The sequence below is a fragment of the Hemitrygon akajei genome, chromosome 10, assembly GCF_048418815.1.
Source record: "Hemitrygon akajei chromosome 10, sHemAka1.3, whole genome shotgun sequence".
Taxonomy (NCBI): domain Eukaryota; kingdom Metazoa; phylum Chordata; class Chondrichthyes; order Myliobatiformes; family Dasyatidae; genus Hemitrygon; species Hemitrygon akajei.
The window spans coordinates 171341144-171413232 of NC_133133.1; the positions used below are offsets into that span (position 1 = coordinate 171341144).

The window sequence follows — 72089 nt, forward strand, 5'->3', positions numbered from 1 at the left end:
CTTTAACCTCTCACTTTGGCAGTACGGGATACCCAACTGCTTCAAGCAGGCTTCAATTAAACCAATGCCAATGTTGACCTGCTTCAGTGACTATCGACCAGTAGCACTTACATTCATTGATGAAGCACTTTGAAAGGTTGCTAAGAAACATCAGCTCCTGCCCGAGAAGCGACTTGATCTACTCCAATTTGACTATTGGCGTTAACAGTTCCATACAGATGCCATTTCATTGGCTCTTCACTCAAGCCTGGAGCATCTAGAAAGCAAAGATGCATTCACCAGGACACCCTTTATTGACAACTCAGCATTCAATACCACCATGCCCTCAAAACTAATCAATAAGCTTCAAGACATTAGGCTCAATACCTCCTCGTGGAATTGGATCTTCAATCTCATGAACAGACTCCCATCAGTTTGGATTTGCAACATTTCCTCCACATTCTCCATCAGCACAGGTCCATCACAACACTGTGTGCTTAGGTCCTTGCTCTAACTTACTTTATAATTATGATTTAAGGCCAAGAAGAGTTTCTATGCCTTTATTTAAGTTTGCTGACAGCACTACTGTTGCTGCGTCGAATCAAGGGTGGTGATAAGTTAGCATGTTGGAAGGAGAGTGAATAAGAGGCTGTTGTGGCAGGTTTTCAATGTTAGCAAGACTAAGGAACTGATTTTTCACTTCAGGAGGAGAAAACTGGAGGTCCATGAGCCAGTCTTCATCAGGGGATCATAGGTGGCGAGGGCCAGCAACTTTAAATTCTTCAGGTGTTATCATTTCAGACCTGTCCCAAGTGTAATTACAGCATCACCTTTACTTAGGAGTTTGCAAATCTAAAGCTGACGAACACTATAGGTGTGTGGTGGAGATTATATTGTCAGGTTGCACCATGGCCTGGTATGTTAACACTAATGCACCTGAACAGAAAATCCTACATAGTGGATACAGCCTAATCTATCATGGGTAAAACCCTCCCCATTACTGAGCACATCTACAGTGTTTTTGCAAGAAACCAGTATGCATCATAAAGTAACCCCACCAACGAGGCCTCAAGAAGATGGTTAAGGAGCTTCAGAACCCACACCACCAGGAACTGTTACTGCCCCTCAACCATGAGGCTCTTGAACCAGTGAAATAACTTCATTCAGTCATAGAAAAGCATCATACAGAAACAGGCCATCTGGCCCATCTAGGCCATGCTGAACCATTTAAACTGCCTACTCCCATTGACCTGAACCAAGACCATAGCCCTCTAGAACCCTACCATCCATGTACCTATCCAAACTTCTCTTAAAATTGAAATTGAGCTTGCAAACACCACTTCCACAGGCAGCTCATTCCACACTCTCAGCACTGAGTGGTTTCCCCTCATGTTCTCCTTAAACTTTTCACCTATCACCTTTAATTGTAAATCCACCCAACCTTGGTGAAAAAAGCCTGCTTGCATTTACTCTATCTACACCTCATGAATTTGTATATCTCTATCAAATCTCCCCCCAATCTTCTGTTCCAAGAAATAAAGTCCTAACCTATTCAATTCTTCCTTCTAACTCAGGCCCTGCAAGTTATTGATCCTCTCCACCTCATATCGTCCAATGAGTATAGGCTCATGGACCCAGATCTCCCTCCGCACAAGTCTACAATTAAATCCTTGGTCTTAAGCACATTGAGAGGTTGTTGTTGTAATGCAGCCAAATTTTTGATCTTCCTTCTCAATGCTGACTCATCACCCCCTTTGATATGGCCCACAACAGCGGTGTCATGAGGAAACGTACATGCAATCAGAGCTGTACTTAGCCATAGTTGGAGATGTAAAGTGATTACAGTAGGGGGCTAAGTATCATTCCCGTGTTGATTGAATTTATTACCTACATACTTCACATACGAGTAAAAATCTTTACGTCTCCATCTAAATGTGCAATTTAATTTGTAGTAACTAGCATGAATTAATCAGTCTGATTGGAAGAAGCTGTCCCAGAGCCTGCTGGTCCTGGCTTTTATACTGTGATACCATTTCCCAGATGGTAGATTGATATATTTTTTCCAATCCAAACTGACTGGGGTCTGCAATTTAGGAAATCTAGGATCCAATTGCATAAAGGCTTATTGAGGCCCAGGTCTTGCAGCCTACTGCTTGAGAGGATGATGGTATTAAATGCTGAGTGTAATCACTAAAGAGCATGCTGATGTATGTATCTTATTATTTAATTAGTATTATTACTTTTATATTTGCATATTTGGTGTTTGTCCGTCCTGCTGGGTGCAGTTTTTCATTGATTCTATTATTGAGTATACCCAAAAGAAAATGAATCCGTGTTGTATATGGTGATATACTTTCAAGCTTATGTATAAATTTAATTTGAGCCTTATGTAAATATCCATAATTAAGTCTCTACATTCCCCATTTAAGGTCTTCTCATTTAACAAGACTTGCATTTCATTGCTAGCACCAAGCTGGCCAAAATTTCTGTTTGAAAGTCTTAAGATCACACAATTTTGGATCTATGAAATATCACATCTACCTAGTCCAAGTGGTGAATAAAATTTAGTACAACTTCTTTGTTTGAGCCTTTCAGGGCAATATTCCAAACATTTTCTAAATATCCAGAGCTTTAAAAAAAAATGCCAGGGGCACATAGCCATAAGTTACTGTAAAATAAGGACAAACCTGATTAAACATGAGGAAATCTGCAGATGCTGGAAATTCAAACAACACACAAAATGCTGGTGGAACACAGCAGGCCAGACAGCATCTATAAGAAGCACTGTTGACGTCTCGGCCTGAAACATCGACAGTGCTTCTCCTTATACAAACCTGATTAACTTGTTTTGGTTGCGGTGGTGTGCCTTTTGTGTTTTTTTTAATATATGCCTTTAGAGAGCTATTTAATTTTGTCTTCCATGTGTACCCATGTAAAACACCTCCATGATTCAACATTATTCCACTCAAGATGAAAATAATAAAGTGCATGTTTGGATAGAAATCAGACCACAGATAATTAACAAATCCTGCAGACACAGAAACAAGCCTGTTCTTAGTGGAATGGGAAGGTAAAGTGGAGAGAAATAAGGCTAGGCTACAATGTTTAACTCAGGTAAATACTAAAAAAAAATCACTACAGTTCCAGTTTTTTTCATTACAATCATGTTAAATGGAAAGAGAAGGCCCTTCCGTTTTTAATTTCAGAAAATATATATAATCTTTAGCTCCACTTACAACTGCATTGTTAATGTACGTGAGTGAAGGTGCACAAAATGGCCTGTTGTACATTGAATATTTAAATCCAAGAGATTTCATATAGAAAATGTATTTTTAAAAAAACTGAACAACAAGGAAGAGTTTATTTTGTTTAATTATATATATGTATAGATATATATTTTTTTAAAAGCTACACTCCTGTAAATGCACCTGAAAAAGAAAATGCAGACAGAATATACAGACTGAAAGTTCACAAAATCTCACCTAGCAATAATTCTTGATTTTTAATAATTCTGTTAAGCACTGGGGAGCAAAATTATCATCAGATAGGTGAAGTTTAAATGAGTTTCGGTCCAATAGGCTGACTACTCTTGATAATTACGCTGACAGTTGCTGCATTTAGGAGTCCATGCTGCTGCTCGAGAATGCTGAACTTTTAAAAATGCGGAATGTTTTAAAGTTCAAAACTCCAAATAGTAAACATCTGTAGTACAGTGTCTTCACAAAAGTTCAGTGCATCTTTCACAGAACATATTCAATCTAGTAACTACAGTATACAAAACTGATTAAATCAGCAACATATTCATAAATAGTCCCCCAAAGCAAGTTTTATCCCCCTATGGATAAGAACTGAAAGCAGTTGTTTGTACTTTTCTTACATCCAAACTTCAAAGTGAGGATCACCTGGGTTGAGAAGTGGCACTGATTTGAGAAACAACTTAATATTTTACTTCAGACTTTCAGCAATAGCTTTTTTTCCTTTTGGATACAGAGAAACTTCATTAAAAAAACTAGTGTACATTGTTGCAAAGCATCTCTAAGGATTAATTTGAAAGCACATATTGAAGAATGAACTAGCCCAGTTCTTACCAAAAACATACAGTAAATGATTACAAAAATATCTGCAACAGGTTCAATAGCAGATAAAAAATGACAAAGTTCATTGCAGACTAAGAATTACCAGCCACAGGGACAAAGGACAAGGGCATACCAAGTGATTTGATGTTTAAATAGTTTGGTGCCTTAAACTTTGTTGACATAACTCAGTGAATGGGTGACCTGAAGTTTTGATTTTCATGCTTCTAAGGCATTTTTATCATCTTCTATACTCACTGGAATGACCAACTCCATGCGCATTCTTCAGTGCATATAGAGAATTGTGCCAATTTAAACATACAAAAAACCTTCGACATTGCATGAAAGCTTTATTTTAATTGAGTTGACACAAAAATTATATTCAGGGTATCACTTCAACTTAAATAAATGTAAACTAATTTTTCCACATTCTGCTTTTTAATAATGCAGCTTATATTAAAACCACTGAATCTTCAATACTTACAGCAGCAGCAGCAACTCTTGAAGATTGTGTGTAACTCTCCATAAACAGCTGCATGGTACCAGTTGCCTGCAACTGCACAAAAGTTAGTGTAAAAACTGACTTTCTTCAGTGTTTAAAGTGAACCCATAGTTGATTTCTATAAATTGAGTTACAAAACAAGATTGAAATAATTGAAACCCCACAAACCATTAGTACAAATTAATTTTACTATAATCACTATTCTTGCAAGTTAGTAAAAAAAAATTTCAATAGATCTGAAACAGTTGCCAAAATTACTTGAGTATTAATGTAATAACATCAACGATTTAGATGAAGGCATTGAGAATAACATTAGCAAGTTTGCTGATGATACTAAGCTGGGTGGCAGTGTGACATGTGATGAGGATGTTAGGAGAATTCAGGGTGACTTGGATAGGCTGGATGAGTGGGCAGATGACGTTTAATGTGAATAAGTGTGAGGTTATCCACTTTGGGAGTAAGAACAGGAAGGCAGATTATTATCTGAACGGTGTAGTTAGGTAAGGGAGAAATACAAAGAGATCTAGGAGTCCTTGTTCATCAGTCACTGAAGGTGAATGAGCAAGTGCAGCAGGCAGTGAAGAAGGCTAATGGAATGTTGGCCTTTATTACAAAGGGAATTGAGTACAAGAGCAAGGAAATCCTTTTGCATTTGTACAGGGCCCTGGTGAGACCACACCTGGAGTATTGTGTACAGTTTTGGTCTCCAGGGTTAAGGAAGGACATCCTGGTTGTAGAGGAAGTGCAGCATAGATTCACAAGGTTAATTCCTGGGATGTCCAGACTGTCTTACGCAGAGAGGTTAGAGAGACTGGGCTTGTACACGCTGGAATTAAGGAGATTGAGAGGGGATCTGATTGCAACATATAAGATTATTAAGGGATTGGACAAGATAGAGGCAGGAAATATGTTCCAGATGCTGGGAGAGTCCAGTACCAGAGGACATGGTTTGAGAATGAGGGGTAGGTCATTTAGGACAGAGTTAAGGAAAAACTTCTCCCAGAGAGTTGTGGGGGTGTGGAATGCACTGCCTCAGAAGGCAGTGGAGGCCAATTCTCTGGATGCTTTCAAGAAGGAGCTAGATAGGTATCTTATGGATAGGGGAATCAAGGGATATGGGGACAAGGCAGGAACCGGGTATTGATAGTAGATGATCAGCCATGATATCAGAATGGCGGTGCAGGCTCGAAGGGCCGAATGGTCTACTTCTGCACCTATTGTCTCCAATTTAAATTTGGCATAATTATAATGTAGAGAGCACTTTCACCAAGTATGGATAAAATCAGAATTGTATGCAACTTTATGATAGTGATGCACCCAATGTTATTGGTTCAGAATGGTTTCTTAAGACACACTTTCCGTAATATATTCTTCACGATTCATGCTGGTACGTGCATTGACAAACATCCATTGGGCCATGAATTCTAAAGGTTTTACGCAAGGTGGTACACTTTCAACCAATTGAAATAAACACTTATCAAATGCATCGAAAGATCCTGGGGAGGTTATTCAAGGCAGAGGCAAATACACAATCTTAATTCTGACAGGTGTCTCATAGAACATAGAAGTCTACAGCACAATGTTATGCTGACCACGTAACCTGTTCTGGAAACTGCCTAGAATTTCCCTACAGCATAGCCCTCTATTTTTCTAAGCTCCATGTACCTATCCAAGAGGTTCTTAAAAGACCCTACTGTATCTACCTCCACCACTGTCGCCGGCAGCCCATTCCACTCACTCACCACTGTGTAAAAAGAACACTTACCCCTGACATCTCTGTACCTACTTCCAAGCATCTTAGAACTATGCCCCCTTGTGTTATAGCCATTTCAACCCTGGGAAAAAGCCTCTGGCTATCCACACGATCAATGCTCCTCTATCATGTCACCCTCATCCTCCGTTGCTCCAAGGAGAAAGGGCTGAGTTCACTCAACCTATTCTCATAAGGCATGCTCCCCAATCCAGATAACATCCTTGTAAATTTCTTCAGCACTCTCTCTATAGTATCCACACCCTTCTTGTAGTGGGGTGACCAGAACTGAACACAGTACTCCAAGTGGGCTCTGACCAAGGTCTTATATAGCTGTAACATTACCTCGCAGCTCTTGAACTCAATCCCATGGTTGATGAATGCCAACTCACCATATGCCTTCTTAATAACATGGTCAACCTGCAGTGTCCCATGGACACAGACCCCAAGATTCCTCAAATCCTCCACACTGCCAAGAGTCCTACCATCAATCTTATATTGTCTTCAAATTTGACCTACCAACATGAACACCACTTCACATTTATCTGGGTTGAAGTCCATCTGCCACTTCTCAGTCCAGTTCTGCATCCTATCAATGTCTTGCTATAACCTCTAACAACCCTCCAGACAATCCACAACACCCCAACCTTTGTCATCAGCAAACTTACTAACCCAAGAGGCTCAGCAATCTCCTCTCTTGCTTTCCACAATAGCCCAGGGTTTCGTTCCTGGAGAATTATCTAACTTAATGCTTTTCAAAAGCTCCAGCATATCCTCTTTCTTAATGTCTTTATACCCAAGCGTTTCAGTCCACTGTAGGTCATCCCCACAATTGCCAAGGTCTTTTCCCCTGGTGAATACTTAAGCAAAGTATTCATTAAGTACCTCCACCACTTCCAACTCCATGCACACGTTTCCACTATCACACCTGATTGGTCCTATTCTCACACAGTTCATCCTCTTGCTCTTCACATACTTGTAGGGTGCCTTGGGGGTTTTCCTTAATCCTGCTCATCAAGGCCTTCTCATGGCACCCCGTCTCTCCTATTTCCATTCTTAAGCTCCTTCCTAGCCATCTTGTAATCTTCTAGAGATCTAACAGTAACTAGTTAAGTAAATTTGTGGCCATTCATATACTAATTAATAATTAGCCATAATGGCTAATCATGACACCACTATTTTGGAAAAATTACGTCATGCCTCACTTCAACAAATATCCTGACAAGTTTGCATTTACCAAATAAATGTTACATACTCCACATCATTTTCTGAATTTGGGCATGAATTAATATTGGTTGAATTACCTTTAGATTTGTTGCTGTACTTGTGATGTATTACAATTATAAACACATTTTAAAGTGTTCATAATTAGTTCAGATGTATCTGGAATTTGGAAGATGTATCTGAGTAGCAATTTTTACTCCAAAAGCAAATGACTGCCAAACCTGATGAAGGGTTGACTGTTTATTCATTTCAATAGATGCTGCCTGACCCAAGTTTCTCCAGCATTTTGTGTTGTCACTGCAGGCATTTCTATTGAAATGAATAAACAGTTAAAAAAAAAACGCCCTTGCAGAACTTCAAAGCTGATCTATTAAAATAATGGTCAAGGCTAAACTCTGTTAAACACATACAAAATGCTTTGTATGACAACTGCATAATATTGGGTTGCAACATTTAATGATGTATGAAATTGAAACTGCCTATATTCAAGGAATTTTAAATAGGGTTACTCTCCCACCCAAAAAAAAGGGCATTAAAACTGAAGCAGAAAATGCCAGATTCTAAAACTTGTTAAAATGACAAATTATAGTGGATTCCTCTTCTCTGGAATGAGAATGGGCAGAATTCTTCAATGTATCACCAAAAATCTATACCCAAAACAGGAGGTTCATTCAGCTATTTTTCTCATTGACACTGATTATATTTAACCTAACAATTCATTATGATTAAAAGGTATAGTTTGACTGAAACAACAAAGTACTACTTGGTAGTTTTTCTTTATTGTATTTTTCTCCTGGTAAAACTTGAGTTATCCATTAATTTGCCAAAAGTAGCAGCCACCAACACATCCAACTCAAAAAAAAGCCCCCAGGACAAGCTGAAGTCTGCAGAACCTTTGTTCTTCAAGGTCAGGTAATCAACAAACTCAAAGTTCACAAGTTCATAATAGAAGGATATCTGAGGAATTAATGATATCTACATTAGCCATAGTGCTTCCTATTCAGAATTGTACTATTGTAGTCCCATCATTAAAAGAACAGCTCTAGAAAATTTCACTGCTAAACTACTTAGGTTTTGCCTATATTCAGGAAAGGTGAACTATTAATGCACTCAGTTCATCGAGTTCAAATGCATGTAGTTTACTCTGATATGACACTGAGAAAACCAAACTCCCAGTGAGTATTATCTTGGTGAAAGCCCAATTATGTAAGAGAAATATTTCAGATTTAGATTAGACACTAGAAATATACTTCGGATAACTCTAAATAAAAACTATTGCGTTTGTATGGTGTAAAACATTGCAAAGAAATATTCATTTAAAATTAGATGTCAACATTTGAACATATTTGGAAATTATTCAAACACCATTTAAATAAAAACACAATTTTATATAAAAAGCCCTTTATTATAAAACTGCATTAAAAATTTAACAGAAGTGCTTTGTCAATGATTAGAAGCAGATAAGTAAAATATCCATATTTAATTTTTTAAGAAAATTATTTTACTTACCTGAGCCTTACTTTTTGACACGTGCTTTAAGGATAATTTTTGGTAAATCACAAATATTAATTGTAAATTTCATACCTGTAGAGTTGAAAATCTTATTTTTGCAGCCTGGTTTCCTGGTAACAGCTTGTTGTGTTAGAAAGGTTAACATTCATATAGCTACCTTACTTCTTCCTCTCAAAAAAACTTTTTACAACATCCCACCAAAACAAACATATCACGCTTCTTAATAAAGCTATTTCATGATGCACATGATCTACTTTTGCAACTATTAACATACTTTTGTTGAATTCTAGTTCAGATCAAATGCATCACAATTAAACAAAAGTTACCATCTTTCTTTGAATACAAAATATGGTAGACACTGACTTCTATATTAAAAATTTGCACAGTGTAATTATACAAGACAATGAACACTTGTTAAATAATGAATGTCAACTCCTACTTCCATTTCATCACACCTCTTGCAGCACCGCCATTAAATACCATGCTTTACCACCCATCCTACCCAAAATAAAGTCACCTTAACCAGAAAAGGAACACACCTAGGGCATTGCATTGGGAAAGGAAACCTTATTTGTGGAACTGTACTTAACTTACAAAACTATTTACTACAGGGAAGAATTTTAAAAGATTGAATGCTGAAAAGTTAGGGTTAAAGTGAGAATAAATCTTCAGCTACATATCTTCCAAACACTGCCAGACAGTGAAGAAACAAATTTAAAGGTCCTACTTCTGTCTTGTAAATTTATCTGTTGGAGCTGAGCACGGAGAACAAACTCTTCTACAGAAGTTATCAATACTGTCTATTATTGGCCCAAGGAAGGCACAAGGAAGGCAGAGAATACATCCAAGTTCATATTTCATTTTGAGCTGAAATCTAAGAACATATATTATTCCCTAGGGGAAATGAAGACATTCTCAAAAAATTGAGCCGTCCCAAATTTCATTGAATACCATAACTTAAAAGGGGCCTCAAGTGGAAAGTCAAATACCATTAACTGTTGGAACTAGTTGTCACCCATTAAATTGTGTTTTTATTGCATCACTTTAGAAACTCTTGACGTACCATCTTTCAACTGACAAGTACTTTGACTGATCATACCTCAGCCCCAAATCTTTCTTCAAAACAGCTCAAACATTTTTGTATTTGGCCAAATAGTTGCCTTTCACACATTTGACATTTATGAATTTTCAGTGCAAAAATAGTGCTAATATACAGACAAAGCTGTTATCCTCACTTTGTTCTGAATATGTACAGGAACATTAAAACCATCAAAAGTTAATCTACACATACTGCCCTTAAACCAAGTAAATGCATTTGGATACCTTTTCAGCTAATTTTCAGAAAACTAGGTCTACAGAAAAATACCAAACATTTACTGCATCTTCTACTGAAAGTGAGAAACCCATTCACAGAAAAATGTAAAATGCAGTGTGTAGAAATTTTGGTGGTTTTTAAATTCAAACTTAAGACAAAATGAAAACAAGTACAGCGATTTCAATTTCAATTACAAGAAAAAATGAATCTGGTCTATATACTAACTGTATTCAGATTGTCTACTACTGTGTTCAATTAGGTAAAAATCTTAGTATTTGGTAGTCCCAAATAAATAGTCTGCATTAAAATACAACCATTCCTCTCCTCAAACGAGGTAACAGAGGCATATAAAAACATAATACAGGACAAGTCCTTTCACTAAAATTAAAATTTCAAGTCCAAAATACTAAGTTTTGGTATACAAAACAAAAAAAATTCTTCTTCAAAAAGTAGTGTTTGTCACATATTTATATTGCTGAGAATTTTATGTCCAACATGAAGTGAACACCTGTTAAAAAATCCCAAATTAACCACATCTGGATTTTATGAACATTAAGATGTTTCTATATTAAAACTATAATGGGAGATTAATTAAAGGTCCAGATGTATGGGAAAATTATACATGTTGGAATTTATCAAGTCAATATATCACAACATACAGCCAAAATGATTCAACATCAAGAAACAATGAGAACTTGCATAATTTACACAACCATAGGCTCCATTTAACAGTTTATTACAACACTAATAGTACATCTACTTTGATGAACTGAAACTGAGCTGCTTACAGTCATTATTTGAACACTTAACATTTTTGTAACAATTTTGGAAACAAGATGAAAGAACTATAAAAACAGTAAAGCTAACGACTTTTAATTGTTTACACGTCATGTACGTCTAACGCTTAGAATACGAAGAATTGCCAAAGCTTTTAGTAACTTTTAAGTCACACAGGTTGTGTCCAAATAAAATGGTTAATCAAGCAACATAAAAGAAAATATCGAGCAATCAGTTACCATTACAGTGGATTTGCTTTATTCGTTACTGTTGCTCCATTTAACCACGTAGCCTGAGAATTCCTGTTCAACCATGAAATTCCAACAGATGGATAAAGGGCAGTCTTTTCTGTGAAGAGCTTTGTTGTTTCTTTAATCTGGAGACGTTTCTCTTCAGACAGCTGTAATGTGTCAAAATTCATGATGTAGATTTTGTTCTTCCCTGACAACGACTGTGCATATTTTACATCATACAAAATATACCTCAGTAAATCATACATGTGCATTAATATTGGTAACTCGAACAGCTCATTTCATTAGAATTTGAATGCAGCAGACTAAAGAAATTCTTTCAGCATCCTTAGAAACTTCTTCAGATTCTGCCCACACGTTCCCAAAAAGATGACAATATGCATTTTCAAGACCAATATTATATTACACATTAGAAAATTTAACAGAGGTAGTTTTCAATCACAATTAGAAATGACATGAGAAAGTTTTATAGACTCAAAAACATTTTAAACATGAAAACAGAGCCCAAGTGTGACTTTTCACCCATTAACTGTAAAATAAGTATCTGCTTGTCAACCAAGACCAAATGCATCTACCCAAATTTTAAGTGCATTATTTCAAGATTGTTAGTGAGGCAACAGCCACATTTTCCTGTTGCAAAAGATAGATTTGATTAAAATAATGCATTAAGATATTCTGCTGGTTACATAACCCTCTCTCTTAAAGGTATGCACCCAATGTTTGTTTTCAAGAATAAGAGACACTTAGTGGATAAGGAAATCAGAAGATATCCAACTGCAGCCACAAGGAGAAAACACCATAGGATAATTCTGCCTCAGGTCAAAGGTCACAAGTGGGCTCGTTTACTTCAAAAAAAAAGTACCTTCCTAACAGAAAAATTTTAGGACAAACTGATAAATGTCTGTGGCAAAGTCAATGTACTTAAATTTATAAAGGATCAAATTTGCATATAATAGCCAGACATTGATTACTCCAAGCTAAAACTTAACATTATTTTAATTAAGTTTCATTTAAATGATTTATCTTAAAAGTTATAAAATAATTTGTTTGACAACCATTTTTCACCATGGACTATAATTCACTGTCTTCCCAAAAACTACTTACAACCACTGTCAGCATCCTTAGCCAAAATAAGCAATTGTTCCACTATGAATTTCATTCAATAGGATATACACAGTGGAACTAAACTTGAAAAATAACTGCTAAAAGCACCCATTATGCAAAAATAGCTCATCATGCACCATGTTTTGACTCAAATTGCCCAGAAACTTTACATCAAATATGTCAGAGCACTTCTTTTTATTTTTAAAGCTTGTCCAGCCTTAAGCAGCATTTTTAAATGATATATATCAAGCTGTCTTAGTTTAAATAAGCATTAAAACATTAAACTGATACAGGATATTAAACATTCAAGGCCATACAAAGATTACTTTAAAAAAATACCAACAGATTTGCAAGAATCAAGAAACGCTGCAATGCCATATCCACCAACAGTAGGTTTTCAGTCTTCACTTGAGGCACACTATAAAAATTTAACACTTAGGTAATCTCCATGAGACACTATTTCCCTTAGGCTGCTTTATAATCCTTCATCTCACACATTGCATTCAACCTCAATTACTGTCCCACCATCCCTCAATGTTTGTTTAAATTGCACCAGCATGGATTAATTTTGAAAGACATTGTTATACTGCAGAATTTTAACATAATGGTAAATTTAAATCAAAGCACTGCTTAAGAGACACCAAGTAAAGCCATTCTTTGAATTTGACATTATTTTGCATTGATGAAATCGCAATTACTTCAAAATATTAATGAGTATAAACTTGGTATTGCGGCATGAATGAAGTGTAAATATTAATTAACTGCATAGATATCTCATCCAAGATAAACATAAATGGCTAATCCTAAACTAAAACATGAAGTTGTCAGTACTCTTGTGGATTGAAAGGGCTTTTAAAGTGTCCCCTCAATGCATTGAATTGAGGGTGCATTGAAGCAGGCCTGCCCAAAACAGAATATTGTCAGTTCATTTGCTTGATTTTGTACCGAATATATTAAATAACACAAAACAAGTTCATTTTTTGTTAAGCACCTGAAAAAGACTCCTGTATGCTTTACTCTAACCATAAAGATGCTGGAAATCCAGAGCAACACACAAAATGCTGCAGAAATTCAGCAGGTCAGTCAGCATCAATGGAGGGAAATAAACAGTCATCATTTCCGGCTGAGATAGTTCATCAGGACTTTCTAATCATCCTGGTTTCTATTTTTTTTTTGTTTCAAATCTCATCAACCATGTGAAAAATAAACCTGCTCTCAATGACTTTCTTAACCCCAGTGACAAAAAAAAGCAAGTAACTTGACCTATAACTGATTCCATATAGGGTAAAGCTTCCTATATTTATTACAAAAATAACTTTCAATGGGAAACTGAGGTCTTTCCGGGGGTGGGGGGAGTGTCCGTCCTTCACTCCTGGTGGAGTCATCGGGGCACCATCATGACAAGCCTTTTACACTGATCTTTTTGGTGATTGCTCATCGTACAGTGTGTGTCTTGGGCATCTGAAACCTTGTGGAGCACAGGTATCAAGTCGGGTGGATTCAAACTTGGGACCTCTTGACCTGAATTCCAGCGCTAATGCCACTACGCCACCAGCCAGCTTACAGTGCAGTCAGAAAAAACTGGTATAAAATACAAATCTCGAAGACAATTATAATCCTGTAATATTAAGCCAAAACATTAAATAGAGGGATTTTCCTGTTGTGGGAAAGAACACCTGATGAAAGGGTGAACATCTTGGTTCTGTAAGCCTTGGAGCTTATAAAAGGTGATTTTCTTAATTTTATTCAGTAAACAGGAGTAAATACCTCCCTCAATAGTCTTAGACCAGAAGACAGTTTCAGAATGCACTGCCAATCTAAACAGAGATTATAAGTAATTTTTTTCTCAAAGGTTTCTTGCCCCAGGAATATTCCTCAATTATATTTAAAGGTAGGTAGGGGTGTGTGTGTGTGTGCCTGTGCGTGTGTATATATATATATGAAATATTTTTAAAAATCAGCAGGGGAAACAAGGGACAGGGAAAAAGAGGATAAAGTAGATTAGGAAATCTGACTGACAGCAGGTTTTAGGAGGTTTGAATGCCTGCTCATCCATAGTATTTTCAGTATGTTCATATATCAACAAACATTTCACAAATATACATTATAGGCAATAAATTAAGTTTAAAAAGAATGTAAATGACAACTTTAAGTGTATGATCTGATGGAAGTAAGCCAGGGAAACCAGCATCATTTTTATTTATGTTATTTAGGTTTGTGGAAGTTACTTTGATATGATTGGCTTCCCAACTTAGATGAACTACAAGAATGCTTTACATGGAAAATGTATTCATAATAAAAATGCAACCACGTGTAACTTGTAAATTAACTCTACCAAAACAATAGGACAGAATCTTCAGTTATTGAAAAAAAAGAGAACAACATCTGCAGAGAGAAAAGGTACAAGTCACTGTTTCAGGTAAAGAACCTGCCCCATGGCAGTCCTAATGCACAGATACCATTCAAAACAGCTTTTAACTTTTGTCTCCACAGATGCTGCTCAACCTCGAGTTATTCCAGCATTGTTTTTGTTCCAGGTTCCAGTATCTACATCTAGTCTCGTAAGTGGTTCAATAGGGAACTATAGTCTCATTACAGTACAGAAGTTAGCTTGCATCCGACTTCTGTGCTCATGCATTACAAAACTGTAGCGAGCAACTCAGATGCTAGTGCATCTGGCTAGTCGATTCATTGATTTTACATCAATTTAGATCAGCATTAACTAGTTTATGGGTTTGGGTTATAATCTTTTGAATTAGTGCTTTTTTATTTACTCTGCCCCACCATTTTTTAGTATGAATTTTCAGTACTTGATCTTTTTTCTATTAAAAAAACATTCAAATCCATGACTTTTAAAATTTCTCTGATCACACATCTAAAAGCAACTCATAAGCCTTTGACAACAATGAGATATTTTAAAGAGAAAAAGATAGCCTGGAGGCAATGATTGAAGATTTGATGCCCAAGGTCAAAACTATGTTTTTAAGCAATGTAGATTCAGGAAAGTATTGGCAGTGAGCAAGTTTATAAATCCATTAGATTAGACCATTATGAAATGCTGTTTTAAAATGGAGCTATCAATTCTGCAGCCATGAAATAATATCCTCAGCTTGCTTAATTAAGTGAAACATTTTCTATAAGTAACTCATCCAATGTGTACAATTACAATAACAGTGGGCAAAATATAATTTACACAGATTGCAAATGCTTAATGTTTCAAATCACATTTAATAAACTGCCCACACCTCTTATTTTTGAGGGGAGAAGCTGAAGATTATGAAACACAGATTTTATACTGTACTTTCAACTAAAGACAAGAGTCCATAGAAAGTGTTTGATAACATTTATACAATTAGCTTGAAACTGACTTTCTGCAAATTTTATTTTTGGTAAAGATGTGCCAGAACTACTGGTCTGCCTTTGTAAGGCTGCATTTGATGAGAGCAGAAATGGAACAATTTTGCTATAGACGTTTATGAAATTACCTCGACTACCAATTAGTAAAACAAAAAGGTTTGAAAATCAACTTCTTGGAGATAATGTTATACAGAATACCAGTGGCATGATAAAAAGATTTTTCTCTAAAGCTATAAAATCTTAGTATGCAGCACCCAACTAAATCTCCAAGTTTTAACTCTTGCTGTTTCAATTGGCATTTTCAGTCGTTAACTGCTTTAAAAACATCAACGACATCAAGTACTGTAAAGTGGGATTTAAGACTGATGTTTGAGATGGTGCACAAGGCTTAGATTTTCAAAACTATCTTTGTAATATTCAAGTTTCTTCTTGCTATCTAATAATCTCATTCCTTTGTTTCAGGCATACATAAAATCCAGCTGGCAACTGTATAACCCATCTCTAGTGACTAACCTACAGCAGCCAATCAAATGAGTAGGCATACACTGTAACACTGAAAACTTATGGGTAAAGACAAATGAATCAATCCACTGATAATGTGTACAATACTTAAAAGCATCTTATCTCTTTTAGGTTTACTTTTGTCTATTTATGCTAACTTTGAATGAAATCAACAGCTAATTCACAAATGGCTTGAGAAATAGCTAATGATAGCCAACAGATCTGAAGGAATTCCATGCAATGGTAGAAGGGCTTTAGTGTGTGCTAAGGCAAGCGTTAAATGTCATAAATTCTCAGTTGTTTTCACCACATTTTTTAATCCATGCTGGAACAATCAACCGGTGGGAGATGGCTGTGGTGCAATGTGTTGAAAGTAAACTTCCATTAAATGAATAAGCTAACATATCAAACTACTTCCAACAATTTTTATTATATTCAAAACCTGGAAATATGGCAAATCCACAACCTGGGATCTTAAAATTGGAAATAAGGACTCATGATGATTGCATAAGTGCTAATCAAAATTTTTAAAACCCTCAAAAATAAACTCTTGATATCAACAATGGAAATAATCAGCTGTCCAGCTTTTACAATGCAATCTCTTTGCCATGTCACACCTTTGAAGACACACCAGAATTATAAAAATCTTCAAATACGTACATTAATTCAATCATTGTCAGCAACTAAGACTGTGTGTTCTAGGCTATTAGTATCTTTGAAGCTTTTGCAAAACATTTGAAGCTTTTCTTTAAAGAAACAAGTATATATTTGTTGGTTGAAGATAATACAACCAATAGGCAAACAACTGTCTTCTTTCTAGGCCATTTTCTAGTGAAACAAGATTGGGGACAAGTACAGAACTCGACTGATTAAGTCATTAAAATAAAAGCTTGAAGCAAAAATCCAACTATGATCACAAAACAATGCAATTAATTTCTATTCCACCAGAAATGGTAACCAATTCAACCATTAACTAAACTCCAAGGATTATCAAAACATTCATAATTCACAGATATAATTAGGAACCAACTGAAAGCCAAGAACATAAGGATTTGAATTTTAAGACTTTAAAATTACAAGAGGGATAATTAATGAATTTAACTTGTAGTGACCACATTCAAAATATTACAAAGCAATTTTTCCCCCCACACCCATTTGACAGATAGTTTTAAATGATACTATACAGGTAACAGTAAAGCAGCATCTTACAATGTTTACAGAATGCACATCTTTTTTAAACAATAGGAATATTTTGCACAAATCTCCGGTTTTCAAATCAGTGTGGATAGTTTCTGATGCACAGTGCTTGGCTTGATTTTTTGCATTCAAAACCACCATTAATAATCTAATCACATTTTTTAAAGCATGAGATCCCTAAATAGTTACTAAAGATGAAATAGAAATTTTCTGCAACTTTGTGAGAATGGCATACTACAAAACTGATAACCCCTCCTCCCAGCAAACTAGACAAATTTCCCTCAATAAAAATGGAATTTGATACAAGCACATCATGAATAGTGTAAGGTGCAAAAAAAGTAGTAAATTAAATAAGGATGTCTCCTTAAAACAGCTTTAAACATTTAAATCCCTAGATAGCTGAAAAGAATGTAAGCACCAGATTGTCTAAAGCAAAGGAACCAGATTTTATTTGAAAATTAGATCACTGAAGATGAAATTAATTCTTGCAAGCTACACGGGTAAGCAATTATAGGACAACAGTAACTGAGTGAAAGGCCAAAAAGGGAAACAAAGGAAGGATAGGCAATGTAAGACAGAGAAAATGGTAACTTTGCAAGATTCAACTTAGAAGCAAGTAACAGTTAAAAATTAGGGTGGAACCATATTTCTAAATTTTACATTAAAGTTATGAAGACTGTGGGGAAAATGCACAGAGGAACAGATTCAACCATTATAAACCTATAAATTGCTTTAGTGAATATTAAAAGACATTGCAAAGTAGTGAATAATTTCATTCATTCTGAATTAGATTTTCAAAGCATTTGTATTTCTAAATAACATGACAGACTCTCTAACTTCAACACCTATCCTGTCCTCCAGAATTCTGGCAAGGTGCAATTTTTTTGTCAAACTGAAACAGGATTTAACACCAGTATTGTATGTACTAATATTAAATTTCATACAATAACCTATGTATTCATGTAACCACTTTTGCAAATACAGCTTTTCATTCTTACTGATTTTATTTTATACTTCACGCTGCTTTCATTATTCATCATCTCCAAAAAGCAATACAGCAACTTTTTGATCCCATTCTTAAACACGTCCTACAATCCAGTTACAACTTGCGCTGCAGTTAATTTACAGGATAAATGCCACAATGAAAAGTATGCAAATGATCAGCTAAAATGACAACATGGATTTCAATAATTAAAAAAAAAACAAAACCTGAAATGATAGCTTGCTTATGTAAAAAGCTTGTTTTCTGGAATTCTAACTTTAAAGCAGCAAAACATCTTTGGTGCATAATTCATGTTCAGTATCATTTTCTTAAGAGTGGCAACCTTGAAGGAGTAGCAGGTTCACGCATGAAAATAGTTCCCTAACAAGCAGTCAACCAGGCTTCAAGTGTGCACAATTTGACTGAAACAATTGTAAGCATATTACAGAAAATCTGAAAATTATCTATAAACTGATATGTCTACTGTCAGGGAGATATGTCTTGAGGGGTTAGGACTGAAAAGGGTGAATACAGAATCGAGAGATAATGGGCATCAAGTTTACAGCCAAATTTGGCAATATGAAAAAAATACAGATTTCATTGTTCTCATTTCCCTTTGATTCAATAATCTATACTTAACCTTCACTGTGGGCGTAAAATGAACCTTTAAATATCGTGCAACCAAGCCAAGTAAGGTGAAGCGATCAAATCCAGAACCGAGCTCCCAAAAAAGCCTGCAACAAAACCCTTAAACAAAACTGTTTTAAATGACACCTTACATCAAAATTAAATGGTACCACTGAGTGTGGCTAATATTCCACGCAGTATTTACGTGAATAACCAGAAGCTACAAATTTTGTAAACTGAAATACCTAAATCAATTTATTACCTGCGTTATTTATTGCAACTACCAAATTATTTTTTTGTTTCACAGTATTAATTGCACTCTACAGAGTACAAGAGAAAAAGGTTTACAAATTTTTAAATATACTATAAAGAAACTTCAGAACTGTGAACACGAGTCACCTACAAAATATGGACGGGGGTAAACAATAATTCACATATGAACAATGCATACAAGGAATATCTGTCACCAGTAAGTGCCATGCCACCTTAAAGATTATGCCAGGTACGTTATCACAGCAGAATATAAAATGGTTATGGTTTGATTAATACTACCTCACTCAGCATTTGAAACCGGGGGGGGGGACGGGGGGGGGACAGGGACTGATCAACTCTACCCCACTAACTTGTAGACCATTCATAAAGTTACACCACCTTTATCTGTAGTGCTGACTGTTAAAAAGTGCAAGACAAATTCTTCTTTAGTGAATTCTCCATATCAAGAATATTTTATTGCAGAATCTCTTTATCAGTTCCAACAAGGTTTAAAAACTAATTAAGAAACACGTCTGGCTGGATTTGCAAAACATCTTTAAAAGATACTATATGCAACATTTTCTACTGATGGGATTAGGAAACAGTTTTAAGTGGTGCAAAATTAAGCTTTAAATTTTAAATAATTAAGCTAAATTCCCAATACAGTTCTATGCCCCAAAAACATATTTCCCAAATGCAATTTATTTTCTGTAGAATAAAACTCTATCCCATTCTACAACCTCCTTCCATTCGTGATACTTGAGAATAAGATTGAATTGGAATGCTACTGACTAAACAGTAAACAGTGAATCAGAAAGATCACAAAACACTTTAAAGCTATGTGTATCAGCCAGCCAATACTCTTAGCACAAGACAATTTAGTTCAAAAAATCCAAAATCGATCAGAAATTTTCTCCTTTCTTATGCATGACCTTGTGCCACATGGAATTTGCTAGAATGCTCTTAGATATAACTATTAACAGGTTGATGGGACAAAGGCATCATTTAAAGATCAAATACCCACCCCTCCAGAAAGTTAATGGATTTGTTCTGCAGTGTCTTCGGAATGGAAGGTGGGCAGTGGCCAACAAGGATATTAGAGATCTTTCTGCAACTGATATGAACGCCAGACTCCTCAGAACAGGAGTGCATCATATGATCTGTCTAACAGCAGAAGAGGCCTGATATTGCTGTATCAGCTATATCACAATTAAGGTAGGACCACAACAATTGGTTAATTCCCCAGTTATGAAGTTGGTGGAGAAGCAATCTAGCACAGCTTTTTACATAGAAATCCTAGGAGATACTATTTTCTGATTGCAATTGCTGCTCACGAGGACTGGGGCCAGTGAAAGTAAGCTGTGCTGCATTGATGTTGGTAGTATTAGCCCTATCTGTAGCAGTTTATGCAGAAAACACCTTTTTACATTTGTTGGAAATGGCACTGGGGCCAAAATAGATAAGCAGAAAATATGCAAAAATACAAAACATTACTTGAATCAATGCATTATGCCATCATTACAATCAGCCATGTAATTTTCTGTATATTCTGAAAAAACTGGTTACAATATACAACAAACCAGACTAAATTGAGTAACAGCAGGAATTGAAAGTATGAATCAGTGCATAAAAGACTTATCTTTGAAGAATTAACGTGCTGACCTGTGAAGGTGTAATTTCATTATCAGAAATTAAGACTTCAGAAATACTTACCAGAATTCATAGTGCTAAACCACTTTTGCATGACATTACACAGCATTCTATTTGAACACCACAGTATAAAAGTGAATTCACAAATCTGTTATCAGAACGGTAGAAAAGTAGAAATTACTTTGCATAATTGTATTATGAACAAACCAACCCACCTTTTTAACGATGACGATACTCCCGATCTCTGTCCCGCTCTCTGTCTCTATCCCGTTCACGGTCACGATGCCTTTCTCGTTCCCTACTTCGTTCACGATAATAGTCATCATGCCGATCACGACTCCGTGAGCGTTCTTTGTGGCGTCGGCTTTTCTCTCTTGATCTGCTGTGGTCCCTCTCTCGAGAACGTTTTCTAAAAGACAATTACCTTTTTGCTAGAAACTAATTTTTCAATCAAACTTTCAACTAGTTTTTAAAATCAAACTCTGAAAACAGCATTCAATTGAATTCCAGCATCTATACTCATCCCTGGTACTTTGTTCACAATTGTATTTGTACTTTAAGGCCCGAAAGGCTTTGCTGCTGTAGCTATCCTAGCAAGGCTCCAGAAAGTTAAAGTAATAATATCAAAGTGCATATATGTTACCACATATTACCTTGAATTAATTTTCTTGCAGTCATTTATAGGAAAATAAACAAATGAACTTTATGATAAACTATACATAAACAAAGACTTGACAAACATTAATGTGCAAAACAAAAATAACATTGACAACATGATTTGTGAAGTCCCTGAAAGTGAGTCTGTAAGGTCAGAATCAGTTCAGAACATTGGTGAATAAAGCAATCTACACCGGTTCAGGAGACTGATAGTTGTAGGGTAATAAATGATCCTGAACTGATAGAGTGGGACCCAAGGCTCCTGTACCACCTGCTTGATGGTAGTAGCAAGAAGAGAGCATGGCAAGGACGGTGGGATCTTTGATGATGAATGCTGCTTAAATATGGCAGTGCTTCATGCTGGGGAGGGCTTTGCCTGTATCCACTACTTTCTCTGTAGCTTTTTCTAGTTCTTGACATTGGTGTTTCCATTACAGGCCATGATGCAACCAGTTAAATACATGCACCACTGTGTATAGAACACAGCACATTACAGGCCCTTCAGCCCACAATGTTGTGCCAACCATGTAAACTACTCTAGAAACTGCCTAGGATTTCCCTACTGTATAGCCCTCTATTTTTCTAAGCTCCAGGTACCCATCTAAGAGGATCTTAAAAGACCCTATTGTATCCGCTTCCACCACCACCGCTGGTAGTGCATTCCACACACCCACCACACTCTGTGAAAAACTTACCCGACATCCCCCGGTACCTATTTCAAAGCATCTTAAAACTATGCCCCCTCACGTTAGCCATTTCAACCTTGGGAAAAAGCCTCTGGCTATCCACACAACCAGTGCCCCTCATCATCTTATACACCTCTATCAGGTCACCTCTCATCTTCCATTGCTCCAATGGGAAAAGGCCAAGTTCACTCAAACTATTCTCATAAGGTATGCCCCCCAATCCAGGAAACTTCCTTGTAAAGCTCCTCTGTATTCTCTCTATAGTATCCACATCCTTCCTGTAGTGAGGTGACCTCTAGAAGTTTGTCAGTTTATGGTGACATTCTAAATCTGCACAAACTTCTAAGAAAGCAGAGGTGCTGTTGTTCCTTCTTTGCAATGACATTCATGTGCTGGTTCCGTGACAGATTCTCTGATATGTTGACACCAATGAATTTAAAGCAACTGATCATGATCCTCTCCACCTCCATTCCCCTAATTAGAACTGGGGCATGGAACTCTGGCTTCTTCCATCTGGTTTTGCTAACATTTGAGGGAGAGACTGTTAGAGTGGTCCCACTCAAATTTTTACTCTCCCCCCTGATTCAGCCAACAATGTTGTCAGCACACAATCTTGACACTGGTGCTGTACTTAGCCACCACACAATCACAAGTGAGTAGAACAAGGGTTCAGCACACAGCCCTTTGGTGCACTTGTGCTGATAATGAGTGTAGAGATGTTGCCAATTCATACTAACTGGAGTCTGCCAGTGTGGAAATAGAGGATCCAGTTGCACAGGGAGGTACCGAGGCCCAGGTCTTGGGAGTTTAGGGATGAAGTGAGGGGATGATTACATTGAATGTTTAGATGTAGTTAATGAAGAGCATCCTGACGTATCCATCTTCACTGTCCAAGCATTCCAGAGCTGGGTGAAGAGCCAATGAAATGGCATCTGCTATTGACCTGGTACGACGGTAGGGTAAATTGGAACGGATGCAGGTCACTCCTCAGGAGTTGATATACTTCATTACCAACCTCTCAAAGCATTTTATCATGGTGGATGATAGTCACTGAGGCGAGTTACCACTGGTATGATCTAAGTACCTCAGACCGCTAAAGCAAGAGATTGAAGATATCCGTTGATTAACCAGGTTTTCAGTACTTGGCCAGGTGCACCACCTGGGCCAGATGCCTTCTGTGGATTCACTCTCCTGAAAGATGCTCTCATGTTAGGCCCAGAGATTGGGATCACAGGGTCAGGGACTGTGGGGGTTTGTGACGGTGCCTCCAAGCTCTGTCAGTCAAAGTAAGCATAAAAGGCCCATCTCAGACAGCTTTTGACAAAATACTGCTGTGTCAAAGCCCTTCAAGCTGCATTAAAATATTAGATAATTAAAGACATTTTTGAGCAGTTCTTTAATTTTTTTAATTCCTTAAGTCACCATGATTTTAAAAAAGCGGACGATTTTAATAAGAAACAATTGCATTTTTCTATCAGTTATGTTACCAAATATGTTAACCATTGCTGGAGTGAAGCTGAGGTGGTGAACCTGTTAAGACTGGGGGGATTGATGCACTGGCATCCAGCCTTCAACTAAACTCCGATTTCCGTATTTCAATTTGCAAGGGTGGAAGCTAATCCAGGGAACAAAGATGACAATGGCTCTTTATGAAACCTTTGACAAAATATACATTTATGCCCATTTATTTCTTTGTCTTATATGATCAGATGGTTTTGTCATCAGCAATGAACTTATTAAAAAGTTTGAGACAAGTAAAGGTTTCTGGACTCTGCAGAAAACCTTATCTTGTAAGTATCTTCCTATATCTTGGAAATAGCCAGTGTTCAAAACATGGCTTCTAACCAACAATTTTATTCCATGAAAGTTCTCAGCTCTTTAGCTTCAGTTTTTTTTCCTTCAGCCTTTGCAACAACTTCCTTATCCTCAATCTTTACCTTCATATACATTTCACATTCATTGTGCCTCAGTCAGAGTAACCTCACTCCAAATTGTTCCCTTGTTCTAGTCACACTTCCATTCCTAAACTTTCAAATTTTTGCTCCTGGCAGAATCCCTTATAAATTCACCTGCCCCCACCTTTGATTTCCTCACTCCCAATGATACCACTTATCTCTCACTGCATGCTGGCCAGTTATCCTTCACAGAATATAATAAATGCACACTTGAATGGATCTGACAATAGACACTGCTGTCTCCAGATAAACCACAAAGCTCCACCGCGCCCTGCTTATCTGACTAAACAGATTATCCCATAATACAATGTAACAGATAACCTGTTTCTTCTGCAACATTTTCACTCCTGCACCCATCACTAGCATTTGTATCACTAGGCTGCTCTATTACAAATTAAAACTAGCTATTTCTGCTTCCTTTCCTTCTTTTAGCCACAAGACCAGTTTTTTTAAAAAGATTTGCCCAAGTAAATTAGCACCTTTACCTTATTTCTTTCCTATCACCTGTTTTCTCAATTCATCTTAATCCAAAGACCAACTCCATTCATTCTACTCCCATGAAACAAATTCCCCTGTTGTCTCCTAGATCAAATTGATAATATTTCAGTCCCCTCAAGCCTTTACCTTGCCAAATTCCATTTGCTTGGTCAAATTTACAGTACAAATGTCAAAAATTATTGATGCTGAATGTCAGATTCTCCAGATCTTTAAGAATGTCAGATAGCCACTGCAATTTTTAAGTAGTGATGATAAATTGTTATTGCTAAATGAAAATAACCAATCTGCTCCGCCAAAAACATAACCATTGAACGTCTGCTTTCACTAGACCTCCTAATGTCCAGATTCCAAAAAAAACTATAACTGCCTTGCATACAAGGAACATCCATCCATATCCTCCTAAAGAATTCTGCCCAACATTCTGAAATTTGTACTTGCTTTGTACTCAAGCCTTCCTTTTATCCTGTGACCAAGCTCTCAGTTCCACATGCCCCCTGCTGTAGAAAACAGCCTGTTCCAAAGTAGGTTCAATTTCAGATTGGTATTTTAATTGTATAGATGTATACGGCCAAACGAAACAACATTCCTCCAGACTAAGGTACACAATGTAGTAATATAACTTTCACACAACACAAATAAATTAACAATAAGGCATATTTATACTGCAAGTTAAGTAGTAAACAGCATAACACTACTTGTGCTTCATGCAGTGAGACCTGGGTGGTGGCAGGGAGTTCAGTAGTCTCACGGTCTGGGGGAAAGAAGCTAACAGTCCTTGTCCTAAAACTACAGCATCTCCTGCCTGATGGCTTTGAGGGTGGGGAAGGTGAGGGATCACTGAAATGCTAAGGGCCCTGTATACACAGTACTCCCAGTAACTACCCCATTGTATAAATTATCTTGACACCAATTTCAAATTAAATTTTATTTCTGCCACAATTTCAAACAGAAGTCCAGAAGGGAAATTTAATGCCCTTTTGACACTTCTGTTCAGATTACCCTCAGTGGACAAAGTCGATTTACATAAGAGCTTTCAATCAGATTCTCAAAAGCAGATAAGTACATGGTATCAGTATTACTAGAATGACAAGGATAAGTTTACAAATCAGAATAGTGCAGGAGAAACAATTTTCACTCCTATTTCTGAATGTCCTGATTGTTTTATGTGATATATGCACAATCACATAAATCACAACAAAAGCAATCTGAAATTGACCCATAATAACCTTGATTTATACAATATTGAGAATATGTTACATTAAATTTCCAAAGGAAACTTCAGATGAATTCCTCACATAAACCAAAACTATTCTTGACTGGAACTGCTGTATTACTGGAAATTATTTACTGAACCTCATTGGATACAGATAATTTACTCTTGAAAACAAAATGGCAAACCATTCCATCCAGTATTAGGCAAGCTTTAGTCAAAACAGTAATGACTTTGACAAATAATATCACCTTTCACTTATGTGACAAAATGTTTACACTTATTAACTAATGTCAAGATAAGCATGCATTTTCTATACTGTTGGGTCAGTTGAACTTACTCTGAACTTAGATGAAAATGGAAATTACAACCTACCTAGACCCAGAGCCATAGGATTTTGACTCTATTCCATGAAGACAATCTTGTAGTGAACTTATGAGAACTTTGCATCTGTCATCAGCAGATACTTTAGACTGCTTTATCAAAGAGATAGCAGTAACCAGAGTTTCAATAGCACTTCCATAGTCACCTATAATTGAAACAAAAAAATTAATCCATTGGAATTGTTTAGATTTCTGTATTAAAAGATCCAGAATTAATTAACAGTAACTGATGAGACTCAGCATTGTTAAAATTAAAAACAGGCAGCAAAATACAATCTTTTGAAAAACAAATAAGAGTTAAAGACAATGGCTCAGAAAATAATGTAAAAAGTAAATGTGAAATACAACATTTTACTGGATTATTTTGATAAAAGTATGAAAAAGCAATTAACTTAAAAAAATTATACCAACACTAGTGCTAGCTTATCCAACCCCTAAAAGATTAATTCTGTGTGGTGTCCAGTATGTGATATGCAAGCATTACCTGTACTGTAATCTGTCATTGCATTAAAAACTAGTTTGCCTTTCTTAATTATAATCAGAAATATTCAATCTTGATTGGTTGCTCTATGCAACATTACCACTGCTAGATGCAACAGACATATGCAAGATGCACAACAGTAAATGAAGTCATGGATCGTAAAACCATTTCAAAAATTCAGCAAAGCTTTGTGGCCTCATTTCTACAAAATGAATGACAATTGCCATCCCTTCACCTCTTAATGGAAAACCTGATCAATGAATGTAGTCAGCTTAATAATCCTCACATAGCTGAAATTACTTACTATCTCAGCCCATTCTTTACCCATACCTTCTCCCCCCACCCCAACCCAGTAATTTCTGGTTTGTCATTAGCCCAATTAATGGAAGTGAACCCAGATGTACAAAGTCATTAATTAGAAGGATATCAATTTCATTATCAAGCTTCTTGAACTGTTCTCACTAACTACAAAGCTGATATGCAACAATCTCCAATCTAAAGATATGTTTCAGTTGGAGATTTAATTTCTATTGTCACATGCCATCTAGAAGCTTCAATAGATCCCTAATGAATGTTCACCAAAATCAGTACATTGAATACTAACTTATATAATCGATACTGTTTTTCCTGAGGGTGATGGGGTGAGGGAGAGAAGTATCATGCTATTTGTTTACCAGCACTAGCATCTGAGACGGCCCTTGATATTGCACTGCTGGAAATTGCTCTGTTTCGGTTCATGATTTCCTCAAATTCTGCATCACTGAGTGGAGCCCTAGAAGAATCCATGTCTCTGTTTTGAGAAAATTAATGTAAACTTGTTAAAGATTCATCTCTTTAAGTCAGACACAGTATTTCTATTTATGCCATTCATTTATCCAGTTACTGAAAATCAACTCCTTTTGTGAAACACCACCACTTTCTGCGTAAGTTATCCTTGCTGCTGTACCATGGTTATACCAAGTCTGAATCTAGTGCAAAACCACCTCTAGGAGTCATTTCCTTGAAGAGGACTCAGGGAGAGAAGGGTTAACTCCAAAGGGAAATGTATGAAGTATGAAGCTTCTTTTGACTTCCAGCAACAGAATGCAGATTATAAATTCAATACACTACCAAAACAGTGTGTATTGGTTTCACCAGCTGGTCATTTACTCTCAAGACAAGTAACTTTAACTTCAGTTATGTAAGAGAACTGTACTTCTTCTGTTTCTATTTAAAATATTTTAATTTCTAAATGTTGCAAGATTGGCGTAGGTGAGAGCCAAAAATTACAACGGGTCATGCTGGGCCAAAACCCAAACTACATTTGCTAAAATGCAACTGATGATGACTTCCAAAATAGTCACAAATTAATAAGGATCTTAATAATTTACCTAAAAATGGAACCAAAACTATGAATTCATTTCAACATTGACCCAAAATACCTGATTTGAACTAATAGGCTTAACAAGCAAAACTCAATACTTAAATTCTAATATCCTTTCCCCTTGCTAATCTCAGTTAAACTTTGTTACATTTAACATACAGTTTTTCCAACTCTTACAGTATCAAAATGGAAGGATACACAAAATTTACCTGCCAGCGGGTCCATAGTCTCCTCGGTCATATGGTGGCGGACGTCCATATGGATCTGATGGAGGAGGTCCACGACTGTCAGATGAAGGAATTACATTATTTGCTGGTGGTGGAAAGAAAGCAGGATTTACATGAGGGGCTGGAGGTGGTGCACCTGGAGGGGGCCCAGGAAGGTGTGGGGGTGGACCAATATTAATAGGAGGGCCAAGTGGACCTGGTGGACGTGGGGGAAAAGGGCCAGGTGGTGGTGGTGGTCCTTGCTGAGGAGGAGGGGGACCAGGAGGAGGACCATAGCCTGGAACAGGTGGGGGAGGACCAGGTGGGAGCGGTCCCATTGGTGGTTGCCCAAATGGTTGTCCTGGAAACAGAACTGGCGGTGGAGGACGATCACCACGATTTGGTGGACCACCCATTGGAGGAGGAAGACCTTGCCCAGGTGGAGGCGGACCTGGGGGGCCTGGTGGACCAGGAGGACCTGGAGGTGGCCGTGGTGGACCTTGTCCTGAAAAAGAAATGACGGCGTTACATTCAAAAAAAGACAGCACACCAATATTATAATGACAGTTTAAACTGAGAAAATAAATTCAACATTTAACACTGAAATTATTAGAAATATGAACATCTTCACTTCTCCAAAAGAAAAAAAATCTTCATGGCATGTAATCTCAGAATGAAAGAGCATCAATTTCATCATTATTTGTTAACTCCCTGGAAAATAACATCTCTCTCAGAAATATTTTATATATTTTTTAAATTGCCATCCACACTGAAACCAACTTTCTATCTCCACGTATTCATTCAATAATTTGCTTCCAGTAATTTAATCTCTAATCATTAGATTATCAACACCCTTGTGCAAAACACAAAATGCTAGAAAAACTCAGGTCAGGTGTCAATGAATAGACATGAACAGTCAACATCTTGGGCTGGAAAGGAAGAGGGTGGAAGCCAGAATAGAAAGTAGGGGTAAGGGGAGAAGCACAGCTAGCAGGTGATAGGCTAGAGGGACATGAAAGGTAGGTGGTCCTACTGCAGTCCCCTCTACATCAGTAAACCCAACAAATTGGAGGACTGCTTCTTCAGGTACCTTAGCTCTGCCTGTCACAATAGCCAGGATTTCCCCGTGGCCACATATTTTGAACCACCTCCCATTTCTCCACCAGCATATCTGTGCAGTCCTCTCCACTGCCACAATGAGGCCAGACACAGGTTAGGAGTAATACCTCATGTTCCATTGATAGGCTTCAATATAGATGACATCAATATCAATTTCTGTAACTTCTGGTAACCAGGCATTTTCCTTCTCCACTCCTTTAATTTCCCTCATTCCTGTAGCCCCCCCCCTCACCCTTTCTATCCCTCCCGCCTCACTCAGATTTTCCACCTCTTTCCCTTTATTCCATGGGTTACTGTCCTCTCCTAGCAGATGCCTCCTCCTTCAGCCCTTTGCCTCTTCCACATACCACCTAGTTTTCTCACATTATACCTTTCCATAACTTCCTTCCCTACCCCATCACCCACCTGGATTTAGCTATCACCTGCCAGCTTGTGCTCCTTCCCCTTCCTTTTTATTCTGGCTTCTCCCCTCTTCCTTTCCAATCTTGATGAATGATTCTGACCCAAAATATCAACTGTTCATTTCTCTGCACTGATGATGCCTGGTCTGCTGAGTTGGTCCAGCATTTTGTGTTGCACAATATTTATATTCTATTTTGTATATGAAATGCAGATGACGTGGCTATCTAAACAACATGAACAATACTGAAATCAAACACAAAACACTAGGAACATTCATCAGATGAAATGTTCCAGATCTGAAATGTTATAACAGTTTTCCTTTCAACAGATGTCTGACCCACTGAGCAGTTTCTGATTTTGATTTTTAAATATATTTATCAGTTAAAAAAAATATTTCCCTCCCCACCCCAAAGCCAAAAAAAAATTGATAATTACTTTGATATTCACCGGGAAAAGGAGGTGGCCCTCCTGGTCCAGAAGGTCCTGGGAATCTGTCCCCACCGGGGCCAGATGGTGGGAAGCGACCCCGTCCCCTTCCACCTTGGGAAAATGCTAATCGACTGTTGGCTCCTGGAGGCCCAGCCTTACCTTCACCAGACATCTGACCAGACTGAGTGGCTGCAAGAACAAACACCAATGACTTACATTTAAACATAAATTTTCAAAACAAGTACCAGTAGTTATTTTTCCCCAATATACAACAATATAGCTCAAATAACCTTGTACCAGCTGCCAACCCTACGAGGAACCTTCTGTAAAGTTAGGAATCTGAGAGCATCTTGTAGGCAGATGGTGGCAAAACATAAAACTGCATATTTAATATAAATGATATAACTAATTTTCTAGAAGCTTAAAGTAATTTAAGTCTGAAGATAAACTGTTCATGAGATAGCAATTCTTCTGTTGGACATTATTGTTACCTTATAAACCCACTTAGATAACATCAGAATCAAAGACCTATGGTATAACTGGTTGAAATAAAAATTATTGCCATACATCAGGTAAAATCCATGCTTTTGAACACTGCATAGGAAAATCTCAATTCATGCTGGTGGTGTTGCGGCTAGTAGAATGCTTTACAGTACCAGAGATTGGGGTTCAGTTCCTGCAGCTGTCTGTAAGGAGTTTACACGTTCTCCCCGTGACCATATGGCTTTCCTCTGGGTGTTCAGTTTTCCTTAGGTGGTACGAATTAATAAAGGCAAGTCGTGGACTTGCTCCATTTGCATTAGAAGCACGCCAGCATTTGTGGTGTGACCCCAGCAAATATTCGGACTGTGTTGGTCATTAACAAAAACAACATTTCACTATCTTTTGATATACATGCGAAAAATAAAGCTAATTTTTAATCTTTAAAACATTAAGTCCACCTATAAGAGATTCCCGAGTAATTCCACAAAAGTACCTAAATCCTGAATTCAAAATCAAACAACTTGACATGTTATTAAACAATCAAAACAGAAAATGTTATATTTAAAACATGTATAAAACATAATAACCAAAATACAAAGCGAATATCCCAATGCAACAAGATAATCATTGCATTTCTTTGTACATATTTATATATTCTTACATTTCCGAGACTGCATTTCAAATTGACTCAGGGACTGCTTATTACAGGGTGTGACAATAGGATTCTGTCCGTGCATATCTCGTTTAGGAAGCATATCCATCAGTTTTTTGGATGAACTTTCAGATCCCACACAAATAAGTGCAAACCTGGTTAAACACAAAAAAATGCATGAAAACATGTTAACCAAAGTTCAAAGTCAATTTTATTATCAAAGTACATATATGTCACCACATACAACCCTGTGATTCATTTTTTTGTGGGCATAATAACTATAAAAGGATCAATGAAGATCAGAGAGAAGACAATTGTGCAAATACAAATATAAATAGATAGCAATAAATAATGAGATCATGACATAATGAGATAAAGAGTCCTTAAAGTGAGATCATTGGTTGCAGGAACATTTCAATGCTGGGGCAAGTGAGTGTAGTTATCCACTTTTGTTCAAGAGTCTGATGGTTGAGGGGTACTAAACCGGTAGTGCAAGTTCTGAGGCTCTTGCTGGTATAATCAATTTATTAGTGTTTTACAAACATTTGGTAATAATCTTGACACAGAATATTTGACAAATCTATGGAGATAACCAATGTTAGATGTTATAAATTAAAATTTCCTGTTTATTAACGCAAGATATTCCATTCGCCACAGCACAGATTTCTGATGAACATTTACTGTATAAACTCCAAGTTACTTGCATCTTAAATACCTACTGCCAATTTTTTTGGACTGAAATATACTACCATTATAAAACTCAGAAATTTCACAGTAAGTACCTAATCAGTGTAAATTCATTATATGTTCTTACCCTTTAGACTGTCCATTAGCTCGATTTTCAAAAAATTTTATCTCTAAAATATCAGTAATGCCCATTGAATGCAGAGCTTCAGTCAAATCCTCATCTGTGGTCCACTGTATGACAATGTAGAGGGGAAAAAACCTTGAGACACTTTCAAATAGGTCACATGCCTCAAAACACACACATTCTAACTGTGCTCAGTAACCTTTAAAAAAAAAACGAAGTTATTTCTGAAGATGATACTTGGCAGCTAAACATGGAGGAATGAAAACAATAACATTTTCAGTTGTGAAGATGGAATGAAGATTTTCAATATATACCCAAAACATGACTAATCTGCAATTTTACAAGTTCATTATATTGTTTTTGAATGACCTTTTAAATAAATCTTCATACATTTCTAATCTATAGGAATTCAACATCAGACCAAAAATCACTAAAATCGTCAGTTTTCAGCTTAGTAGCTAAAATTGCTGTCAACTCATAAATCAGCATAAAAAATGTTCCCTATCCTTCAGCTCTGCCTCTTGCCCTGACAAATGCACAAAACTATGGCCTTTGCAATCTTAATTTTTGACAAGAATTTGGTAGTCATATTCATGCAAATAATAAACACGCCTTCTTGAAAATCAAGTTAATTTTCCTTTTTTTCAAGCAAATGAATTACTGCTGTGTCAATTGTAAACCTGACTATTCCATTGCTCTCCTAGCTGATCTCTTACTAGATACATCAATTTGAAGCCACACAGAACTGCACAAAATGTCTCCAACATTCCCACCCTGTTTACAACTTCCCTGCCCCATCTCATCCTCTCCTACCTTGTTGCCTTCAGAGATATCTGCCCTCTTCCTCATTTTCCCCCACAGCATCCTCATTAGAACCAACTGATTTACCAAGTATTTGTTCAGCTGCCTATCTCTCTGGATGGAAAATGTTTTCATTATTATTGGTTCGAAACCAAATCCTACGAAGTCTTGCAAGGTTTCAGTTGTGTTAAAGGTATTATATGCTTAGAAACTGCTGCTGGAGCCAGACAACATACTTGTAATATTAATATATTAATCTTCTGAATGTCCTATCTTGATCTTAACTATCTAATTGGAGGATAGGGCTGAAATACATTTATAATAGAGTTATTATTGGTTAAAAAAAATCCTAAGGCATCTGCATCACAGAAAAACAGTGGAAATGCTAAAAGATAGAATTAACTTCTTTGACTAGTCTGGATAAAAAAAAAACTTACTTCAAATGCAACTGGAATTATTTGCATTAGAAGCAACATGTTTTTTAAAATCCAGATTAATTTACCCATCTGATACTGTACTGAAACACAAACTTGTCCATTTAAAATAATTGAAAATGCAAACTTCCCAAAGAAAGGATGTTGACAAACTCAGGTCCCATTGCACAAATAAAAATAGCAGTAAAAATATAAACAAGTCTCAATGCTTACCCAAGTCAGATTTCCAATGTACAAAGCTATTCTCTTGCCTGTGTAAGTATAAACAATATTTGGACCCAATGAGTTAGGAGTTTTGCCACCATCCTCTGAAACAGACTGTGGTATGCTATCCATGTAATCACGATCCTCTGGTGCATCTCCATTATTGGCAGATGGTGAAATGACATCATCATATAAATCTATCTGATCATGTCCAGGGTATTCCGTTTCCTAAGAACACAATTAAAATTTTCAAATATTCAAATATCTTTGACATCAAGTCCTGATTAAAAGTTCTGCATACATATAACTTGTTCTTCTTGAAAAACATTTCACCTATTATATTTTTGAAAATACCACACCAAGAAAAAAAGTCATCCTCATTGATAAATAATTGTGAAAAGCAAGGTATCAAAACAATAGACTGGACTGTACAAGCTACAGTTGGAAGTTTGTAAACCCTTTGTAATTACCTAGTTTTCTGCATTAATTACTCATAAAATGCAGTCTGATCTTCATCCAAGTCACAATCATAGACGGACACAATTTGTCCAAACTAACAGCACAATTAATACTTCTTGTTAGTAATGAGTACACCATTTAAACAATCGTAGACTAGTTTCAAAAAAATTACATGAACCTCTAGGATGTCTTCCACAAAAGCTATTTAGAATCAGGTGTTCCAATCAATGAATGCTGAAGGAGGTGAAAAAGAACTCAGGGCAACAGCAAAAGACCTGCAGAAATCTCTCGAACTTGTTAAAAGTCTCTGTTTATAGATCCACTATAAGAAAAACAGTGAACAAGAATGGTGCTCATTTGGAAGGATACCATGGAGGAAACCACCGCACTCCAAAAACAAAAAAAATACTGCTGCATGTTTCAAGTTTGCAAAAGACCACCTGGACTTTCCAGAATGTTTCTGGGACAATGTTCTGTGGACAGATGAAACAAAAGTTGAACTTTTCGGCAGATACGCAGACAGTCACCCGAAGCTTAATAGAAGTAGGATCATGCAACAAGACAATAATCCAAAACACAAGAGTTAAATGAATAACAGAACGACCTGAAGATGGCTGTTCATGCAAAGTATGCCAGAAATACTGAGGAACTGAAAAAGTTTTGTATGGAGGTATGGCATTAAATCCCTACTCGCAGTAGGAAATATTTGGTGGAGGCTATTGCTGCTAAAGAGGTTTATACCAGATATCAAATACAAGGGTTCACATAATTTTTTCCAGCCTGGACTGTGAATGATTGAGCAATGTGTTCGATAAAACAGACATGAAAAGTACAATTATTTGTGTGTTATCAGTACAGGCAGATCGTGTCTGTCTATTATTGTGACTTGGAATGAGATCAGACCACATTTTATGAGCAGAAAACCAGGTAATTGCAAAGGGATCACAAACTTTTTCTTGTTACTGTAAACACTTTTTAAATTTTAGTATAAAGGCATGAGATAGGACAAAATTTACTGCCCAATCCAACTTTGCATATTGTACAAGGAAATCTTTAAATTTGTGAACAATAGAATGCAAAATTAACATTCTGTGGCGACCCACTTTCTGCGCAGGCGAACCGGCTCACAAATAGCCAGCGCGCGGGGAGAGACTTTGGTAATGCACCTCTGAATTCATTTCCGCTGAGAGGGTGGGCGCTAGGGATTAAATGCCAGCGCCGCGAAGTTTGAATAAACTAGTCTCGAAATGACTTGCCGACTGCGTGTCATTATTTCTAGCTCTGTATGTAGTACATCGCTACATTGGTGACCCCGACGGTCCAAACGGGATTTGGACCAAAGATGACCGACTCTTCATCTGTTCACGCAGTTTCACTAAAACTGCTGACTTTCTGGACGCTGCGACCACGCGTGTGGTTTAGTCAAGCAGAAGTCCAGTTCCAGATTCGGCACATATCCTCTGATTCCACACGTTACTACCACGTGGTGAGCGCCCTTGACCAGGAAATGGCTGCCCAGGTTGCGGACTTCATACAGTTGCCCCCGGAAGAATGCAAATATGAAGCATTCAAAGCGCTGCTCATTGGGACCTTTGGCCTCTCACGGCGTGAGCGGGGTGCCCGCCTGCTTCACCTGGATGGTTTGGGAGACAGGCTGCCGTCAGCATTGATGAAGGAGATGCTGGCCCTGGCTGACGGACACAAGCTCTGTCTCATGTTCGAGCAAGCATTCCTAGAGCAACTGCCCAAGGACATACATCAGCTGCTGGCCGACACAGATTTCAGCGACCCCCGGAAGGTGGCGGCCCCGGCAGACGTGCTGTGGAAAGCCAAGAGGGAGAGCATGGCATCCGTCGGTCAGATTACCAGGCCACGCGCCCAACAGCAGACCAGACCCGGCAGGGGGGCGCACACAACACAGAAGCAGGAGTGAGGAGGACAGTGAACAGTGGTGTTTCTACCACCAGTGGTGGGGCACAGAAGCCCACCGTTGTGGCCTGTCCTGCAAGGGCCAGGGCCAGCTGCCGCTAATGGCTATGGCGGCTGGCCACCAGGACAGTATCTCGTAGGTCTGGGACAAACAGTCGGGACGCCGCTTCTTGGTCGACACTGGAGCGGAAATCAGCTTCTTGCCCCCAACGGGGTACGACACCCACAACAGGAAGCCAGGACCCACCCTGAGGGCCGCAAACGGCAGCACGATACGGACCTACGGCACCCGCACAGTGCAGCTGCAGTTCGGCGCCAGCCGGTTCACACTGGCCGCCTTGGCCCAACCACTCCTGGGGGCAGACTCCTTGCGAGCTCACAGCCTGGCCCCACACCTGGACTCCCATCACGCTGTCGGACAACAAATTCACCAGAATCCTGGCCGACTTTCCATCGATTCTGGCACTGCAGTTCACGGCAGCCATGCCCAGACATGGGGTATAGCACCACATCCCAACCCAGGGACCACTCCTCCAAGCCCGCGCACGAAGGCCCCCCCCCCACCCCCCCCGGAAAAGCTCCACCTGGCGAAGAAGGAGTTCAAGAGGATGGAGGAATTGGGGATCATACGAAGGTCCAACAGCCCTTGGGCCTCCCCCCTGCACATGGTGCCCAAAGCAGCCGGGGGTTGGAGACCATGCAGCTACTACCGCAGACTGAACGAGGCTACAACTTCAGACCACTACCCCGTGCCGCACATACAGGACTTTGCAGCAAACCTGCACGGGGCAAGAATCTTTTCCAAAGTAGACTTGGTCTGGGGATACCATCAAATCCCAGTGCACCCTGAAGACATCCCCAAAACAGCACTCATCACCCTGTTCGGCCTGGATAATGCTGCACAGACGTTCTAGCGGCTAATGGATGCGGTGGGACACGACCTGGACTTTGCATTCAACTATTTGGAGAACATCCTTATAGCCAGCAGTAGTTGTAAGGAGCATCTGTCCCACCTCCGCCAGCTCTACTCACGCTTGAGTGATTTCGGCCTCACGATCAAACCGGCCAAATGCCAGTTCGGCCTCGATACCATCGACTTCCTGGGCCACAGAATTACCAAAGACAGGGCAACACCTCTGCCCGCCAAGGTAGATGTGATCCGCCACTTTGCCCAGCCCAACACAGTCAAAGGCCTGCAGGAGTTCGTTGGTATGGTGAACTTCTACCACCGTATCCTCCCCTCAGCAGCCCGTATCATGCGCCCTTTGTACACCCTGATGTCGAGCAAAGGCAAGGACATTTCTTGGGACGAGGAGGCCGCGGCCACTTTCGTTAAAGCCAAGGAAGCCTTGGCAGATGCCGCGTTGCTGGTGCAACCCAGAACGGACATTCCGACCGCCCTCACAGTGGACGCATCCAACACAGCAGTCGGTGGGGTGCTGGAGCAACTCATCGAGGGGCGCTGACAACCACTGGCGTTCTTCAGCAAGCACCTATGACCACCCAAACTCAAGTACAGTGCCTTCGACTGGGAGCTGTTGACACTGTATCTGGCAATCCGGCATTTCAGGTACTTCTCAGAAGGCAGGCCGTTCACCGCGTTCACGGACCACAAACCGTTGACCTTCGTGTTCACGAAGGTGTCCGATCCCTGGTTGGCTCGCCAGCAGCCACATCTGTCCTACATCTCCGAGTACACAATGGACATCCAGCATATCTCGGGAAAAGACTACGTCGTGGCGGATGCACTCTCCAGGCCCTGTCCCTGGGAGTGGACTATGCAGCACTGGCAGAGGTGCAGCAGGCAGACGACGAGATGCCCAGCTACAGGACCACAGTCTCGGGTTTGTAGCCGCAAGACTTTCTCGTAGGCCCAGGTGAGAAGACCCTCCTGTGCAACATGGCTACTGGCCAACCTCGCCCCATCGTCCCGGCAGCCTGGAGGCGGCGAGTTTTCGACTCCATACACAGTGTGGCGCACCCATCTATCAGGACAACCGTCCGGCTGGTCTCCAGCAAGTTTGCGTGGCACGGGCTTCACAAGCAGGTCAGTGAATGGGACAGAATGTGTGCGCAGTGCCAAACAGCCAAGGTGCAGCGGCACACTAAAGCCCCGCCGCAGCAATTCGAACCCACCCACCGGAAGTTCGACCACATTCATGTGGATATCGTGGGCCCCCCTACTAGTGTCCCGAGGAACGCGGTACCTCCGAACTATGGTAGACCAGTTCACGAGGTGGCCAGAGGTGGTCCCACTCACCGACACATCTGCTGATTCCTGCGCCCGAGCACTGATTGCAACCTGGGTAGCACGCTTCGGGGTACCGGCCCACATTATCTCCGACAGAGGTGCCCAGTTCACCTCCAGCCTGTGGTCGGCTGTGGCCAGCCTGTTGGGTACGCAGCTACACCACACAACTGCCTACCACCCACAGTCCAACGGACTAGTGGAACGCTTCCACAGTCACTTGAAGTCGGCTCTCATGGCCCGCCTGAGAGGACCTAACTGGGTGGATGAGCTTCCCTGGGTCCTGCTTGGAATTCGCACAGCGCCCAAAGAGAATCTGCACGCCTTGTCGGCCGAGCTGGTGTACGGCGCACCCCTGGCCGTCCCAGGAGAGTTCATACCAGCCCCAAGGGGGCAAGGGGAAGAACCCACACCAGTCCTGGACAGACTACGCGAAAGGCTCGGCAACCTGGCCCCCATACCGACTTCACAGCACGGACGGACCCTGACCCATGTACCCAAAGACCTGCAGAACTGTAAGTTTGTGTTTGTACGAAGGGGCAGACACCGGGCACCGCTTCAGCTGCCATACAAGGGGCCGTTCAAGGTGATCAACAACAACGGTTCCACGTACGTTCTGGACATTGGGGGGAAAGAGGAGGTTTTTAAGGTGGACCGACTCAAACCAGCCCATGTGGACAGCGCAGCTGGTCGAGGTTCAGGCACTGCGGCACAGAGGCAGACCTCCCAAACAGAGGCTGATCCAGACTGTGGACATTGGGGAGTGTATCGCCGGTTCGGGGGGGGGTTATGTGGCGACCCACTTTCTGCGCAGGCGAACTGGCTCACAAATAGTCAGCCCGCGGGGAGAGACTTTGGTAATGCACCTCTGATGTCATTTCTGCCCGGAGAGGGCGGCGCTAGGGATTAAATGCCAGCGCCGCAAAGTTTGAATAAACTAGTCTCGAAATGACTTACCGACTGCGTGTCGTTATTTCTAGCTCTGTATGTAGTACATCGCTACAATTCAAATAATTTTCTGTATAACTAATACAATACCCTGTCAACTTGTGCCAGTGACTTCACTTCATTCTGCAAACCTTGACTCTACTAATGACAATGGTACTCAATTTACACGGCATCATTTTCTTTCTCTAATTCTCCCCAAGATTTTGTCAATAATTATCAATTTGTCCCCATTTAGTTATCCTCCCCTCCACTGGACAAAGTTTACAGTATCTGACAGCTACAAATTTCAACAAATCCCTTCCTATTGTTAATCCTAAAGGTCCTCAATTTATCTAGTCTTTTTATAACAATGCATTTTTTTCCCTTAAACCATTGTCTCCTTATCTCATTTCCAATGCAATACTTGAACTGGAATCAAATCTTTACTTTCATAACTTTGCTTTTGCATGTCATGGTTCATGTAATACTAGTCTTACTGCTTTACTATCTACTTGCTACCTCCACTGGCACTTCAATTTGTACACAAAGCATCCCAGGTCTTTCAGTTATACATCCAATAATTTCTAAAGTAGCAAGGTACTAGTAATTAATAGAATTTATACCTTATACAAGAGCCAAGAAATTTGAAGGAATCGTACTGTCACATTAACAGCACAGTGCATATCTTACAGAGCCTGTGAACAGGATTCAATCCTGCTGTGTGGCATTTGCACATCCTCCATGGTGACATGGGTTCCTCCAATATCCCATTGATATGTAGGCTGATAGGTTAATTAGCTACTTTACATTGCCCCATGTATAGCTGGGTGGTAGAACCTCAAAGAGTTGATGTGGGGAGATTCAAATAGATATGTAGAATCACAGTAGACTGAAGGAACTGATTCTATGTGATCTCTACAACTTAACACCACTTAAATTTACCTTCAAAATGACAATCCACTTGGAACACCAGAACCAACATTAAATCAAATATAATTTACAAGACAGAAGGACACAAAGTTAGTTCACTGTGTCCATACCAGTGGAAGGTCCCGATGGAGTACCTGGTAAGGCTCTGAAAACTTGTGGCAACCAACTGCCAGAAGTATTCAAGGACATTTTCAACCTCTCACTGTTATGGGCGGAAGTTCCCACTTGCTTCAAAAAGACAACTATACCAGTGCCTAAAAAGAGCATTATGAGCTGCCTTAATGACTATCGCCCAATAGCACTCACATCTACAGTGACAAAATGCTTTGAGAGGTTGATCATGTCTAGACTAAACTCTTCCCTCAGCAAGGACCTGGACCCACTGCAATTTGCCTATCACCACAATAGGTAAACGGCAGAAGCAATCTCAGTGGCTCTTCCCACAGCCTTAGACCATCTGGACAATACAAACAACCATGTCAGGATGCTGTTCAACAACTATAGCTCAGCATTTTAAACACCATCATTCTCACAGTCCTGATTGAGAAGTTACGGAACCTGGGCCTCTGTGATAATTGGTGATAATATCTCCTCCTCGCTAACGATCAAACTGGCGCACTTCAGGGGTGTGTGCTTAGCCCACTGCTCGACTCTCTCTATACCCATGACTGTGTGGCTAGGCATAGCTCAAACACCATCTATAAATTTGCTGATGATACAATCATGTTGGTAGAATCGCAGATAAGAGATGAGAGGGCGTACAGGAGCAAGATATGCCAACTAGTGGAGTGGTATCGCAGCCACAACCTTGCACCCAATGCCAGTAAGATGCAAGAGCTGACTGTGGACTTCAGGAAGGGCAAGATGAAAGAACACATACCAATCCTTACAGGGATCAGAAGAGGAGAAAGTGAACACTTTCAAGTTCCTAGGTGTCAAGATCTTTGAGGACCTAACCTGGCCCCAACATACCAATGCAATTATAAAAGCGGCAAAACAGCAACTATACTTCATTAGGAGTTTGAAGAGATTTGTCAACAAAAACAAAGACTTCTATAGATGTATCGTGAAGAGCATACTGACAGGCTGTATCACTGTCTAGTATGGAGAAGGGCTTCTGCACAGGACGGAAGGAAGCTGCAGAATGTTGTAAATTTAATTGGCTCCATCTTGGGTACCTGCCTACAAAGTACCCAAGACATCTTCAAGGAGCAGTGTCTCAAAGTCTGCATCCATTTTTTAAGGACCTCCAGCCCTTAAAAGGGCATGCCCTTTTCTCACTGTTACCATTAGACAGGAGGTACAGAAGCCTGAAGGTATTCACTCAGCGATTCAGGAACAGCTTCTTCCCCTCTGCCATCCGATTCCTAAATGGACATTGAACCCGTGGACACTACCTCACTTTTTTTATTATCTGTTTTTTGCACAATTCTTAATCTATTCAACATAGGTATACTGTAATTGATTTACTTATTTTATTTATTATTTTTCTTCTTCTATATTATGCATTGCATTGAACTGCTGCTAAATTAACAAATTTCACTACATGCCAGTGACAATAAACCTTAATTCCACCACCCAGTCAGTTTAAGATTAATTTCCCTCTGAACCAAGTTACTTATCCACTTTCAAAGAGGCAAAACCTTTTTATACTTCATCTGTTGCTAATTTTAAGTCATCGGTATTTTGCACTCTTCCCTTTTAGGTTGCCATATTATATACATTAAGAACCACACAGACCCTCCTGCTCCACACATATTACCATACTAGTATCTAATGCCTTAATCTTTTCTTAGGGCTTTGTTTTGCTATATCCTTAAACATATTTCAACTGTCTTTAATTTTCCCTGCCACAACTTTTTCATGACCTCTTCCTTCCCTCTCTAATTTGTATACTCTAAACAAGCTTCACTTTCCTGCTGTATTTTAACTCTACACTTTGTTGAACTTTGTTCTTGGTAAATTACAAAAGGTGATTACACTTATTCAGAAAGCTTTAACAAATTCCCACCTGAAACAAGTTAATATCCCAAGCAATATAAAGTCTATTATAATTTATTTTATCAATTTGTCTCAATGCCAGGAAATAATACAATAGGGCAAAGTTTAGATAGGTAATTCTGGCCTTTTATCTCTTCTTGCCTCCTCCTATGGTCCACTAACCTACCAGATACCTTCAATTCTTTACCTTTCCCACCAACCTGGTTTCAACTTCGAGTTAGCCTTCTTTCCCCCCCAAACTTTTTTAAATTCTAGTGCCAGCGTCTTCCCCCTTCCTTTCCAGTTCTGAAGAAGAGTCTCAGCCTGAAACGTCAACTGTTTATTCCTTTCCATAGATGCTGCCTGACCTGCAGTGCCTCCAGCATTTTGTTACTTTAGATTTTCAGCATCTGCAAACTTTCTCGTTTATGATTTGTTAAATTAATGTATTTTCCTGAAGCTCACCACCAAAGGATTATTTACAACATCTGAAAAAAGTGTTTAAAAAATTGCACTTGCAAATAGCACACAGTATGACTTCAAATGTAGAACTTCTCTCTTGAAAAGCAGCAGAAAGCTTACAAAATGCATTCTGTGAATTTGTCAGGAATTTCCTGTTTTCAATTAGAATTTGAAGTGCTTATTATTTTAATTCATACCAGCTTTTAACAATATCCAATTTTAGTATAATCAAAACAATCAAAATAACCAAATTCTTAAAAAAATGTTGCCTATTGCCAGTTTCTAATTTTTATAAGAAATTAACCTTCAAAAACCTAAACTAAAAAAGGGGGTAGGGTAATTCTGCAAGTTTCCTTTTAATATATAGACTTTATAAGCAAATCTACATTTCTACAACAAAATGAACACTGAAGGATTAATATTAGTCATTACTTGTGACAATGCACTAAAAAAAACGGTACGATCTAAGGTCACCCAAAAATAGTTATGCAATAAATAGCCTTCACAAAATGAGAGACATTTCTCCCCCCAGGCGGACACGAAAACAAACGAGTCCAGCTACTGGTCACGTTACCAAAGCATGCGGCGGAGTGGAGGGAGGGACCGATTTGCAAAGGCGAGCAGTTATACAAGATTGTTATGTTTGTCAAACAAATATTGAACCCCCTCCATCTAGTTTCCGAAACTGAGCAATGAAACCCTGAACTAAACTGATTTGCGACATCAAGTTAGTCTAAAATATCAAAACACATTATACAGAGAAAAAATTGATCTTGCAATTCTATTCATTCTGCTTCAAAACAAAAACCGAATTTTTCACGGTTTGAATGTTTCCCTCACTTAAGGCACAGAGGTGTTAACCCAGTAGTCTGTTTAGCTGAAGGTACGCAATCACGGGCTGCTGTTTACCAGCCCGCCTCCCGCTCTCCGCCGCCATGTTCTCATGTTTTGTTCTCTCAAAGATGCGTGTCGGGAACGAGGGATCCGCACATCAAGCGAGTCCGTGCAAGAAAATAAAAGCCGCAGTCATTAAAACATTCAATCAGCCGTCTTGCAAAGATAAGTTATCCTGAAATTCCGAGCACACCCCCCCGCTCCATATTGCTGGGCGGGAAGCCAGCGGCCTAGGATATCCTCCGTGGAGAATTCACGCAGGCCAAATCGGGGCTACGATTCATTCATTAACCGAAGGGCGGCATAAGACGGTGGCAGTGCCGCTGTATGCGTGCACGACGTCGGGATGGCTCTTCACCGACAACCCAGGCCCATCTCGGCGACCCAGTGACGATTTTAACCCCCACAACCTAGTGACAGTCTGAGAGTAGAGGGCTTCAAGAATGCTACACCTCCTGCTGCTTCAGAACCCGACAACAGCGGGCCGACCATTACCTGATTAAACTCCTCGCCGACATCCGCGTAAATGTCGATGTGATCCACACCGTCGGCCATTTCACCGCGTCTCTGCGCTCGAGCGGCCGTTTGAAGGGTCGCTGCATCACTTCCGGAAACAGCGCCGCCAACCTCCCCGCGGTCATGGTCGGAACTGCAGCATCCACTGGCGCCACCGTCCCTCAACCATCCTCCAACAAAAAGCAGCAGTAAGTCTGTTAATTAATTCTCAGTTTATGTTGACACAGGAGAATGCAGAAACTGTGATCTGGAACAACTCCAGCGTCTCGCTTCTTGGTCAATTATGTTGGTATATTACTCCAAATAAAGCATCAAACAAGATGCTGGAGCAATACACGATTGAGCTGTCAGGTCTGGAGGGAAACGGACAGTCGACATTTCAGGTCAAGAACTTGAATAAGACCGACACCAATCCCAGAGCGTCGAGTAGCATCTGTAGGACAAGGTAGAACCATAGAACAGTCAGCCCACAATGTTGTGTTGAGCCAGCTAAAAAGTAAATCAAAAATCCCCTATAAATTAATCCCTCCTACCTGAATAATGTCCATATGCCTCCATCCTCCTCACGTTAATGTACCTATTTACACATATCTTAAAAGCCTCAAATATATTTGCTTCTACCATCATGCCAGGCAGCATATTCCAGCCATCCACCACTCACTGAGTAAAAGAACGTCACCCTCACATCTCCTTTGAACCTACCCCCCCCCCCCTCCCAGCTTCAAGGAGGGCCCTCTGGTTTTAGACGTTTCAAGCCTGAGAAACAGATACTCTCTGTCCTCTCTATCAATGAATCTGTATCAGATCTCCCTTCAGACTTTACTGCTCCAAAGAAAACAACCCAAGTTTGTCCAGCCTCTCATGATAGCACATGACCTCTAAGCCAGGCAGTGTCCTGGCAAATCTCTTCTGCACCCTCTTCAAAGCCTTAACATCCCTCCTAGAGGGATATTCCAGATGTGGCCTAACCAGAGTTTTATAAAGGTGCAACATAACCTCTTGACTTTTTAATGCCTTGACTAATAAAAGCAAACAATCCATAAGCCTTCTTAACTACGCTATTGACCTGTGTAACCACTTTAATGGAGTGTTGTGAACCAGTTATGAACTTGGACCCTAAGTCAAGTTTATTGTTACTTAACTATATATGTATATAAAACATATATAATCATACAATATGTAAATAAATGAAACAACTTTCCTTCGAACCAGGGTGTAAAGCACAGTAGTACACATAACAAGCGATAACTTATGAAGGTACAGATAAAATCTACCGATGAATCATACATAAGTAACAAATTAAAGGGCATTCATTTTAAATGTTGGAAGACATGGAACAGATTAACCAGTGGCACTTCAAATACAATGTGGCCGGGTGGTTCAGAAGCCTAATGGCGTGGGGGAAGAAACTGTTTCTCATCCTGACCATTCTTACATCATAGTCTCCCTCCTGATGGTAGAAAGTCAAAGAGGACGCTGGATAGATGGGTGGGATCCTTAATAATACTAAGGGCCCTGCATGTGCAGCGCTCCTGATAAATGTCCCAGATGGATCGTAGGGAGACCCTATGATCCTCTCAGTTGTTCTCACAGTCCTTTGTAGGGACTTCTGGTCCGATGCTCAGCTGCTCACATACCAGATGGACATGCAACTTGTCAGGACGCTCTCAATGGTGCTCCTGTAAAACAAGATCTCTCTGCCTAGCAGCACTGTTAAGAAAGAGGGAAGAATTGTCAACATTTTGAGTCTAAACTGTGTGAGGCACTCCGTGTGCTCTAACCTTGTTCATAAATCTCTATTGTTGGACCTTGTTGGAAGCCTTCTGAAAGTTCAAATACACTGTGCCCACTTGTTCCCCATGAGACATTCTTTTAATTTATCCTCAGGATCTGGGCAAGGTTAGTATTTAAAGTTCATCTATAATGGCCCATGAGATTGTGATGGTCATTGTCTGTCTTGAACCACTGCAGTCCTTCTGGTGAAGTTCTTCCCAATATCCTTCCTCGCCTCATTTGGAATTTGGACCCAACGACACCGAAGGGCAGGGGACCTTCAAGTGATGGTGTTTCTGTGCACCTTGTGCTCTTTTCTGTTATGAAGTAAAAGTTACAAAGTTCAAAGTTAAATTTGTTAACAAAGAACAAATATGTCACCATTTTCCTCCCCTGCTACTTATTTTCTTGTGGACTTTCATAATGAATACAAAGAAACACAATAAGATTAATGAAGAACTGCACACAAACAAAAGAAGAGAAATAGCCAATATAAAGAAGACAACAAATTGTGCAAGCATATACTCAAATAACTTAAATAGTTTAGTTAAACAGGATTTCCCTTTCCTATTGGCATGCTGATTTTGCTCAAGCCTATTACTCTGTTCCTGATAGTCTGATGTTATATCCTTTATTAAAGGTTCTGACAAAATGAGGAGATGTTGTTGATAGTGAAGGAGGTTTTGTAGATTTCAAGAGTATTACAAAAGTGGACTGAGGAGGGGCAAATGAATTTTATTACGGCTAAGTGTGAGGTGATACATTGTGGAAAGGCAAAGCAGTGTAGGACTTGTATTATGGATGGATGAACACTAGGAGGGGTAATGGAACTGAGGACCTAGTAGTACAAAGTGCAGATTTTGTTGAAAGCAGTAACATGCAGACAGGTCAGTGAGGGAGATGTTTTGTATGCTGGCCTTCCTCAATCAGGGTATTGAATATAGCTGTTGGGACATTATGTTACATTTATGTCAAGCATCTCTGCTCCATTTGACAAAAGAGGGACATTGTAATTCCAATTCTTATTCCTGTTCTGACATGTCTCTCCTTGGCCTCCTATTGTGCCAAGATGAGGCTACCCTCAGGGTGGAGGAGCAACACCTTATTTTCCCTCTGGGTAGCCTCCATCCTGATGGCATGAACATCAATTTCTCCTTCAGGTAAGAAAAATCCCTTCCCCCCCCCCCCCTTCTTCTATTTCCCACTCTGGCCTCTTATGTCTTCTCATCTGCCTATCACTTCCTCCAGGGTCACCTCCTCCTTCCCTTTCTCCTGTGGTCCACTCTCCTCTCCTATCAGATTTCTTCTTCTCCAGCCCTTGACCTGTCCCACCCACCTGGCTTCCTGTCACCTTCCAGCTATTCTCCTTCCCCTCCCCCCCCCCCCCACCATTTCATTCAGGCATCTTCCCCCTTCCTTATCAGTCCTGAAGAAGAGTCTCGGCCCGCAACATTGGCAGTTTATTCATTTCCATAGATGCGGCCTGACCTGCTGAGTTCTTCCAGTATTTGTGTGTTGCTTGGATTTCCAGCATTTGCAGAATTTCTCATGTTTATGTTACACTTGTGTTAGTCATTGGTGAAGTCATTCTTAGAGTACTGTGTATAGTTTTGATCCCCCTGTTATGGGAAAGATGTGGTAAAACTGGAAAGAGGCAGAAAATATATACAAGGATATTGCCAACACTAGGGGGTCCTGATATGTAGGGAAGGTTGGCCAGGGTAGGTCGTTATTCCTTGGAATGTAGGGGAGTGAGGAATGTCCTTATAGAGTTTATAAATTAATGTGGGGTATAGATAAGGTATAGGTGGCAGGGTGGAGATATGTCTGTACCAAAGGAGGTGTAAGGCACTCTTTCCCTCCACTAGTCTGCAGGTCACCATTGGACAAGGTGTAGCACCTACTTAGCCCCCCCTCCCCATCAGGATCACGTGAGGCCATGGAGCAGGTGGTGGATGGCCATATGAGCAGCTGGTGCGTATCACAAGTCCTGATTATACGACCACCGATGCCAGGCAGACAATCTCTGAAAGGTATTGATAATGGCTGGGGGTCACCCATTTTGTAAAGACACTCGCCAGAAGAAGGCAATGGCAAACCGCTTCTGTAGAAAAATTTGCCAAGAACATTCGTGGTCATAGATAGACCATGGTCGATCGTGTCATACAACATGGCACATAATAATAATGATGATGATGATGATAGACTAGGTGGATGGTAGCAGTCTTTTCCCGAGAGAGGGGGAGTCCAGAACTAAGGGCCATGTGTTTAGAGTGAGAGGAGATAGATTTCAAATGGTGCCTTTTTCATGCGGTGGGTGAGAGCAGAGGTGGGCTGGGGGGGTGAATACGTATATGGAACAAATGGCCAGAGAATGTGTTGAGGCAGGTACAGTGGTGTCATTGAAGAAGCACTTGGATAGCCACATGCAGGAGGTGTGGCTTAGATGGATATGTCTGAACACAGAAACATAGGCACCATCATTGACAGGGACTCCTTGGACTAAAGCTTGTATCCTGCTGTATTGTTCTTCAGTTGACTTTTTCATATTGTTCGAGGCTGTGGACTCACTTTTGGAGACTCTATGATGTGATATTTAATGTTTTGTGTGTTTACCCTCCTCTCCTATCAGATTCCTCCTTCGCTAGCCTCTGACCTTTCCCACCCACCTAGCTTCACCTTTCACCTTCCAGCTAGCCCTCTTCCCCTCCCCCACCTTTTTATTCTCGCATTTTCCCCCGTCTTCACAGCAACGTTCCCTCTAAGGTGTGCGCCTGTACGCATTTACATGTCTTTTGCTGCTAGCGCACAAAGGATTTAAATTGTGCACAAAAGGTTGTCATCCTCTACCTCATTGGCATGTTAAGTGTAGTTCAGGATCGTACACAATCACATTTGCTTTTCCAGTTTGTGATGCGGACAGTGTTGACCACGTGGAGTTAGCTATGATTTGTCTGCAGCTTTTAGAACTGGCTTATTTATATTGTTTTTATTGAAGAAATTATTCGTTGCGCACATGTTGTTGTCACTGGGCAAAAAATTGCACTGCACAAGATTTTTGCATACAGTGGTCATTACAAATTAGAGGGAACATTGCTTCTCAGTCCGGAAGAAGTGTCTCAGCCCAAAACATCAACTGTTCATTTATTTCCATAGATGCTGCTTTACCTGCTGAGTTCCTCCAGCATTATGTGTCTGTTGTTTCTGGATTTTCAGCATCTGCAACTGATTGTGTTTGTGTGTTATTTGTTCGCTTTTTACTATTTGCGGGATTTGTTGTTTTTGTCCTGTAAGGAGGTTTTCCTTAAATGGATTCTATAGTGTTTCTTTTTTTTAGTGACGGCCTGCAAGAAGGTGAGGTTGTATACTGTTTATGTACTTAGATAATAAATGTACTTTGAAATTTGATTTTGAAATTACTGATATCAGACTAACAAATTGAATGTTTACTCCCTCCATCCCATTGTTGTTGCCTGACCTGCTGAGTTCCTCCAGCATTTTGTGAGCGTTACTTAAGATTTCCAGCATCTGGAGAATCTTTTGTGTCTGTTATCTCACTTCAGTCTGATTGTTCCCTGTTTTTTTCTCTTCCTCCGTATATAGTGAAGTCATATTTGCTGCCATTAGAGACACAAGATCTTCCCTTTGCCTCCACCTCTGTTCAAAGTTTAAAGTATATTTATTATCAAAGTATGTATATGTACAATATCCTGTGTATGTTATTAAAAAGGGCTTCTTTGGTTTGTTATGAGTAGGGATGCTTCTTTGTCTGTTAAATGTTTCTCTCGCCGTTGTTTCGTTTTAGAATGGCTGATATGGTAATTGTATTCATTTGTTAATCAATGGGGAATGTTATTTTGTTTTGTGAGGCTGGGAACTTGGGGGAGGGGTTGCGCGGGCTTGGGGTGTGAAGGGAGTCGGGAGGGAGACGCCGAGGAAGGTGGACGTGCGCTCGGAAGACCACCGGGGAGTCCGAGGTGGAAGACGTGGAAGTTGGAGGCAAGCGACGAGGGGTCGAATGGTTCGCTGGTTGAGCTCCAACGAGTGCACTAACTGACTGAACTTTGATAAGTTGGCGCCTTATGTTTTTTTCTTGTATATATATATATATATTGTATTGCCTAATACTCTTTTAATTTTAGTAAACTCTTTAAAGTGTATTTCATACCGGTATTTGTTGTGGGTTTGATACTGTTGGCGGGCGCGAGGCATAAACGTGATTCTCGCAGCACCTGCGTGTACGGGAGGTGGGTTGGTGAGTGGCTGGATCTCCTTTTCCCATAGACATATACCAGCCTTTTGGGTAAGTGTTACATCTGTGGGGTGCTCGTCCCGGATTGGATTGTCAGGGGGCTGTGGAATCGCGCAGGCAGCAAAGCGGAGATGGACAGAGATAAGATTGTTACCTGGTGCGAATTTGAAGGTGTACCGGTACAGTACGCATGCGTAGTGAGCGGAGTGGATTTTCGAGTTTCGGGAGACGCGGTAGTGTGGGGGTTAAGTTTGGTAAAAGGTATGGGGCAGGTAGAATTGGTAGCTAGACGGTGTGGTAAAGAGGTGGAGTCTAGCTGGGTGTTGGTTAGTACGAGTGCTGATGTCAGGACGTTGGAACTGCCGGCGACGGTCAGTGTACCGGGGGAGGAGGGGCTGTGGGGGCTCCACCCCTTCTCCAAGGATGAGGCTGAGGAGACATCGGAGGAGGAGCTAGAGCTAGAGGAAAACCCCAGAGAGGTGGCTGGCACTAGCAGAGGGAGGAGGGAGGAGGGAGTCATGACTAGGCCCCACCCCCCAACTAGGGGGGAAGCCTCGGAGCCGGCAGCCGCACTTAACTCCCTGGTGGGAGTGGCCGAGAGGCCACGGTTGAAGCTGGGGGTGTTCTCCGGAGCCAAGCCTACTCCGGACGGGGAGGTGGACTATGAGACCTGGATCGAGCATACGTCCTTGATGTTAGAGGAGTGGCCAGGCTCGGAGGAGGAGAAGAGGCAGCGATTGGTGGGAAGTTTGAGGGGTTTAGCAGCCAAAACAGTCCAGGAGTTGAAAGCTGAAAAGTTTGGGGCCTCAGTGGAGGAATGTATAGAAGTTTTGGAGGGAGCGTTTGGGTTGTCAGGGGAACCCTGGCTGCTTTTAGCAGAGTTCCAACGCCTGGAACAATGGAGAGGGGAAAAGCTCTCCAAGTACATATTTAGGATGGAGGGGATGCTCTCGGGGCTGCGGCGCCGGGGGGTAGTGAAGGCGCCGGACGTGGCTAGCGTGAGGATGAGTCAGTTATTTAGTGGCTCTCTGGAAGAGGACAAGGTGGCGTGGACTATCCGGCAAGCTTATAGGAAAGGCCCTCCTCCATTGTTCGGGCCACTGATTAGAGAGGTGCGGGAGGAAGAGAGAGCGTTGGGGTGAAAAAGGGGCCCGGGCCTACGGGAGCAATCCTCAGCGATACAGGAAGTGGTGGCTGGGTGGAGGAATGACAACCCACCGGGGGGTAGAGAACCCCCTCTGGAGGGGAGGGACAGGGGAGGTACCCACTCTCAGGGGCGACCAGTGCAGTGGGTTGGGAGCGGGAGTCGTCCTGGGAGAGGAGGGGCAGCAGGCAGCACTTGTGCAAGTTGAAGGAGGCCGGAATCATAGCTGAGTCCCGAAGTCCTTATGCGTCCCCAATAGTGGTGGCCCGGAAGAAGAATGGGCGAATGCGCATGTGTGTTGACTACAGGACGTTGAATCGGCGAACTGTCCCTGATCAATATACTGTCCCAAGAGTCAAGGATGCGCTGGCCTGCCTGAGCGGTGCGAAGTGGTTCAGTGTGCTGGATTTAAGAAGTGGGTATTACCAGATCCCGATGAGTGCGGGCGATAAAGAGAAGACCGCTTTTATCTGCCCGCTGGGGTTCTTTCAGTTCGAACGAATGCCCCAAGGCATATTGGGAGCCCCAGCCACCTTCCAGAGGCTCATGGAGAGAACTGTGGGGGATATGAATCTGTTAGAGGTGCTGGTGTACCTGGACGATTTGATAGTGTTTGGATCGACTTTGGAGGAACATGAGGAGAGGCTGTTGAAGGTGTTGGGCCGGCTTAATGAAGAAGGGTTGAAACTTTCCCTGGACAAATGCCAGTTCTGCAAGTCGTCGGTTAGCTACGTTGGCCATATCATTTCACAAGAGGGAGTGGCTACTGATCCAACCAAGATAGAGGCCGTGACCACCTGGCCGAGACCCCAGAAAGTGGGCGCTCTGCGCTCATTTTTGGGGTTCTGTGGGTATTACCGGCGATTTGTGAAAGGATACGCCAAAGTGTGTCACCCGTTGACTCAGCTGTTGTGTGGCTATCCCCTGGTGGGAAAGAAAAGGACGGGGGACCAGAGGCAGGACGCTGGAGGATACTGGAACCCGGCGGAACCTTTTGGCTCGAGATGGGATGATCAATGTGAAGAGGCATTCTGATCTTTGAAAAGGGCACTGACCCAGGCCCCGGTGTTGGCGTTTGTCGATCCCCTGAAGCCATATGTGCTGCACACGGATGCCAGCCGAGAGGGTCTCGGGGCTGTTCTGTACCAGGAGCATGGCAAAGCATTGAGGCCGGTAGTCTTTGTCAGCTGAAGCTTGTCGCCATCGGAGAGAAACTATCCCACTCACAAGTTGGAGTTCCTGGCGCTGAAGTGGGCGGTGGTGGACAAGCTGGGCGATTACCTGTACGGAGCCAAGTTTGAGGTGAGAACGGATAACAATCCTCTCACTTATATTTTGACTTCAGCGAGGCTGGATGCCACAGGACATCGGTGGCTGGCGGCCTTGTCGGTATATGATTTCAGCCTGAGGTACCGGCCCGGAAGCAAGAATGTCGATGCGGATGCTTTGTCTCGTTGGGAGCCGGGGGAACAGGAGAGGGACGAGGAGTGGGAGAGTGTCCCTGCCCCTGGAGTGAAGGCGATGTGTCAGTTTGCTATCACCGTGAAGGCTGAGGGAAGAGGGAGGCTGGAACGAGCCGTGGACCATTTGGGGGTTTTTGACGACGCCATACCCCTAGCTTACTGTGACCTGACCGCACTGCGGACTAAACAGTTGCCGGAACTGAGTCCGGGGGAAGTGGCAGCTGCTCAGCAAAATGACCTGGGCATTGGCACAGTGTGGAGAGCGATCGAGAAGGGGGATGGGGCGTTGGCTGAGAAGGCGAAGTGCCCCTGTTGTTGAAGGAGTGGTCTCGGTTGAAGTTAAAGAACCAAATCTTGTACCGGGTAACGGCGCCTCCGGACCAACCCCACTGTTGGCAACTGGTCCTGCCGGAGGAGTATCGGCAGGCTGTACTCCAGGCCCTACATGATGATTCTGGACACTTGGGGGTGGAAAAGACCTATGGATTACTCAAAGACCGGTTCTACTGGCCCCGGATGAGGGGGGAAGTCGAAGAATACTGTAGGGGCTGCAGTCGTTGCATCCGGAGGAAGACCCTGCCCGCGTTGGCGGCTCCACTGTTGCACTTGCAGAGTGCGGGACCTCTGGACCTGGTATGTATGGATTTTCTGTCGATTGAGCCTGACACCAGCAACACCGCGAATGTCTTAGTCGTCACCGATCATTACACTCGCTATGCTCAGACATTTCTGACTAAGGATCAGAAGGCGACGACAGTGGCGAAGGTGTTATGGGAGAAGTATTTTGTTCATTACGGCCTTCCCAGGCGAATCCATAGCGATCAGGGGCGGGACTTTGAGAGCCGCCTTATCCATGAATTACTGACTATGCTTGGGGTTGAGAAATACAGGACTACCCCTTATCACCCACAGGGAGATCCGCAGCCAGAGAGGTTCAACAGGACCCTGTTGGATATGCTCGGGACGCTGGAGATTGGGCAGAAAAGCAGGTGGAGTCGTCATATTGGACAATTGGTTCACTGTTACAATTGTACTCGCAATGATGCTACAGGATATTCGCCCTATTATCTGATGTTCGGGCGGGAAGCGAGGTTGCCCATTGACTTGTGTTTTGGGGGTGAAGTCGGTGAATTAACAGGGAAGTCCCATCTAAAGTATGTGTCCGACATGAAGAGGGAGTTACAGCGGGCGTACGAGTTGGCCGAGGCGGCGGCTACCAAACAAAATCAGAGGAATAAGATGCGGTATGATCGAAAGGTGAAGTTTGTTCAATTATTGCCAGGCGACCGGGTCCTTTTACGGAACTTGGGACTCCCTGGTAAGCACAAGTTGGCAGATCAATGGGCGGCCAGCCCCTATATAATAGAGAGCCAGATGCCGAATCTACCAGTTTACCGGGTGAAACCTGAGGATGGGAAAGGGCCTATCAAGGTACTCCATCGGAATCACCTGCTGCCGCTGGGTCAAGCGGTGCAGGTGGATACGGAGCCAGAGTGGGAGGTTACACCTAGTACAAGGACTCTGCGAGGGCGCGGAGAAAGGGAAGAGCCCGCTGCTGAAGAGCGGGGACGGGTCCCTCGCCCGGAAATGGCTACCGATTCGGAAGAGGACGACTCAGATGAGTGGCCCCTGTTCCCGTTCGCTGGTGCTCCAGTACCAGGAGAGGAGGCTCCTGGCCCTTCCCATACTGAATTGGGTGAGAGGAGGGAAGGTCTTGAGGGTCAGATGGAGAGGCAGCCAACATTGGTGGGAGAGAGGGTGGAGCCCGAGCGTGAGCCGGAGAGATCTCAGGTGAGGGAGGACCCCCGTGAGGAAGGGGGTGAGGGTCTGTCAGGTAGACCTGGGGTGTCCGAGACAGTGGGTTCGCAGGTGAAGAGGGAGCCCAGTGGGGCAGAAGGGGTATGGAGATCTCAGAGGATTAGGCGCCCCCCGGAACGGTTGACATATGTGGTACCAGGAGAACCGAGTGTGATTTCTACTGCTCTGGGTAGTTACGTCACTGCTTTCTGCACCTGGGTTGGATTTTGTGTGTTGCAAGAAGCTTTGGGGAACTCTAGTAATGCCATGAGGGCATGACATTTGCTGGTGGGGAGAGAATGTACAATATCCTGTGTATGTTACTAAAAAGGGCTTCTTTGGTTTGTTACGAGTAGGGATGCTTCTTGTCTGTTAAATGTTTCTCTCGCCGTTGTTTCGCTTTAGAATGGCTGATATGGTAATTGTATTCATTTGTTAATCAATGGGGAATGTTATTGTGTTTTGTGAGGCTGGGAACTTGGGGGAGGGGTTGCGCAGGTTTGGGGTGTGAAGGGAGTCGGGAGGGAGACGCCGAGGAAGTGGACGTGCGCTCCGAAGACCACCGGGGAGTCCGAGGTGGAAGACGTGGAAGTCGGAGGCAAGCGACGAGGGGTCGAATGGTTCGCTGGTTGAGCTCCAACGAGTGCACTAACTGACTGAACTTTGATAAGTTGGCGCCTTTTGTTTTTTTCTTGTATATATATATATATATATATATATATATATATATATTGTATTGCCTAATACTCTTTTAATTTTAGTAAACTCTTTAAAGTGTATTTCATACCGGTATTTGTTGTGGGTTTGATACTGTTGGCGGGCGCGAGGCATAAACGTGATTCTCACAGCACCTGCGTGTACGGGAGGTGGGTTGGTGAGTGGCTGGATCTCCTTTTCCCCTAGACATATACCAGCCTTTTGGGTAAGTGTTACATATACATTATACAACCTTGAGATTCGTTTCCTTACAGGCAGCCACAAAACAAAGAAACCCTAAAGAACTCATAAAAAATAGACTGTCAAACTCTCAATGTGCAGAGGGAAATAAAACTAATTGTGCAAACAATAAAAGTAAGCAAATAGCATTTAGAATGAAAGTGAGTCCACAGACACAAATCCCTGAGCTACTGGAGCAGGCCACAGCCTCAGATTCAGTTCAGCGCAGAGTCAAATCAAAGTCGCAGAACAGCGGGCACAACTGTCGCCTTTAGTTTCGACACCCTGCCTTTTCAATCCACCTGTCCCAGTGTCTAAATCACTCAAAGATTGGGTCATTCCTCGCCCAGACCCTGTTGCTGTGATACACTCTGGGCTTGGACCCCACCATCACATTTCGGCCCGTACTCGACTGTTCCAAATATGCTGCTTGATTCTTCCAGCAGATGATTTTTCTTGCCTCATATTTGCTGCCGTCTACTCTGCAGTAAATGTCATTGAACCTATCTGACTTTAGGTGATGGTAACCAGTGCATCCACCATCTTCATTGGTAAGACATATCAAAATTCTGAGATACAGATCATTAGGTCTGTAGAATTTATTGGTTTTCCAACTCATTAACTTCCCTAGCAGTATAAATCATACTGGTATTCTTTATTTGTAATGGACTCTTCGTTCTTCTGTATTTCAGGGAATTTATCTTTTTCTCTGTGAAGATAAGCACAAAGCAAGTGCACCTTCTCTCTCATCACCATACAGGGCCCTAAACAGTTCTTCCAAGTGCGGCCGTGCTTCACCTCTCAGTCTGTCGGATCATCTGCTATATCTGGTGCTCCCAGTACAGCCTCCTCAGCATCAGTGAGACCTGATGAAAATTGGGGTGGGGGAATTCATTGAGTACCTTCACTCTGTCCACCACAACAGCCAGGATCCCTGGGTGGCCACCCATTTCAGTTTAACTTCCCATTCCTTTCTGACATGTCTGTCCATGGCCTCCTCTACTGCCATGATGAGGCCATTCTCAGGGTGGAGGAACCACACTTCATATTCTATCTGGGTAGCTTCCAACTTCATGCCATGAATATCGACTTCTCTAACCTCCTCTGTTTCTCCCCCTCCCTGTCCCCTCTCTTCTCTTTATCCTTTACCCACTCTGGTTAGTCTCTCACCTTTCCCACCTTCATAATATGTCCTTTGCCTCCCTTCTGACTCCCTTTCTCTCATGGTCTACTGTTCTCTCCTATTAGATTCCTTCATCTTCAGCCTCTTACCTTTAGCAACTTCATCTTCCAGCTTCTCACATCATTCCCCATTCCTCCACCCACCCACCTTCCCCTCACCTGGTCTCACCCATCACTTGCTGACTTATATTCCTCCTTCTCCCCCCTTTACTTATTCTGGCTTCTGCCCCCTTCCTTTCCAGTTCTGATGAATCAGATTCAGGTTTATTATCACTGGCATGTGTAGAGAAATTGGTTAACTTAGCAGCAGCAGTACAATACAATACATGACAATAAAGAAAGAAAAAAATAATTAAGTAAATCAAGTACAGTGAGTATATGTATATATATTAAATAATTAGATTAAAAATAGTGCAAAAACAGAAAGAATACATATATAAAAAAGTGAGGTAGTGTTCATGAGTTCAATGTCATTTGGGAATCTGATGGCAGAGGGGAAGAAGCTGAGAGAGTGCCTTCAGGCTTCTGTACCTTGTACTTGACAGTAACAATTAGAAAAGGGCATGTCTTGGCTGATGGGGGTCCTCAAAGATGTCTTGGATACTTAGGAAGTCAGTACCCAAGATGGAGCTGACTAATTTTACAACTTTCTGTAGCTTCTTTCGGTCTTGTGTGTAGCTCCACCCCTTCCCCCCCCATACCAGACAGTGATGCAGCCTGTCAGAATGCTCTCCGAGGTACATCTATAAAGGTTTTCAAGAGCTTTAGGTGACAAACCAACTCTCTTCAAACTCTGAATGAAGTATAGCTGTTGGGACCTGGTTAGGTCCGCAGAGATCTTGACACCCAGGAACTTGAAAATGCTCATTCTCTCCCCTTCTAATTCCTCTATGAACATAAGTTCATGTTCCCTTGTCTAGCCCTTCCTGGTCCACAATCAGTTCTTTCGTCTTACTGACATTGAATGCATGGTAGTTGCTGCGACACCACTCAACTAGCTGTTATATCTCACTCCTGTATGCCCTCTCATCTCCATCTGAGATTCTACTGACAATGGTTGTATCATCAGGAAATTTATAGATGGCATTTGAGCTATGCCTAGCGACACAGTCATGGGTTGTGGCTGTGTTGATCTTCAGCAAGGAGGAGATATTATCACCAATCCACACAGATTGTGGTCTTCCGGGGATTAGGAAGTCGAGGATCCAATTGCAGAGGGAGGGACAGAGGCCCAGGTTCTATCACTTATTGATCAGGACTGTGGGAATGATGGATTGAATGCTGAGCTATAGTCAATGAACAGCATCCTGATATAGGTGTTTGTATTGTCCAGGTGATCTAAGACCATATAAAGAACCATTGAGATTGCATCTCCCATAGACCTATTGTGGCGATAGGCAAATTGCAGTGGGTCCAGGTCCTTGCTGAAGCAGGAGTTGATTCCAGCCATGACCAAACTCTCCAAGCATTTTATCACCGTAGATGTGAGTGCTACTGGATGATAGTCATTAAGGCAGTTCACACCTCTCTTCTTAGACACTGGTATAATTGTTGCCTCTTTGAAGTAGGTGGGAACTTATGACCATAGCAGTGAGAAGTAGGAACATAGAAAACCTACAGCACATTACAGGCCCTTCAGCCCACTATGAAATGCTGACCATGTAACCTACCCTAGAAGCTGCCTAGAATTTTCCTAGTGCATCACCCTCTATTTTTCTAACTTCTATGTATCTATCTAAGAGTCTCTTAAAAGACCCTATTGCCTCCACCATCATTGCTGGCAGTGCATTCCACACACCCACCACTGTGTGAAAAACTTACTTCTGACAAACCGCTTGTACCTACTTCCAAGCACCTTAAAACTATGCCCCCTCGTGTTGGCCATTTCAGTCCTGGGAAAAAGCCTCTGGCTATCCACGCAATCAATGCCTCTCACCATCTTATACACCTCTATCGGGTCACCTCTCATCCTCTGAATAGCTAACTGAACCTATTCTCATAAGGCATGGTCTCCAATCCAGGTAACATCCTTATAAATCTCCTCTGCACTCTCTCTATTGCATCCACATCCTTCCTGTAGTGATGTGACCAGAATTGAACACAGTACTCCAAGTGGGATCTGACTGAGGTCTTCTATAGCTGTAACATTACCTTAGGGCTCTTGAACTCAATCCCATGGTTGATGAAGGCCAACACACCATACGCCTTCCTAACAACACTGCCAACCTGCGCAGCAGCTTTGAGTATCCTATCTTGCTGATCCTCCACACTGCCAAAAATATTATCATTAATACTACATTCTGTCTTCAAATTTGACCTACCAAAATGAACCACTTCACACTTACCTGGGTTGAAGTCCATCTGCAACTTCTCAGCCCAGTTCTGCACCCTATCGATGTCCCGCTATAACATCTGACAACCCTCCAGACTATCCACAACACCTCCAACCTTTGTGTCATGAGCAGACTTACTAACCCACCTTTCTACTTCCTCATCCAGGTCATTATAAAAATCACAAAGAGGAGGGATCCTAGAACAGATCTCTGTTGAACACAAACAAAAGAAAATCTGCAGATGCTGGAAATCCGAGCAACAAACACAAAATGCTGGAGGAACTCAGCTGGCCAGGCAGCATCTACGGGAAAAAGTACAGTCCACATTTCAGGCCAAAATCCTTCAGCAGGACTGGAGAAAAAAAGCTGAGGAGTAGATTTGAAAGGTAGGGGGAGGGGAGAGAGAAACACCAGGTGATGGGAGATAGGTGAAACTTGAAGGGGGAGGGATGAAGCAAATAGCAAGGCAGTGGGGGGAATACTTTCTACTTTCTCCAGGGATCGCTCCCTATGGAAATCCCTTGTCCATTCCTCCCTCCCCACTGAATTCCCTCCTGGCACTTCTTGCAAGCGGAACAAGTGCTTCACCCCCTTACACCTCCTCCCTCATTACCATTCAGTGCCCCAAACCATCCTTCCAGGTGAGGCAACACTTCACCTATGAGTCTGTTGGGGTCATATACTGTGTTTGGTGCTCCCGGTGTGGCCTCCTGTATATCGGTGAGACACGATTTAGATTGGGAGACTGCTTTGCCGAGCATCTACGCTCCATCTGCCAGAACAGGCAGGATCTCCCAGTGTGCACCCATTTTAATTCCACTTCCCATTCCCATTCCAATATGTCCACCCATGGCCTCCTCCACTGTCAGGATAAGGCCATACTTTGGTTGGAAGAACATCTTATATTCCGTTTCGGTACCGTCCAACCTGAAGGCATGAACGTCAATTTCTCAAACTTCCAGTAATGCCTTCACCATTTCCCATCCCCTTGTCATTCTCTCATGTTATCTCCTTGCCCGCCCATCACCTCTCCCTGGTGCTCCTCCCCCACTTTCCTCCATGGCCTTCTGTCTCTTTCGCCAATCAACTTCCTAGCTCTTTGCTTCATCCCTCCTCCTCCAAGTTTCACCTATCGCCTGGTGTTTTCCTCAGCTTTTTTCCCTTACTCCTGCCAAAGAGTTTTGGCCCAAAATTCAACTGTACTGTAAACCCTGCCATAGTTGCCATGCCTCCGATATCACCTCCAACCTTGCTAGGAATTGTTTCTTCACTCTTGAAATAGCCCTCCGCAAGTCATACCTGGTTTTCTTGTACAGACTTAGGTCACCAGACTTAAGTGCCATAGATCTAACCCTCAGCAGACAACGTACCTCCTGGTTCATCTAAGGCCTTTGGTTTGGGAATGCACAGCAAGTTTTCGTATGCATACACTTAGCTACACAGGTTTTAAATAAGTCAATAACAATTATGGGATACTCTTCCAGATTTGAATACGTAGGGTCTTGACCCAAAGCATTAACTGTTTCCCTCCATAGATACTGCCTTAACTGCTGAGTTCCTCCATTTTGAATGTATTTGTTCAATTCTTGTCCCATTTCCCATTATAGATTCTCCCATCTCTGTCTCCAAGGGGCTTTCACTCCTCTTCACCAACCTTTTTTTTCATGCATATCCAAGCATTTTCAGCCTGTTTTTATGATCCTAGTTAATTTTCTTTCACAGTTTAATGAATCTATTTTATCAATGTATTAGTTACCTTTTACTGAATTCTAAATCATTCCTAAATTTGCATTTTACTGCATTTTCTGGGAATTTTAAAAGCCTTTTCTTTAAATTAATGATTTCTTAAATGTCTCCAGCAATCCTTGATATAAATACTTTTTATGTTGTTTTTCTCCTCTTAAAGGAATATCCTGTAAACTAGCCCGACTTCAAGATGTAAGTGGATTCTGGTTAATTGGGCCACATCATGACCAGTACATTATGGCCCTATTAAGCATCTACCCCAATTAGCTGAAGTTTCATGGAAATAGATAAAACTGTATAAAAAAGACAAGCTACTTGCACGTGGCCTGTCAGTGGCATCAAGAGAGCTTTACCAAGAGGGATTTCTCGCAGGTTGGCAGAGGTTATTTAAACAGGGAGCTTTGAGAACGTTAGTCCATTGTACATGGCCTATCAGTGGCTATAACCGGAGCACCAGTCATGAGTTAAATAGCAGGAAGGTTCAGGCATAAAAGGGAGACACTGCCCTAGCGGAGCAGTCATCGATGGAGTGGTCCGAGGCAGTGGTAGGGCTTTGGCTCATTCGGGCTTCGGCGATAATGGGTTGAGGCAAGGTAAGTTACCTGTGAGGAATAGAAACAGGAAGTATGTCTGTGAGGCCGGTGCTCTGCACTGGGCGTCAGATGTAGGAAGTCCGGGAGACTCCCATCCTCCCGGACAGCCATATCTGCAACAGGTGTGCCGAGCTGCAGTTCGTTAGGGACCGGGTTAGGGAACTGGAGATGCAGCTTGATGACCTTCGTCTGGTCAGAGAAAGTGAGGTGATAGATAGGAGTTATAAGCAAGTAGTCACACCGAGGCCTCGGGAGACAGATAAGTGGGTAACAGTTAGGAGAGGGAAGGGCAAGAGTCAGATACTAGAGAGTACCCCTGTGGCTGCCCCCCTTGACAATAAGTACCCCTGTTTGAGTACTGTTCAGGGGGAATAGTCTACCTGGTGGAAGCAACTGTGGCTGCGCCTCTGGCACAGAATCTGGCCCTGTGGCTCAGAAGGGTAGGGAAAGGAAGAGGATGACAGCAGTAATAGGGCACTCTATAGTTAGGGGGTCAGACAGGCAATTTTGTGAATGCAGGAAAGAAACACGGATGGTAGTTTGCCTCCCAGGTGCCAGGGTTCAGGATGTTTCTGGTCACATTCACGATATCCTCAAGTAGGAAGGTGAACAGTCAGAGGTCGTGGTACATATTGGTACCTAAGACATAGGTAGGAAAAGGGAAGAGGTCCTGAAAACAGACTACAGGGAATTAGGAAGGAAGTTGAGAAGCAGGACCTCAACGGTAGTAATCTCGGGATTACTGCCTGTGCCACGCGACAGTGAGTATAGGAATAGAGGGAGGTAGAGGATAAGTGTGTGGCTGAAGGATTGGAGCAGGGGGCAGGGATTCAGATTTCTGGATCATTGGGACCTTTTCTGGGGCAGGTGTGACCTGTACAAAAAGGACAGATTGCACTTGAATCTCAGGGGGACCAATATCCTGGCAGGGAGGTTTATTAAGGCTACTTGGGAGAGTTTAAATGAGAATTGCTGGGGTGTGGGAACCAAACTGAAGAGATGGAGGAAGGGGTGGTTGGCTCACAAATCGAGAAAGCTGGGAGACAGTGCAAGATGGAGGATAGGCAGCTTCTAGAGAAGGGATACGCTCAGATTGATGGTTTGAGATGTTTCTATTTTAATGCAAGAAGCATCATGAACAAAGTGGATGAGCTTAGAGCATGGATCAGTACTTGGAGCTATGATGTTGTGGCGTTACAGAGACTTGGATGGCTCAGGGGCAGGGATGGTTACTTCGAGTGCCAGGCTTTAGGTGTTTCAGAAAGGACAGGGAGGGAGGCAAAAGAAGTGGGAGCGTGGCACTGCTGATCAGAGATAGCGTGCCAGCTGCAGAAAAGAAGGAAGTCATGAAGGAATTGTCTACAGAGTCTTTGTGGGTGGAAGTTAGAAACAGGAAGGAGTCAATAACTCTACTGGGTGTTTTTATAGACCTTCCAATAGTAACAAGGACATTGAGGAGCGGATAGGGAGACAGATTCTGGAAAGGTGTAATAATAACAGGGTTGTTGTGGTGGGAGATTTTCATTTCCCAAATATCAATTGGGATCTCCCTAGAACAAGGGGTTTAGATGGGGTGGAGTTTGTTAGGTGTGTTCAAGAAGGTTTCCTGATACAGTATGTAGATAAGCTAACAAGAGGAGAGGCTGTACTTGATCCGGTTTTGGGAAATTATCCTGGTCAGGTATCAGGTCTCTTAGTGGAAGAGCATTTTGCAGATAGTGATTACAATTCTCTCTCCTTTATCATAGCATTGGAGAGGGATAGGAACAGGCAAGTTAGAAAAGCATTTAATTGGAGTAAGGGGAAATACGAGGCTATCGGGCAGAAACTTGGAAGCATGAATTGGGAACAGATGTTCTTAGGGAAATGTACAGAAGAAATGTGACAAATGTCCAAGGGATATTTGCATGGCATTCTGTATAGGTACATTCCAATGAGACAGGGAAAGGATTGTAGAGTACAGGAATCATGGTGTAGAAAGGCTGTTGAAAATCTAGTCAAGAAGAGAAGAAAAGCTTACGAAAGGTTCAAAAAAACTAGGTAATGATAGAGATCTAGAAGATAATAAGGCTAGTAGGAAGGTACTCAATGAATACTTTGCTTTAGTATTCACTATGGAAAAGGATCTTGGTGATTGAAGGGATGACTTACAGTGGACTGAAAAGCTTGAGCCTGCAGATATTAAGAAAGAGGATGTGCTGGAGTTTTTGGAAAGCATCAAGTTTGATAAGTCACTGGGACCAGAGGAGATGTACCCCAGGCTACTGTGGGAGGCGAGGGAGGAGATTGCTGAGCCTCTGACAATGATCTTTGCATTACAATGAGGACGGGGGAGGTTCCAGAGGATTGGAGGGTTGCAGATGTCGTTCCCTTATTCAGGAAAGGGAGTAGAGATAGCCCAGGAAATTATAGACCAGCGATTCTTCCTTCAGTGGTTGGTAAGTTGATGGCAAATATCCTGAGAGGCAGGATTTATGAACATTTGGAGAGGCATAATATGATTAGCAATAGTCAGCATGGCTTTGTCAAAGGCAGGTTATGCCTTATGAACCTGATTGAATTTTTTGAGGATGTGACTAACGTTGATGAAGGCAGAGCAGTAGATGTAGTGTATATGGATTTTTGCAAGGCATTTGATAAGGTACCCCATGCCAGGCTTATTGAGAAAATAAGGAGGCATGGGATCCAAGGGGCCTTGCTTTCCGGATCCTGAACTGGCTTGCTCACAGAAGGCAAAGAGTGGTTGTAGACGGGTCATATTCTGCATGGAGGTCGATGACCAGTGGAGTGCCTCAGGGATCTGTTCTGGGACCTCTTCTCTTCGTGATTTTTGTAAATGACCTGGATGAGGAAGGAGAAGGATGGGTTAGTAAATCTGCTGATGACACAAAGGTTGGGGGTATTGTGGATAGTGTGATGGGCTGTCAGAGGTTACAGTGGGACACCGACAGGATGCAAAACTGAGCTGAGAAATGGCAGATGGAGTTCAACCCAGGACGGAGTGGTCCCCCAATCTGCGTCAGGTCTCGCCAATGTAGAGGAGGGCGCACGGATGCAATAGACGACTCCAACAGACTCACAGGTGAAGTGTTGCCTCACCTGGAAGGACTGTCTGGGGCCCGGAATGGTGGTAAGGGGGGAGGTGTGGGGACTAGTGTAGTAAGTGCCAGGTGGGAGTTCTGTGGGGAGAGATGTGTGGACCAGGTAGTCGCGGAGGGAACGATCCCTGTGAAAAGCTGAAAGGGAGGGAAAGATGTGCTTGGTGGTGGGGTCCTGTTGAAGGTGGCGGAAGTTATGGAGGATAATATGCTGAATCCGGAGGCTGGTGAGGTGGTAGGTGAGGACAAGGGGAACCCTGTCCCTGTTGTGGTGACGGGAGGATGGGTTAAGGGCTGAAGTGCGGGAAGTGGAGGAGATGTGGGTGAGGGCATCTTTGATGATGCCAGAAGGGAAAGCACAATCCTGAAAGAAAGAGGACAATTGAGAATTCCTGGAACGGAAAGCCCCATCCTGGGAGCAGATGCAGCGGAGACGGAGGAACTGGGAATAGGGAATGGCATTTTTGCATTGGGCAGGGTGGGAAGAGGTATAGTCAAGATAGTTATGGGAGTCAGTGGGTTTGTAGAAGATGTCAGCGGATAGTCTGCACCCATGCTGAACTCGTCAATTTCATCAACTTTGCCTCTAACTTTCACCCAGCCCTTAAATTCACTTGGTCCATCTTGGACACTTCTCTCCCCTTTCTTGATCTCTCGGTCTCCATCTCTGGAGACAGTCTTGTAAAGACACTGCCCAGGAGAAGGTAATGGCAAACCACTTCTGTAGAAAAATTTGCCAAGAACAATCACGGTCGTGGAAAGACCATGATCGCAATGTCATATGACACAGCACATAATGAACAAACTACTTCAGAGATATTCCCTTTACCAAAGAGCAATAGAGACTACATTTTTGAAAAAAACCAAGGCTCAAATTGGCATCTTTCTATGTCAGAGTGGATCAAATTATAAGTGTGTTTATTACTCATGAGGGAAGTCTACCTCCATACGTTAATTTTAAGATCATCTTTAGACATTTAGAGTCCAGTAATTCATCAACCATGTTTTTGAGGCCAATCCATCCCTTAATTGCATTCCTGTCTTATTTTGCATCTGTCTTGAATGAGTCACATTTGTCTTTAATGAGCCCATTTGTCTTTGAGGTGTTTCCCCCAACAGCTGTAAACTGTTCTTCTCTGCTTTCAATCTCTGCTTTCACATTACATCAATCATGTAATGTGAAAACACTTCCTGCTATAAATCACATATCCTTGCAAGCTTCTCATATCAGCAATCCAGCAAAGCACTCTGGGATCACACAGGTTCCATTTTATCACAGTACATTTTGCAAAAGTTATAAATTCATAACGACTTCAGGGTTATAGAGAAAGTTAACCCAATAGTATTATTTTCTGTGGCTACCATGGAGAGGCACTAATGATCTTAGCTTTCCACGAATAAAAGAGGATACTAAATGAAAGGAAGACTTGTGCTTACTGATATAGTTCTTTAAAAATATTCACAATGCCCTGAAATGTTTTGTAGTCAATTATGTGTTTTTTTAAAGATCTTATCAGTGTCTGTAATGTAGGAAGTGTGTCATTCAATTCTTGCCCAACATGGTCTTGTAAGCAGCATGTGATAATGATCAGAATGTATTTCAGAGAAGTTAATTGAAAGATACTGTAAATATTGGGCACAATGTATGATGGAAGTTGCATGCTATTTTTTGAAATAGCGTTGGGTCATTCTTTAATCTGTTCAAAAGGTCAAACAAAACTATATCCAACAGTGCAGTGTTACATGTGAATTTGAATCAGAATTTGACAAGTTGCTGTTCTGAGCTGATGTATTTGGAATTGGATAATTAATTGTTAATTGATTTATTTTTGTCACATGTACAGAGGTACAGTGACAAACTTTGTTTTATATGTCATCCATACAGATCATTTCATCATATCAGTACATCAAAGTAGTACAAGGGAAAGACATAACAGGAAGTAGAATTAAGTGTTACAGATACAAAGTCCAGAGTTGATAGATAATAAGATGTAAGGCAATGTGAGGTCAAGAATCCATCTTATCAAATTATACTGGAACAATCAGTCACCCTCAGGGTGGAGGAGCAACACCTTATATTCCTCTAACCTGATGGCATGAATATTGATTTCTCCTTCCAGTAAAAAGAATCCTTTCTCCTCCCCTCTTCTTAAACCCCACTCTGGCCTTTCACTTCTTACCTGCCCATCACTTCCCCCTGGGTCCCCTCCTCCTTCCCTTTTGCCTGTGGTCCACTCAACTATCTTATGAAGGCCAATGTGCCAAAAGCTTTCTTTATGACCTTATCTACCTATGATGTCACTTTCAATGAATTATGGACCTATATTCCCAGATCCTTTTGTTCTACTGCACACCTCAGTGCCCTACTGTTCACTGTGTAAGACTTACCCTGTTTGGTCCTAGTGAAGTGCAAAACTTCACACTTGTCTGCATTAAATTCCATCTGCCATTTTTCAGCCCATTTTTCCAGTTGATGCCAATCCTTCTGCAAGTCATGATTGCGTTCCTCACTGTCCACTGCACCGCCAATCTTGATGTCATCCGCAAATATGGTGATCCAATTAACTATATCTTTGATACAAATAACAAGCAACAAAGGATCCAGCACCAATCTCTGCGGCACACCACTAGTTACAGGCCTACAGTCAGAGAAGCAACCCTCTATGACCACTCTGTCTTCTCCCACAAAGCCAATGTTTAATCCAATTTACTACCTCATCCTGAATGCTTAGGACTGAACCTTCTTTACCAGCTTCCCATGCGGGACCTTGTCAAATACCTTACTAAAGTCCACACAGGCAATATCCACTGCTTTGCCTTCAAAACCTCATCACTTCAAAACTTGCTATGCAAAACATCATCACTCATCTGGTCCAGATTATTGGTAGCTACGTGGTCCATCACCACTGGCTGTTCACCCTCCCACTTAAGAATGCTGAGGATTCAATCTGAGATGTCCCAGACCGTGGCATATGTGAAGTAACATACTAACCTGGAATTTCGTTCTTGCCCATAGAACCTCCTGTCCGTTCCCCTAACTAATGAATCCCCTATCATCGCAGCACGCCTTTTCTCCTGTTACGTATTCGGGCAACAATAATATAGATGAGTTAGGCAAGGGGTTTTATAACAAATAACACGTTTATTAAACACTGATAACAAACCCCCTTCAAAAGTAAACAAACCCAAACAATGACCCGAAACCAGCTGCTGGCAGCTGAATCAAACAGTTCTTAATAGCTTTGCAGTCTCAAACAGTCTTTAAAGTAGTATTGAAAAAAAACAGTTCTCCAAAGCGAATTGCCGAATGAAAACAGTTCAAAGAACGATATGCCGACAGTTCAAAAGCTCACGGTACTTTTAAAAGGAGAGACTTTTTAAAGCGATTTAAATTCTCTTCCACGTCGATGTCCTTCGATTCCCAGCGTCGAACTCCCACGTCGAATTTTATTAAATATAACAACTTAAAGTGACTGACCTTCCTTCCACAGTATTCTCAATCTCCCGCTTTTTCCAGCGGAGACTATCGTGAGAATAGTAAACGAAATCCTTCCGAATGAGGATCACACAAGGTCGAAGTCAATCCATCGAAAATCGATTTTTCTCGATCTTTCTTCCAAACTTCACTCTCCATTAGCAAAGAAACCGTTGGCTCTGACCTTTTAAACTTTAGGCATTAACAAAACTTCATTTTTAACTAAACTGCGTCATCACATTAAATCACACAGTGATATGAAGTCATCTTGGCAAATCCTGCCACGAACTGCCCCACCTGACAGGGTGGGTCTCCCTTTTATACCCTGTAGAAAAAACCTGTCACATGACCTCTACTGGCGGGAAAATGACATCACTCCACCATTACCTCATGTCCAGTATAACTTCAACCCCAGTCACGTGACAAGGGTACCACTGTCACGTGTCACGGGTACGTAACACTCCCCACTTCCCTTCTGAGTCACAGAAACCTGACCACTGTGATTTCCCTCTGCTCGGTCAGCACCTCCCCCATCCCCTGCAATAGTATGCCAAGTTGTTGTTCTTAACCCCTTTCCCCTTCCTGACTGTCACCCAGTTTCCTGTGTCCTGCACAAAGGGAAGGGAAAAAATTTTACCTAGGGCTTTTTTTCCCTTTGATTTCTCATACCAAAGCCTCTCTATGCTGAAGTCTTAAAGAACTAAAGCTGGACAATCACCAGCTCTGACTCTGTGCAGTGCAATGATACTGCTGTGCTTGCCCTTGCCTTACTTTAATTTGCTCTTGCTAATCAATCCCAAACGTGGACTGGTCACTGGTCAGACCTCAGTTACACTGTCGTGATCTGCTGCTGCCTTTTTCTGCTCGGGCAATGAACCAGAGTGAAATCCAGTCATTTCAAACTTCTGATGTGCGGATTGGTGGCAGGTCAGAACTCAATTACATTACTGCGATCCACTGCTGCCTTTTTCTACTCAAGCGGTGGACTGAATGAAATCCACTCCTCTCAAACTCCTGATGTCTGGATTGGTCACCGGTCAGAGCTCAGTTAATGCTGCCACAATCCACTACTGCCTTTCTCTACTCCAGTCGTGGGCCTGGGTAAAATCCCCTTCTCGCAAACTTCTGACAGATTGGATGCTGATCAGATTTCAATGACCAAAATAGATTCAGGCACTTTATCTCCCACAGCTGATTTCTGAGAGGAACAGATGCGAGTGAGGTGATGAGTGAATGGAATTTGAGTTAAATAACAATGGAATAGAGGAGAAGAGGAGGACTTACAGATTGAATGGACTCTCAAGTGTTTTTAAGTATATTCACTAATATTAGGTGGTGGGGTGAAAATACTTCTCTAAGGTGCTCCTTCTCTCCACTAGCCTGCAAGTCACCCTTGGGCAAGGTGTAGCACCTGCTCAGCCCCCACCAATCAGAGTCACCTGAAGCCATGGGAGTAGGTAGTGGATAGTCATATTTGCAGCTGGTGCATATCACAAGTCCTGGCTATGCAACCACTGACACCAGGCAAACAATCTCTGAAGAATATTGATAATGGCTGGGGGCACCCGTCTTGTAAAGACACTGTCCAGAAGAAGGCAATGGCAAACCATTTCTGTCAAAAAATTTGCCAAGAATGATCATGGTCACGGAAAGACCATGATTACCCACGTCATACGACATGGCACATAATGAACAAATGATACACTGAAACTGTGTAGGAAAGTGTAAAGCAATTCAGAAGCAAAATGCATGCAACCAAGTCCTGCAAACTGCAGAGCAGTATGACAACTGACCCGAAAATCAGTTTCATTTCCTAAACCCTTTTAAAAAGTGACGTGAGATCCTTAACAACCAGCTGACTGTAGAGACAAACCCTTAGTTTAGCAATTGTTTAGACAGCAAAGCACTTCAAAATGAGCTTCACAGAGTTGTATTGTAAACTTAGTCAGTTCCTTCATGGGCACTAGCCTCTAGTACCCAAGACATCTTCAAGAAGTGATGCCTCATTAAGAACCCCCGTCACCTAAGTCATGCCTTGTTCTCATTGCTACCATCAGGAAGGAGGTACAGAAGCCTTAAGGCACACACTCAATGATTGAGGAACAGCTTTGTCCCTTCTGGCATCCAATTTCTGAATGGACATTGATCTCATGAACACTACTTCACTGCTTTTTTATTTCTATATTTGCGCTATTTATTTAATTTAATAACTGTATACATTTATATATATATATACACACACACACACACGCTTTTACTTACTATATATATATTCACTTTTTTCTTTTAGTATGTATTGAATTGTATTACTGCTGCAAAGACAACTTATTTCACTACACTTGCTGGAGATATTAAACCTAATTCCGATTCTGATTCTTTAGTAAATGATGCAATGTCAGGATGTGTCCATTCCCTGGAACAGGGTCTTGAACCCATGACCTTCTGGCAACTCAGAGCTATTGTTGCATCAAGGTTGGCATTTTTTTCATATGAATTGTTTCAGGGAGAGATGAAATATATTGCAATGGCAAGTAGTGAGGGAAAGGAATAGCGATATGAAGATAAGTGATAGGAATGGAAGGGAAAAAAAATGCAGACTCTATGTTTGGTTTCTATATTCAACATTCCTCAGAATTATATAGCCCATTTCTATGTCCTGGAAAGAAGGGAAAAGGGCAGATACAAAACAGAAACAGTCAAAGAAGGAAATGGAAAGAAAGAAGCGATAATTTAATCTCAGCTGCCATATTACTTTGCTCATTCTCATACAAATTCCACTAACCCCGATGAAAAGGCTAACATTTGCCCTTATAGCAATTTATCATTCAGACTAACATAAATAGAAGACCAACTATGTTTGTTTGCAAATGGAATTTTGTTTGTAATATATTCTTATAAAGTTAAATGCCATGTTGGTTAAAATAGAATCCTGCCTTATTCCACAAGACAATAAATTTTTTTAAAAATAAGTATTTTGGCATTTCATTCCATGTTTAAAAATGTTAGGAGTATTTGTCACAAAAACACTTGCTTGCCATGTTATAGGATGTAACATTTTCATTTAAACAGTACAAATACCAATTTAAAGTTCACAAGGTTAAAATTTGTTCATAGTTTATTAACTTCAATGGAAATAAAGTCTGAGCAGTTAAGGTTCACAGAAAAATAATAATATGAAGTCTGTTAACATTATTGGCCCTGGGCATAGATTCAATATTGGAGGGATTAGGTCACTGCTATCCTTCAAAGAATGTATCCAAAAAGGAGTAATCTATCTCCTTGGTGTAAATGTCCACTTTTTTGATGCGTCATACAGTATACAACATACTGGCATACTGGGGGCGGGTGAGGTGGAATCTAAGGGGACTCTCTGGCATCTTAGCATCAGAAATGTTTTCAAGCCATTTAGCAACTATCAGATTGAAGAATACTCACAGGTCAGAAGGCTGCTAATTTATATTAAAAAAACATTCAGAGAAAATAAAATACGAATTGGATCATATACATGGGATTAAGATAACCAAAATGTTCAATTTTGTGTTTAGTCAGAATTTTTAATCTTGAATATATTTCAGGCCCAGAGAAGTTAACTAATAGCAGCTATACTTTAGTATGACAGCGTTCCAAAAGGAGGCCAGTAACTTTTCATGCCTATGTTTTCTGCTCTTTGCAACATCAGTCTGTCTGATCATATATCCATCCTCCCCAATAGACATGCAATTTATTTTTTGGCCAATCAGTTCTTCTTTAAAAACAAGAAAAAGACTAGAAAAAGAATCTAGTGCTTTCCTAGCATATATGACAAATAAATTCTTCCCGGGATTATAAATAGATACAGGCTTTGATTTTTAACCAATGTTTCGATGACAATCTATACCATCTTTTTCAGCGATTACGAATAGGCATTTCTAGTCTGGTGATATATGTACCCTCATTGCCCGTCCCTTCTGATTGGTTAGTCTTCAACCAGTCAGGTTTCCACTGTTCCACCTTGCATACAATTGAATTGGCCACGGAAAACTAATAAACCTAACAATGAGGAGGAACTTCTTTGCTACTGCCTGTCTTCCCTATATTTCTATGGTTTCTGGAAGGATCGTCAGGATCCTAAAAAAATACCAGATT

General features: G+C 41.4%; 1 protein-coding gene across 1 annotated transcript; it reads right to left on the bottom strand.

The window, feature by feature from the left end:
* Positions 1-10805: 10805 nt before the first annotated feature.
* cpsf6 (cleavage and polyadenylation specific factor 6) lies at positions 10806-44269 on the bottom strand. The gene is made up of 10 exons (XM_073059701.1): positions 44152-44269; positions 33837-34055; positions 32392-32495; positions 31587-31732; positions 30449-30631; positions 28496-28997; positions 27598-27713; positions 26435-26588; positions 21269-21462; positions 10806-11532 (listed from the first exon to the last, which is right to left on the bottom strand). The coding sequence occupies exons 1-9, from the start codon at positions 44209-44211 to the stop codon at positions 21273-21275; spliced, it is 1674 nt and encodes a 557-aa protein (XP_072915802.1). The 5' UTR covers positions 44212-44269; the 3' UTR covers positions 10806-11532; positions 21269-21272.
* Positions 44270-72089: the final 27820 nt, after the last annotated feature.

Excerpts from the sequence above, each read along its gene's own strand:
- cpsf6 (XM_073059701.1), bottom strand. The coding sequence starts at position 44,211 with ATGGCCGACGGTGTGGATCACATCGACATTTACGCGGATGTCGGCGAG. Across the intron at positions 34,056-44,151 it reads TCGGCGAGGAGTTTAATCAG|GAAACGGAATACCCTGGACA; the intron begins GTAATGGTCGGC and ends TTGTGTTCTTAG. Across the intron at positions 28,998-30,448 it reads TTTTCCCGGTGAATATCAAA|GACAAGGTCCACCACGGCCA; the intron begins GTAATTATCAAT and ends TTTCTTTTTCAG.